Source organism: Macrobrachium nipponense, chromosome 39 (genome assembly GCF_015104395.2).
Source record: "Macrobrachium nipponense isolate FS-2020 chromosome 39, ASM1510439v2, whole genome shotgun sequence".
Classification (NCBI taxonomy): domain Eukaryota; kingdom Metazoa; phylum Arthropoda; class Malacostraca; order Decapoda; family Palaemonidae; genus Macrobrachium; species Macrobrachium nipponense.
This window is the reverse complement of record NC_061099.1, coordinates 18,390,642-18,462,730: the sequence shown is the minus strand read 5'-3', so window position 1 is coordinate 18,462,730 and position 72,089 is coordinate 18,390,642. Positions and strand designations below refer to the sequence as shown.

Genomic DNA, 72,089 nt, shown 5'->3' with positions numbered 1-72,089 from the left:
AACCTCGCGGTAGCACTATAAAGCAATCGATAAGAGAGTGAAAAGTAAGACGGTAGAGAATACTAACGGAGGCACAGGATAAGGAATGAAAGGGGTCGCAACGGGGTCCCAAGGGAGGCTGCAAAGAACCTTAAGTGTTACCTACAGTGCATCACGTGAGGTGCACTGACGGTGCTACCCCCAATGGCTTGAGAAAAGGGACGAGAGAGCGGTCCACCTTGCTGAAACTATGTTACTTGTGGATTAAGAGTAGATCAATCTTACACTTTTAGGCCCAGGAGTACTACACTAGCCGCTCTGTGGGGCCACAGAATGGCGTCGGTGTGTGGCGGAGATGTGGCTTCCCATAGGTTTTAATTGTTCATCAGCCACAGTCGCTTGCCACTCATGTGCTCTACATTGCTTATAAAGAATGGAAACCTATGCGAAGCCACCACACTCCTGCCCTGAAACACCTTTCACTGAGAAACCGTCCTTAAAGTGACTGACCTGGCTACGAGGTCTAAGCATTCACCTCTAAGGTAATCCACTTAACGATTCTTAATGGCCTTTCAATGCCGATATATAGGCCGAGCTCACTGAAAGCCTGCCGATTGCAAGAGACAACATTTTATCTTAACAGCATCATAGGTGAAACTTTGTCTAGTTTTTCATTAACTAGGCGTTGAGATCTTAGCTGAGTAACATTAGAGGGACTTTAATATTGAACGATTTCGCGCGCGTGTGAATATATAATTATATAGTATATATGCTTATATGCAAAAATATATTCCACAGCAATACTCAAGTATAAATTCCAAGGACAGCTTGTTTTTGACAAGTTACTTAATTTGAATTTGGGAAAAATGCGTAGCGTGCAGCATGCAGGTGCGAAGTGAAATTAGGTGTTGGCGCGACAGCTGAATTTCATAATTGATTTTCGTCCGAATTTCGTTTTTGAACTGAAGTTCACTTGCGCGTGACTCTCGTTACTACATTTTCACTCAGGTGATGACTATCATTAGCTGGTGGATATCAAGGCGTATTACAATAACCACGAAGTGTCTGGTGGGCTGAACATATCTGAAAAAGGAATTGTTAGACTTATTAGGTCTCCACCGTGATGGCATAGCAAATGACACTAACTCATGTACATGATTATCGTTACTATATTTCCACTCAAGTGATGGCTCTCATTAGCTGACCGATACCGGGATGTATTAAAAGCATTAACGAAGTGTCTCCACCGGTTAAACTTCAACTGAAAAGGGGACTGTTAAATTTTATAGGTCTAAATTTCGACGGCACAACAAAGGGTACTCAATCACTCGCGTTCACTTTACCCTTGATTATCGTAACTATATTTTCGCTCAGATGACGACAGTCAGTAGCTGCTGAATATTGGAATGTTCTATTTATTTGGTTTTATGTCCAGCCCTCCGCAGGGATGATTCCCTCTCTGGCGGGCCCTTGTACGTTTTTAAAATAAGTTGCTTTTTATATATCATAATGTCTTTTAGTGTTTTGTCGTCAGTATCGTAGCTCCTGCAGAATAGGAGACTTTAGTTCTTTTGTAAATTTGCTTTCTTCTGTATGATCTTCACTTTAGGCGGTATTTGTTGTATACTAATCTTGGTGCACACTGTACAACTGCTCTCTCCCCTGACTTACAATTTGTTCTGGTTCAAACAGCCTATATGCTTTACTTGCATGTCTGACTATAATATTCATTTTAGGTCTAAAGAGGTTAAAGCAGTTTCACAGATATGATGGTTCACCATATTTTGGTGCTTTAAAGACTGTAAAACTTATTTTGTATTCTATTATTGCTTTTACAGGGAGCCAATGTAGATCGATCAGTTCTCGGGTTATTCTATCACAGGAACGTAGTCCTTTTATTAATCTGGCGCCTCTATTTTGTGCCCCTTGCAATTTTCTTAGGTAGTTGGGGAGACCATAGTATATAACGCTGCAGTAATCAAGCCTGGAAAGCATTTGATTGCAAAATTCTGTTTTCAGAGTATCTTCGTTTAGGTATTTTCTAATAAATGCAATGTTTCCAATGTGATAGTTACAGGTTTTCACAATATGCAATATATGGTTCTTTATCGATAAACACTCCCAAGTTCCTCACTGCTGCTACAATATTTATTGTTGACGAAGCTATAGTTATTCTTTTGAAGTGTTCATATTTTCGTAGTACATTATCAGATCCAAATAACACACTTTCAGCTTTGTCTTCATTTAGTTTCAATTTCTGCGTCGACATCCATTTTTTTTTTATATCTTTCATTATTGCATCAATTTTTACTAGTGTCGTCTACTGCCTTTTCGACAGGAAAATAGAAATGAGTATCATCAGCACTCAGCATAGTTTATACTTAACCTTGTGCTTATTTAAAAGTCTAGCTAGTTCAATTGTGTAAATGCCAAATAGCAGTAGACCCAGAACGCTGCCTTGGTGAACTCCTTCCGTTAGGTCTTTCCTTTCTGATATAACCACTGTAACTTTCCTGTTTTCTAAGTAGCTTTTATAACATTTGTGTACATCATCATCGATGCCACTGCTCTCAGGTCTTCAAGCAGCAGATTTTGGTCAAATGTGTCGAATGTTGAGCTCAGGTCGAGCGTAACCAGGATGCCAAATTTTTCATTTGCTATAATTTTTATCATTTATAATTGCGCACAATGTGGACTCTGCTGAGTGTCTTCTTTTTTTTCTCTACATTTGTTCAAGAACTACCATCTCTCAAGGTGCGTCCACACGGTCGAACAATGTCCGACAGACAAAAATTGTTACCGGTTAACAATTGTCTGCCGGCCTTTGCTTTGTGAGAAGAGTAAAAACAGTGTTATACAACCTCATATGGTACCACTGTTTGTTGCCAGATATACGTCCATCGTTTCAACGCTTATGACGTCATCCTGCTTCGCCTATGATATGGTAACAATGTTTGTCCGTCGGACATTGTTCGACCGTGTGGACGCACCTTTATAAGTTTTCCTTTATAGTCCGGCTTAATACAAGCAAGTTTTCGCTATTTGGAAAGAATGTCTGTGCTAAACTCATTTTGACAATTTCAAAATATGGCTCCCAAAAATTAATAGTTTTTTGCTTCTTTTAAACCCCTTATGGGAAACGAGTCATTTTCACAGTAGATGTGTTTTGCTTTTCTCATCATTTTTTCGAAGTCATTCATGTTCAATTCTTCAAACTTGATGAATTTGCTATTTCTCGTGATCACTGGGAGATCTGGAGGGTCTTCCTTATCTAGACTATAACATTCTTTCTATTTTACTAATTTTATTTTGGGTTTAAGTTTACCATTCTCATCCACTGATATATTGCTGATTTCTTGAATCTACTGTTTTGTCTTTTCTGTCTGGAAATCTTACCAATAAGAGTCCATCTCTTGTCGGTTTAACCTGTTCAACCGGGGCCGTTATTTTACTCCAAAATTGCATCTTTTCATTTGCTGCTGCCCTCTCTTCGTTCGTAGATTTGATTAAAAGCACTTTTTTTTGCTTTAGTGAATCAACATAAGCTTTGTCCAGGTTTGTCATAATCTTTAAATCTTTGTAAAACTGTCAATTTTGGTTTAGTATTTCATCAATGTTGATCATTACGTCACTCATTTTCTGAGCCGAATCCTAAATCAACTTTGCTAATATCTCTCTATCTGCTTTTATTTTTTCAATTCCATCTTCAATGAGTTTTTTGTCTGCTCTTTGTTCAGGCATCTTGCAATTGTTACAGATGTACAAAATGTTGTCACTCCGAAGTATGGGTGTGTATTTCTCGTCAATACCTGCATTTCTGTAGTGGAACCCTGTATCACATATTTCACAGCAAGTTCCTTCGTCATCAACTTCCTCGATTTGGATTGACTCATCCTCATCCAGTATTTTCTTTAGTGTTCATCTTTGCGCGCTGCTTCAATAATTATGAGATAACGTTCGTGTGATACTTTGATCTTTCCTCTACTTGATTTAATTTATACAGTATTTTTCTCTTTTTCCTTCCTCTTCTTCGTACTCATTTTGGAACATCGCACAAGCTCTGCACTTTGCACGGAGCACTCGACAGACTGAAAAGGGGATTGCTAGACTCATAAGCCTAATTTTCTACGTATAGCAAAAGACACTCACGCCTCTTTATTATCTTACTTTATACGCATCTGAAAGATAACAGTTTCTTAAAGGTTTCTTTTTCCAGGTACATCGACGACTGTGCAATCCGGGAATCAGTACACAATCACCAGCCACGATGGTTTCGGAGTGACTCGTTATCCAAACCGATATGCCAGGAGGTGGTGGTTCTACAAGGTGAGGGACTGAATTCCTTACTAATGTCTCTTTTCCGTTTGGTTTTGCTGAAGTTGAAATCAAACTGTGAGTTTTATGCATTTCTAAACAAAATTACTTCAAGTGGTTTAATAGCCTGTAAGTTTTAATAAACTGTACCATTTCATACTGAACAAAATTGGGCAAGATATAGTCAGTGCTGTAAAGATTTGAAAATACATAATTCGTAAAATTTCAATCAAAGTTACGTGAAGTAATGAAGTGTGAGAGCAATGAGGGCTTTCCTTCACAGTACTGTCATAGTTTTAGTCATACAATTCCCTACTGAATTAGGCCTATGATATGAATTCATCCTCTACCAGTTGAATTAGACTATGATGAGAATTCGGGCATCTGACGGTAATCTTGTTCTTCTCTTCCTTTCCCAAAAGGGGACCAACATCCAGTACATCGTGATTAACTGCCCCTTCTTCAGGATCCAGTGGTCAAGGAAATGTCGCAAGGATAAATTCGGTGTTTTCAAGGAGCCTTTCGTTAGAGGAATCAGGTAGAGTGCTGCTTCATGGCGCCCTCCATCTTTCCAGTACTTAGAAATATTTATGGGAATTTGTAATCTTTTTTTATCTTCTATTCATTTTGCAGGTATTATATCGGATTTGTACTAATCCATAACATTATTTCTTAACTATTTCTTTTTTGTAGATTTTTTGGGCAATTGCTATAGAACATTTGCTAGATAGTTCATGTAAACACTACGTAAATTTCAATTTTGTTTACTAGCTTTGTTTGTTTATGCTGATTATGCAGTAAAATCTGCACGGATATTGTGATGCAAAAATTAAAGTAATACAAATATCATAGCAATTTAAGAAACTTAATTATTTTTACCTGTCTTCCTATCGGTCCACGAGAGATCTCAGTAAAGTATTGTGGATATTTCCTTCCTTTCCATTCTTAAGATATTCACATTCAAATTCAAAAGCTTTCTTTCGGACATAACTGGTCATAGAACTAACAGTAGATTTAACTAAATAATTGAGTAGCTGTTCCCACCGTCGGGTCTGACACAGTTACGAGTTCTCTCAACCTGTCATATTACACATTAGTCCAGTGGTTTCCAACTTGTAGGGGCGCGCCCTCCTGGGAGTGCTCGAAGGGCTGCCAGTGGGGGGGGGGGCGCATGTTTGATGAAGGGGATAAGTATATCTGGAAACTATTAATTATGATGGAATTAAGAATTTCAAAATACTGGGAAAATATTTCAGCTATAAATACGAAATTTAGTTGTCTAAATATATTATGTGTTATAATATAATATATATATATATATTATATTATATTATATATTGTGAATTATTGACATGTGCCGACTATGCCAGTAAATTACAGTATTTAAGGAAGGGTGGGGTGGGGGGGGGGGGGGGGCGGTGCGCAGAGAATGAGCCATTCAATGAAAGGGGGGCGAGAATTAGAAAATGTTGGAAACCATTGTATTAATCGGATAACCTGGACGTAATTTTAATAGAAGCATAGCAAATACCACGCGTAACATTCTTCTTCTTCTTCATTAGACGTTGCGGCCAAATCCACGGATTTTGGAAGAAATACGATGTAGGAATCAAGGTTGTTTTCAGGACAGATCGGGCTGTCAGACGAGCCGGATTTACCTGCGTTGTTTCTGGCATCCGTAAGTTGTCATTTGTGTGTGTGTGTGTTTGTTTGTATGGTGTTTTTATGTTGCGTGTAACCAGTGGTTATTTAGCAACGGGACCAACGGCTTTACGTGACTTCCGAACCACGTCGAGAGCGAACTTCTATCACCAGAAATACACATCTCTCACCCCTCAGTGGAAAGCCCGAGAATCGAACTCGCGGCCACCGAGGTGGCAGGCCAAGACCATACCGATCACGTAATTGAGGCGCTTTTGTGTGTGTGTGTGTGCTCTTTGAGATTCAATTAAACTGATAATATTCAATATTTAAACGGAAAAACTCGTAACCATTTGATATTCGTCACTATCAAGCCTTTGACATTGGTTTCTAGGGTAATATTTCTTGCAGAAACGGCTTCTGCTTGGGACATTTTTGTATTGTGCATATTTAATGTACACTACAAATGTGTATTGTATTTTTGCATAAATTAGCGGAAATTATATTCTCAGCAGACTCTCTGCACATTCCTCCCATGCGTCCTTTGGGGAAACAGACTGAACAGCGGCCATGCCATCAGTTCCCCATTCTGCTCTGAAAGGGGCATGTTCGCCCACTGCCGCTGCCTCTGTGATCATGTGGTTCCGCAGCACTGCTTTTGATCCTTGTCTTAATCTTTATCTTCTGCAGAAAGGGCTAATGGTACAGAGGTCAAGAGGTAGGTGTGAGCTTCCCTCGCACTTGTTGCTTTGCCTACTAGAATACCATAATCCTGCTTCTCCTCTTTTAGTATATTAACAGCCCTTGGTGCTGTCTTGGGTTTCTTTATAGGTTGAAGAAACTGACACGATCGTCTGCTCCCTTCAGCCTTTCCTCTATAAACTTCAGTAACAAAATCTCCCCAGTCTCAGTGCAATGCAACAAGGCTTTCACAATATCGTTTTCAAGGGCCTCACCAGTTTTGAAATACCTTGCCACACCTGGTGCAAATGGATCCATGTACTTGCACAATTGATGAACCAGTGACTGCACTGTTTTTTCATGTTCCTTTTCTGCACGTGGAGCTGTTTCTTTGTATGCTGAATTTGTCATTAGATTTAACTGCTCTTTCAATGTTATCCTCACTTTTCCCGTCAGATGAATTGTTCTGATAAAAGCATCCTCTGCTTTTAGCATGTGCTGAAGCCTCCTTGCATCGGGCCGCCCCTTTCTATGACCTCTCTGTTCATAGTTACATCAGTTATGAAGTCACCATGAACTGTGGAGATGGAGCCACCTGTGATATTCCCTCTAAACGCGCTCTCTTTTCATTCTGTCCATGCCGCAGGATTTGTTCGTGGTAAAGCTGTAAGAGTCACACGTTGGTAAGTAAGGTACCCTGCATAACTGATATGTGCAAAAGCAAAAAGTTAAGAAAGTAATACTCGTCCCGTATGCAGGTGTCTCTCAGTCTGTAGGCGTATCATTATCTTCAAACAGCAATCTATTCTGAAACCAGGTTCCGTTAGTGTGATGTGTTGTGTCTGAACGTGTAAGGGTCTGCTGCTTCCTATCTGAATTATACATTGTGACATGCACAGCTCTTCCTTTCATAAAAACGAGGTGGCATTTTTCGTTAAGACTGTTTAATCACTTGCTGCGCCCATGTGTTATTCAGCATATCAGCATAGGACTCTCCATGACCACACTTATTCAGAAGTTTGGTTGCTTCCTTTGATCCGGTAAGTCGAAGCTTTTTACAGACATCTGAGGTGTACGTAAGCAAAGACTCCCAGTCACTAGCAACAGACCAAACCTCCTGAGCCAAAGATGTACTGGCACATCTTTGGCTCAGTAAGCACATTGCCCTGGGCATTCTTTGGAGATTGAGGGTTCACAATATAAGCAATGCCATTATAAAGGTATGCCATGGGCCCAGGAGAGCACACACTTTCATTCATATATGTGCTATGCAATGATGGGAAACACGGTACTTAAATTACGAAATTGGGTAAAGTACACGATTACCAACTTTACTGCAAAACATGTTTATACTTTGGTATTTTTAATACATGACTTAATTAAAATGGACAAATACAAATTACTGTTTATCTGTAGTAATTCATGTACAAAAAGGTAAATCAAATAAGATTGAAGAAAAACTTACTGGTGGCGCATTTCGTTTGAGCCGTAATAATAGTTTCTTTGGATTTGCATAATGAATGCCAATTAATAACAATGAATATGCACAATTATTATCCCGTAAATATGATCAACCTGAAAAAGACACTTTCCATATATTTACCTCAAATAACCACCAAAATGCCATCACTAAGTTCTTTAAAAATAATTTTCCGCTAATTTATGTAAAAATGAACATTATCTCATTAAATATGCACCATACAAAAACGTTCAAAGAAGAAATAGATTCTAAAGGAAAATCACCCTGGAAATTAATCAACGTAAAAAAAAACAACTTAGTATTGACGAATATCAAATGGTTACGAGTTTTCCCCGTGTATATTTTATAGAAATTTTTTATAGAAAATACCCACTGATATAAGGGATGGATAACAGTTAGTCTTTACTCGTAGAATGGAATTAAATGAGGGAGTGCAAATGTTTCAGAATTATCGTTCACTCCCGTTTTCTTTCAATAATAAAAGGGACGGGGGGTGGGCAGAACGAAAAACGAGCCGCTCATTTCATGAACCTTGTTGTTTTTTGCTCTCTTCACAGCTTATCCTCCACCAACGACGACAGTCACAACGAGCACATCTACTTCAACGTCGACTACAACAACGAGCACAACAACGACTTTCGCTCCTGGGTGTCCCGTCAGACCAACGGTACCACCAGTCAGGACTGTGGTGACATGTGAGTGAAGATTCGAACTCTCTGGCGCAAATGACTTCTCGTGTTTCAGAATCAAAGTATAAATTTCAATTACTGAATGACTGCTGGAGTAGACGGACTGGATGTGCAGAAATTTTATTATTGTTGAAGGACATTCAAAGGAACTACTCCGCTTAGCAGGGCTCCCCAGAACGCTACACCTCACCACGGTCTAGGTATACCTAGACCGTGCACCACACTTGACTTAAAAATGTTCACCAATATTATCATTAGTAGTGTAGCAGACGTTGAACCAGAAAGTCTTAAGTTTCCTCTTGAATAAAGCAACGCTGTCCAACGATCTGATCTCTTGAGGCAGCCTATTGAACGATCTAAGCGCAGCAATCGCAAAGGCTTAAAACCAGTCTGCAAATTACATCTCGACTCCTCCAATCTTCGATGTTATGTCTCAGAGTCATAACTGAAGCCGTTTGAAAGTTACGCAATAATCGGTTGACATATACAGGCTTTTCATACGGTAGGCTTGAAACACACATAATTAAACTCAATCAACGATAAATGGGCATGCCAATGTAATTCCCTAAGAACAGGCGTTACTTCTGTCTCTAGGAGATATTTCTTTAATAAGTCTGGCTGCTTTATTAACAATCCTTTGCATTTTCCTCAGTTGATAATCAGTGAGTTCATAATACATTGAATTGCAGTAATCAAGTCTACTAACAACACAGATCTGAATTAGCATTCTCTTGACGACTCATCCAAGTATTTCCTTGTAAAAGCGATGTTCCTTAAACGGAAACCCGCAGTTTTGTAACTTTGTTAATTTGCTCACTGAATGAAAGATTGTGATCCAGGATACACCTAAGTCTTTAACAGAGTTGCTCACAGTCAGTGAAGTACCATCAACCACAAGGCTCTGAATATTACCCAGTCTTCAAAGATCACCCTTTTCTCTCACAACCCGACACTCAGTTTTATCCTCATTCTACTTAAACTGTTTCTTTTCCATGCATAACTTTGTCCTTCATAACAGGATTCAGTTTTCCTTCTGTGTCAGCAACATCATTAAATGTCAAATAGAAAAGAGTATCAGCAGCAAAAAGTTTGAAACCAATACCATGCTTATATAAAATGTAAGACAGTTCAGTTGTATACATACAAAACAAAACTGTGGCCAGCACACTTGCCGGGGGCACACCTCTTGACAGTGCCCAAGCGCTTAAAAAAAAAAAAAAAAAAAAAAACTTTCCAATTCGAACGCCATATGTTCTATTCTCAATATAATTCTTGACAATCCAACTCTTCTCCATCAGTGCCAATAATTTTCAAATCATCCACCAAGAAGTCATGGACAACTGCATCAAATGCAGCACTCAAATCGTGTAATATTAATATACAACTTTTCCCGCACCCATTTTCATAATCAAGTTATTCACTAAGACACATAACGCTGTTTCTGTAGAGTACAGTTCTCTGTATGCAGACCGCTCTACAGGAAAAATATTCTCTTCAAGATGTTGTAATAACTGCTCTAAAATAACTTTTTTATAATCATGGATAAAAATGTTAAGTCCGAGACCAGCTTGTAAGAATTTAGACCGCTTGTCAAGAGCACCTTTCACTATAAGTTTCACTAGCGCCTCTTTTCTATTCATAGGAAATGTTTTACTACCAAAAGAAAGATTAATAATTTCCAGAATAATACCAGTCAAATATGTAAAATCCGCCTATTAAACATTAACCATCGGCAATGGGGTATTCGCACGTTACGTAGGCTTCACCAAGCTCATAATAGATTTAACTTTCGCTGTGTCCCCTTTGCGAAATCTCCAGCGCTTGCTTACCCTCAACTCAGGAAAAAGAAAGGATGGCAACAGTTGGTTACCTCCTCCAGGAAAACTATTTACTACCTGTACAATCTTGCCATCAAAGAATTTCAAAAACCCATCTGCCAGATTACAATCAGAATCCATCAAGTAATACATTATTTTTCTTATCTTATTGCCTGTCGCGTTATCAAGAATTTTAAACAATTTCCTTACATCAGATCCCGACTCATTAACTTTTCGCATCCTTTGCCGTCTCAAACTATTCTCAAGGTTCTTAGCATTTTGACAATCTTGAATATAGGACTAAATAAGAATTCCTTGCAATGAAATAGTAGGAAACGGTTGACGAGAATAAACGATCGGATGGTATGTTGGGGCCGGGGGGAATAATTACCATTTGAGTGCACGCATTGTGATATCAACGAAGCTCGTAGATTATTGAAATTAAGATTTTCGTGGGGGCGGTAATTTGAACTGGTTTTTAATTATTTCTCAGTGGATGAAAAATTGAGCAGAAAACTACCACAAAATTAGCACCTTTAAATTCCAATCAATCGTCTTCCGTTGGGGGAAATGATGAGCATTCTAATGACGAGGCTGAAGTGGTGGTATTTCCTGCTCAGTGTTTAGTCAGCAGTTAAAGGCAGGACTTGCCAATGGTTGCTAATTTGTTTTTCTCTGAAATCGCTACCTATTGTTGGAAATGGCTTCAGGAAAAAAACATGTGAGCTTGATCCAAATGAATAGCGTTCATCCTCTGAATATTATAATAATAATAAATTCGTGAACTGTTCTATTAATTCATTTTCTCTCTTCGTTCCCGCAGCTTGCGCCAATATACAACCCGGTTATGACTACTGCTCATGTGTGAACGTATGTATACATTTTAATAGAGTAATGTAGGTATTCCACTGCTACTTTTGACATATGATATTCAGTGTTGTAGCCCCTAAACCAGTGGAAAAGTATGAACATTTAATTTTCTCTCTTTCTCTATGCAGTTGGCTGGAGGAATTTGCCTGACATGCTACATTTGCACAGCTTGTGATATGGAATTCTTCGCTGTGCACGACTTTTCGTACGTAACTTCGACCTTCTTTTGAAATGTTTACGAGAACGATAATGAATTTATACATAACAGTTACTTGATACATCATTGATTGGAGTTAATAATATATCTAGTCGTATGTTTGGGTATTATTTTAGTAATGTAGCTTTTAAAAGGAAGTTATCTGAAGTACGCGTGACTTCCAAACACCGTAGTAATGCCTCGTATGGTCACACACACATTTATATATATATATATATGGTATATATATCTATATATATATATATATATATATATATATATATATATATATATGGCCGAGCGCACAAATAAATAAATTAAAAAATAGAAACTTTCCCAATGAGATTTGAAGGCGTAGGATTTCTTCCGGTGTAGGACTAGAAATGTTCTTGCAAAACTTATGAACGGAAGATTCTCATCTGTTACTCTCTGAGAAATGATAGGGCCATCAGGTGAAATATATAAGACAATTAACAATATATATTTACAAGATTTCGCTGAGGGATATACTTTCTTTTCTCTGATAAATCCTGCGTTCACTTCTGCACACGTAGTTCTCCAGATCTATTTTTGGTACCTGCATTAACTGTCACCTTCCTTCCTCCAGGGGTACCAACCTGTACGTGTACCTCCACTTCAACTGCTCCCAGTACCCCATTGATGCAAAATCTCTCTCGTTTGGTTACGAAAATTACGTCAAGGGCTACGTTGTATGCTTCCCGCCACCTTCCCACGTCATACTACCTACCTACCCAACCTCCACCACAGGCGTCATCGTTATGGTGTCGGTCAGTTGGTCACTCGTTTCAGTTTATTTCTTTCATTCACTATTTTCTCCTGGATATTTTGGTTCCATGTGGGTCATATCGGCACAGCTTTTGTTGTTATCTTTCAGTGTCGGATCTTAATGGTAACCTTTGTTATTACTGTTCCTTTTTAATATACATATGTATGTATATATACATAGAATACTATTTATATATATAGCAATGACAATTCGTTTTATCCTTAGACGGCATGTAAGCCCATGCGAAGGAAACACGCTTACCATCAATGTTTCGTGCTGACGTTCAAAATGATAACAATTGATGATAGCTGTTAACATCCCTCTCGTATTTCAGACCTGCCCGATAAGCTCCTCGATAAACGTGTGTTCTGTGTTCCAAACCAGCGGCCGAAGATCCATTTGGGATCAGTCCATTCTCGATCAATCCGCCCTCATGCTCCATTCGAAGACTTCCCGGAGCACAGTGCAGCAAGAACGAGAACTCCTAAGTCTTGCTAACATAGCAAGTAGCGACGCTTTGGCTATTGTCGGGGTGAGTACGAGGCGTGTTGTGGATTTAGGCCAACTAGTTCTATCCAGATATATTTTGGCCGCCATAAAAATCTTGTAACATAAATCAAACAAGTGTTTGTTTCACCTCTCTTGGTTAATTACCATTATTCCAAAGATTATAATAATTTTATAATAATAGCATCGTTGCGTTTGGCCAAGGAGTGAGTTTAAGTATAGCGTAGTCAAATTAAGTTTAAAGAAAAAACTACCTTGTGGAGTAAAATAACATAAAATAAGCTAGCTACCCTATGCAGTAAAAGCTTATATAAAGATAAAGCTACCTAATGGAGTCAAGGCTTATATATATCGTAAATAACGTAAACTGTAAATCATTACTATTATTTTCTTAACAAGAGTTACATTCATAACGCAATATTTAGACGGATATATAGTTCGATGGAATCTTGATAAATTATATAACAATGCAGCTAGTAATTCATTCATAATTCACAGACTAAACAAAAATTTACTTTTAAGATTTCAGCCGATCTGTCCACACTGACCCACCCAGAAGTCGTCAAAAATTTGACGGTCGTTGATACGACTTGCGAGATGTTCCCGCAAGGCCAACCCATCGACTTGACCAGCTTCACATCTCTGCAAATTCTGTGAGTTCCCGAGAGAGAGAGAGAGAGAGAGAGAGAGAGAGAGAGAGAGAGATTATTTGGAAATATGCGGTAGATATAGACAGAGAGGGAGAGACGCAGTGATGAAGATAATTTGGAAATACATCTACGTATGAGAGAGAGAGAGAGAGAGAGAGAGAGAGAGAGAGACTCAGGGAAGAAGATTATTTATTTGGAAATATATATGCGGTAGAGAGAGAGAGGGAGAGACGCAGGGATGTATATAATTTGGAAATACATATATGGTGGAGAGAGAGAGAGAGAGAGAGAGAGAGAGAGAGAGAGAGAGAGAGAGAGAGAGAAGATTATTATTTGGATTTGGATATATGCGGTAGAGAGAGAGAGGGAGAGACGCAGGGATGTAGATAATTTGGAAATACATATATGTATGGTGAGAGAGAGAGAGAGAGAGAGAGAGAGAGAGAGAGAGATGATTACATTACATGCTTTTCGCCAGCCGTTACGGTTAATAAACCACATTTTCCTCTGTTTATCAACAACAGGTCGCTCACTTTATGCAACGTCCCTTGTGTTCAAGTAAATTTGATCCTCACTTCAACACCTCTGGCTGATGCCAGCCAAGAGTGCATCGTCAGCGAAAGTAAGTTAACTGGGGTTCGGATCCCACAATAAGCTGTAGGTCCCGTTGCTAGGTGACCAATTGGTTCCTAGCCACGTAAAAATATCTAAGCCTTCGGGCCAGCCCTAGGAGAGGTGTTCAACAGCTCAGTGGTCTGGTAAAACTAAGATAATCTAACTGGGTTCTGCATTTACATCATATTTAAAATATCTGATGAGAATACGCAGCGAAATAATTCTATAAGTTATACAGTAATTTACAAAATTATAACATTGCAAAATACGATACCTCAAAATAATAAACTAAAATTGATAATATATAAAGTATATAAATATATAGTAAGCAACATATACAGCAACTTCACAAATATAAAAGTGAAAAGGATTTATTGAATTTTCTCGATATTAAGAGGATTATACATGGTATGCGTTTTGACTCGAAGATGCTAACTAAAATATCGATATTTTCCTTTTATTACAGCCTCTAATTCCACAAATATATTCGTGGCAGCAGGGAACTAACCTGAATCTTCCACCATGAACAAGATGTAAAGCCTAACTGCAGCCATAGGTACGAGTTCAGGATACGCCAGTCACTCTGATGAAGTAATACATATACATATACATATACATACATGCACTAGACTCTAGCATCATTCTGTAATTCATCTTGCTTGTTCCTTTTAACCCCAATGGCCTAACTTTGGTGACATTCACTGTCGACTTCTTCCTCGTGAAAATGCTTAAAAAAATTTCCTATTAGTTTTTTCTTTTTCTTATTTTACTGTTCTCAATCAGTATTGTCTTCACTCCACCCTTCATTTATGACTCATTTTCACAACCCACAATTTAACAATACAAAACAGAATATACAATATGGTACACAAGTCATAAGATAAAGTTGAATCAAATGAAAAAAAAAGTTATATTTTTTTGTAAATTCTTTACAGATGGGTAGTTACATACGCACACGTATCATTCAGAAAAGGAGTGTATTGTCAATTATGTCTTGTCATCATGAAATAAGTATCCAGTCAATGAAAAAATATTGTCTGCATGTAACTAGTATTGTGAAGCTCAAATAATGATAAAATATTAATAAATATTCCCTTTATTACAGACCCAAAGAAATAAGATATGCAGAACTAAGTCTTCAAAATATACCATACGCCTAAATAAAGAAAAAGCTACAAGACCTTACCTAAAGAAGCCACGGCACTAAATCAATGATCGAAAGAAGTGAATTTAACGATAATGACCCGAGTAGTTGATAATATCGTGAAAAGCCATATACGTCATTCAACCGCATTATGCAAGTCAGATTTGGTCAGTTCGACGTCATATACTTCTGTATCGGTGGAGGGAATTCCATATTATCCACATAGTTTTGAGTGTAATGTCTGTTCTTAATTTTTTTTCCTTGCTAAACAAGAGCTACCCCGCTGTCTAGCGTTGCGTAAAATCTACATGTAACCTCATGGTATTTTGATGAAGGAAATGGAGCTAGTTTGAAGTGCATGTTTCATTTTAAGAGATGAAACTGATAATTTTATTCACCTTTAACCAACGAACGTGTAAAAGTTACTTGGTGAAATCAGGGATATATTTTCCATCAAATGCCAGTGAAGTTACCGGCAGGAAATATGCATTGAATGCTTTTTCAAGCTAAATACATTATATATTGTTTACTGCATCCTCGGAAACGTAAGAGTTTTGGCAAAATTGTTAATTTTAAAAACAAGAAATTGTAAGAAAATGTGATGTACATAAATGGATCAAGATGTAATGAAGTATAATTCCTTTGGGCATTTTGCATTCTCTTTTTTGGTACAGTCATAAACTGTCTTCTGTCTTTAATATCCAATACACGGAGAAGGGTATTCTATTTGTAAAGGTTTTTATTTTCTTCAATAAAAGAATTCAAATCTTTTCAGTCTATGTTTTTCATTATCCTGTCTCAGTGAAACGATTCGTCATGATAGCTACGAATTAACATATTTGTTTGAATGGCCCCCAAAACCACACAAGATCAAAAGAAACGATTCGTCTAGACTTCTACAAAATAATTTTCCTATCTTTGACTCACACTTGATCGTCAGCCTTGTAACAGAGACACCTACACTTCATCTCGTTGATAAAGATGACATTCCCTGGTCGTCAGAAGCGACAACGACAGAAATCTCGGCAAATTTCTGCTAATACCTAAGCACGTCTTCCTTGGAGGTCGAGCCAACTTTTTTTTATGGTTTTTAATATGCTTTCGACGAATCTGACCTCCAAACCTTCGGAAATTATTCGTCTTTTGTTAACACTCCCGCCCCCACCACCCTGCATATTACCGAAGTGTATATTTCCTCGCCGAAAAGGGGCTGCTCGGCCAATCACAGCCCGGAAAAACAGTGACGTAGAATGACGTCATCTCCCTTTCTGCCAATCATCGGAGGAGGACCAATGATGTTGAAAAAGTTTCGTATATTTCGGAAAACCCATTTAGTCGCATTCAGCCCTTTGGCCATGTTTAAGATTATCATTTACCCCCCAGCTATATCAATTGTGATGTTCTTTTTTTTTTTAACTAAATACGAACTGCCATATATTTTATGTAGCTCAATTAGAAAAATAAAATCGAATAAAATGATAATAGGATATAAACTAATACCCATAGGGCCTAATTGATTGCTGAAGGAAGTTTCATTTGTCGGTATAACATTAAGGTCTGCACTTAAACATATGTTTCAATTTGCGGAAGCTTATCTCTAACTGTCTCACGAAGTCGATGTATGTCCGGTATATTGACGATACCTTCATAAGCTCCAGCACGGTGGAAGAGGTAGACCACCTGCCTTCCACGACCACAGTAGACTCAACTTCACCCTCGAACACTGCCATGACCGTCGCTTCCCCTCCTTGACGATCCTCATCGGGCAACAAGAGGAGCGCTTCGTAACACATGTATGTACGAAACCCACTAACCTGAGAATGTGCCTCTCTTGCAAAAAAAGGTATTAAAGGCAACCTTTTGGCATGTACACAATATAGCGCACACAAAACCGATCAGCCAGAGCCTTTATTCAAGGAACGTATTCAGAGTTCATTGTACATGAAAACAGAGCACCACAAGGAGGAATTCTTGGTCCCTTTCTTTTTAATTTCCTCATGGAAAATCTTACTACTTTGAAGCTCCCCAAAGGAGTTAAAAATATTCAATTATGCAGATGATGTCTCCCTGGTGTGTCATCAACAACCTGGATTGTTTGTTTGTATGGTGTTTCTGTTTTGCATGGAACCAGTGTTTATTCAGCAATGGGACCAACGGCTTTACGTGACTTCCGAACTACGTCGAGAGTGAACATCTATCACCAGAAATATATATCTCTCACCCCTCAATGGAATGCCCGAAAATCGAACTCGCGGTCAACGAGGTGGCATGCCATCACCATACCGACCACACCACTGAGGCGCTTATCAACAACCTGGAGACATTCAACTGCAAAAAACCAAAGAGCTCTCTACATGATTGAAGAAAAGTGCAAAGAACTGGGATTAAAAATCAACACTGACAAAAAATAATAATAAAAAAAAGCCATGGCCATCAAGCATCCACAAACACCCAAAAAATTTCTCCATTATGGGTGAACCTATTGAATGAGCAAGTGATTTCTTGTACTTGGGAGTCAATATAAATCAAAAACTGTCCCCGGCTAAGGAAATACAGCACCTAAGACAGAAAGCCCAGAGTCGAATAACTGTGATGAAAAGAATCGCCTCACTTCGACAAAGTGCAACAAGTTATCTCCTCAAAATGTTTTAACATTCAAACAACTCGGGCATTAATTGGCTATGCAGCACCAGCACTCACAAAAATGACACCTCCGCAAATTGGCTCACTTGAAGTTGTTCAAAACAATGTAATGAGGATCATTGCTGGTGTCCCTATGTGGACAAGACTCTGTCTACCAAGAGCAGAAACAAACCTGATCTCTCTCCAGTCCAGAATTGATCAAAGAAACACTCTGCTCATTTTTCAAAACCCTGAAAATGGGTAGAGACTGTCCCCTTAAAAACAAAATAGCAAGAATTCTCAATTTCCATGAAGAAATAAACCCTTCCAAAAACCATATGGGAAATCTTTTCATGATCCTGAGAAGAACAAATATGCAAAAAGAAGCTGCAGCAACCAAGAAGGAAGTTCCCTATGACAACTACAAAGAATCGCCCCCTTGGGTCTCGCTCCCCATCAACTTCAACTTCACTCTGCTCCCACTGAATAAGGCACTCTGCACACCTATAGTCAACTCAGATAATCGGCACAAATAGCCATAAACCATACCAATACTCCCAACATTTACTACACAGATGACTCAGTCGACAGGAATGTACCAGCAGCAGCTGTAGCAGTAGTCTCCACTTCCCTTAAATCAGTTGGAGACTAATCATGCGTCTACTCTGCAAACTGAATTCATTGCCATCCAAAAGGCACTTGAAGATTCCATAAACCAAGAATGTGATACTACAATTCACACAGATTCAAAGTGTGCGATTCTTGTATTAAGAATCAATCACACACTGAAAATGTACATATACTCACCCGTATAAAATCTGCTGCCTCCGCTCAACATAGCAATGGAAGGCAAATCACTAAATTGGATCCCAAGTCACATAAGAATCGAAGGCAGTGAGGAAGCTGATCAACTTGCAAAAAAGCACTCTCCAATGTGACACTATTAGTATCACCATTAATCAGTCCCTCAATCAAATAAAAGATTGTGTTTTCAGGTACTACCAGAACGAAGCATACAGTGGAATCCGTCTAACTTTTCTTCAAGGATCAAGGTCTGCCAAATGGGATTTAGAATGCACTAAACTAGACTCTCTCTTTCCATAAATGCTGCTAGAAAACTAGCGGTCATTATCAGCTGTCTACGACTTGGATACCTGTGATTAATCTAGAAGAAAGAGCATGCAAGTGCTGTGAACAGGTATTAGCTCAACCACTAGAGCATCATCTGTTACACTGCCTGGAGGCTCTTCCTCTCTGGCAGAATTTCACAGAGGTACCTTTAACCAGCACCAAAGTGGTGATATACACAATTGAAAACACTGAAACACTTTCAGCCTTTCTCTGCTCTTACCCACCACCCACGTAAACAGACTCATCTCTGCAAAAACTGCCTAAATCACATTCCCCTCATATTCATAATGCTCCTTTCATGATCTAGCTTAAGGACTACTAGTATATTAGCTAGTCCTTGATGGCATACAGCCATCAACAGTATAAGCAAACATTTCGTCCTTCATTACTCATCATCATCACTCGCCTCCCTTTCCTTTGCTGTCCCCTTCTACTGTGACCTTCATGATCGATCCATAGAAGGCAGCAAGGATCCCGGCATTCCCCCTTCCCCCATTTTTTTTTTTTTTTTTTTACATCTAACTCTTCTGGCTTTACAATGTTATATGGAACAGAAACAGCAAGTATGAGGAAAACAGAAGAGAAGAAGATGGATGTAGCAGAAATGAGAATGTTGAGATAGATATCAGGAGTAACAAGGGAAGATAGGATTAGAAATGAGTATATAAGAGGATCAACAAAGGTAGTTGAAATATCAAAGAAAATACAGGAGGGAAGGCTTCGATGGTATGCACACCTGTTACGAAGAGAGGAACATCATGTTGGAATACATACGATGGAAATGGAAGTGCGGGGTAGAAGGAAGAAGGGAAGACCAAGAGAGAGATGGCGTGATTGTGTAGGGGAAGATATGTTATGGAAAGGTATTAAGGAGAACGATGCATAGGACAGAAATCGATGGAAACGACGCATTCATAACGGCGACCTCATATATTGTTTGTATGGTGCTTTTACTTTGCATGAAACCAGTGGTTATTCAGCCACGGGACCAACGGCTTTACGTGACTTCCGAACCACGTCGAGAGTGAACTTCTATCACCAGAAATACACATCTCCCACTCCTCAATGGAATGGCTAAGAATCGAACCCGCGACCACCGAGGTGGGACGCTAATACCATACCAACCACGCCGCTGAGGCGCTTACGACCTCATATAAAAATGGGTTAAAGCTGGGAAGAAGATTCTTCCGACTTTAAATTTCATATTTTCATTCCCACGCTCTCCTATTTACTGGGACGTGCTGCTACAACACTCTTTCTCCCACTAATGCCTCATCATTTCTGGTCCAGTGATTAAATTGAGCCGAATGTTATGTTCACATCTACAGTTGTTAAATTCACAGTTACGAGCTGCTGAAAAGCATGAGCCCGTGCCAGCATAAGGCTGGCTAAATCTATGACGTCGTCGTCGTCGTCGTCTCATTCTTCTTTGAGAATGAACCGAAGATACGGTTGGAAACGTTGGAATTCCGCTACGCCCTTAGAAGACGACGAAGAAGATTCTACAACAAATCTTAATTTCCAGACTGCAATTTGTGAACTCTACGGCGATCATGCGCCACTTTTAGCTACCATATTAATAAATTTACCCATTATATCCCAGCGTCCTCGTTTTTAGAAGTCATTTTCTTATTCAGAATATGAGCATCGGCCAGCTATTAGCAAATATCAGCCCTGATGAGAAGAAAATAACAAAGAGGAATTGAAAAGACCATATATAAAGTCAATTCCACTGATGCTGCCATTCTCTTTAACAAAACATATCATTATTATAAATCTGAGATTTTAAAAAATTCATAATGTAGAATGTGCATATTATAAGGAATTCAATATCCAAATATAGGGTTCAGTAAGATCAAATCCAGAGATCCAGATGCTATAACAGACCCTAAAAGATCATTTATGTCGAGTGTTGAATTTTTAGATATACTAGGGAAAAGGTAGGCTTGCAGTGGCCAGTTTTAAGGTTCCTATGAGCTCTTGTGGAAATGGGTCCTGGGATACATGTATAATTGAACAGCTGGAGTTTTTTTTACTGATAGGCCTATAGGTCAGAGTCTAAACTTGTGAAACTTCAAGTATTATATGGAATTACGTCTGTATACATGGAGTTAAGGGAGACTGCCCAGAGACTCACGCTTCTTCAAGAAGGATAGCATTGGTTAGTTTTGCCGTCAGCCCTGATCCTCATGATGACAGAGCTCAAGGGGATTAAGGTATGACTGATTTCAGCCCGAGTGATTACAAGTTATTATTATAGAATGATAGACTAATATTTCAGTTAGGAGACAAGGGAAAAAATCTGCATTAATGAATTCTTTAACTGAAAACGAACATAAAATTTTACTGCAAGGGCAACTTTTACATTTCTTAATTCCTGTCAATTTTGGGGAGTTGTCTGGTTGCCTAGTAGTAAAAATTTCTTCTTACTAGGCGACAGTTACAGTAAAATATGCATTGATACGAAGAACTTAGAAGTTCAAGCTTCTAAACAAAACTAAAGAGCAATACACAGCAATACGGTAAGGTAGATGCACTATGCAACACTGCGCTAGTTTAAAATGTAACTGAAATGCAATAATTAAATTTAGACTTTAATCGTGCAAAAACTATTCAATTACTTGTATCATTTATTTAAGTCTAAATTTAATTGTGATGCTTCAGTCTCACACAGAATACAACTTTTTCAGCATCATTCGTCCTCCTCCGATGATTGGCAGAAAGGGAGATGACGACGTCATTCCTGCGTCAATTTTTACAGGAATGTGATTGGCCGAGCAGCCATACCAATGATTGCAAGAAATGTAATACTAAAAAGAATAACCCGACGCACTAATTTATTTATGCATGGCCCTTTTCGGCTAGGGTGTATAACTTCGGTAATATGCCTCCCACCAACTCACCCCCCCACCCCCCACAAAAAAAAAAAAAAAAAAAAAAAAAAAAAAAACTTTGGCTGTCAATCTAGGGGCATCCTGGTAGAACAGAAGCTCTCGGGCGAGTAAATCACAAAAACCAGTAACTTACGTTGGTTATAAGGTCAGATGCGTTCAAAACAAACCAGGAAAACTTCGAAAAACAAAATGAGTGACTGCATGGATGTTTATTAGCCTAACCTAACGTATGGAGTTCGGTCCGTCCCTCCTAACCTAACCTAACTTTCGGCTCTATATAAATCAAAATAAAATAGGGTTGGGCGCAGACTTAACCTAACCTAGGGCGCTGGGTCCTTACCTAGCCAGAGGGAAAACTCACCTAGCCTGGGGCACTAATAAATAAAAATAAATTGGGATGCAACTCAACCTAACAAATCTGACATTCAAAATAGCCTAAATTACTCGTTTTATGTGCTTAACCAAGAATTCCGGTTTCTACAGTGATGACCCTAGACTGATGGCTGGAAGATGGGGTTAACAAGAAATAAAATAATTTCCAACGGTCTTGAATGTTAAATTAGCCCAAGACACACCAAAAAGACTGGAAAAACTGCAGACATTCCTATTTTGCCACAAGTTGTTATTACTGCTGTCCTTGTTCTTTCATACTTTTCAACCAACTTAGCCTAACCAACTTTTCTGGCACTTTCATTTCCTGAACAAAAAAACACTACATTTCTTTGTATCCTATCAATGCTTTCTCTAAATACATGACGCAGATGTATTATCATGAGAACACAGTCGAACTTCAAATTAAAAGTGATTTTTTCATAACACCTTTCCTTTCCTTTATATTTAACGTACGTTAAACATACATTATGAGCCCACTGACACAAATGGGCAATTAGCTATATAGGCTACTATATATTTACGATATATATACTATTAGGTATGTGTGTGCATGTCTGAGAAAGATTTTGGTTGATCTTTGCTTAAAACTTTCTACTCAAGCCATTACCAATAAACTAATGAATGAAAAAAAAATGAAATATTTGACTAGAAATTTACTTACCACATTATATTTGTGGACGACCTCCATTCCCTTTTGAGCAAAAAGAATTTGTCACTCTTCCAACAATCCTTTTCAAAAATTAAGGAAATCAAGTGGGGAAAAAAAGCCTTTCCATCGTCATAACATACTTTTAGGGAAGCCATTAATTTTCTATGGCTCAAAAATTACTTCTCAACAGCACCTGCTATAGTAACAGCACAACTACATATGATAAAAGTTAAAAATTCATAAGTCACACTTTCAAACACTTCCGATGCTTCAACATATCACACACTGGAGATAGTATTCTCTTTTAGACAATTTTCTTTGGACATTTTGAGTCGAGTAACTGAAATTTCTCTGCAAAATTCTTCAAAATTCTCATTCATATCATCAAATGTTTTGTACAGATCCCTCTGCTTAGCCTAATACTTGATAGGGTTTCACTAAAGTATGTGGCTCCCACTTTACACAAATGTCGTTGAAAAGCTTACGAAATTGTCACCGCGGATAATGTAAAATAGCTTGGAATATGATTGAGTTCGGTTTTAGAAACTGAATAGGTCTAGTTGTTAAGACCGGCCAAGTAATCAATTGTTGTTTGGTTGAAATCCAACATTTTCTCTGAAGCTCCTGGGTACTGATGGGCCTACTAGCACATCATTTTCAATATCTGTAACCTTTCTTCATCACCATTGTCCATATTAGAAATAAGTCTGTTTTTGAAAGATATAGAAAGTTAGGTTAAACAACACAGGCATTGCGCAACACGATCAAAGAAAGCCTAAACACCAGCGACCGGAAGGTGACTGAACAGTGAACACTGAAGTAAAGCGAGCGTCTATCATGGTTCCTTGAACCATAATGAGGTTGAAAGGCACTGGAAAATTACGCCTTTTTAATATGAAACTATTGGCCATTCAGGAATATTTCTTCAGTTTTATTGGTTGATTAATTTAGTATGTTAACAATAACATGCATATTACTTTATTTGTTATGCTAAATACTTTTGACTTAAAAAAAAACAATAATTATTTATTGCTTTGTAAGTACAGTTCAATGAAAAGGATAGTCAGAAGATGGACTTCCAGAAATTGTGGGTGGTCGCCCACCCGCCTCCCCCCCCCCCCCCCCCCCCCCCCCCCAGGCGCGCCTGAAAAGGGACGACACGGCCCAGGAGAGTGAGAGACATTCTGGCTACAGAGACCAAAGCATCTTTCCCTTTGACTCCCCGCTCTTCCCTTGACCACTTGGCTATCTTGCTTAGTCCGAGTATTCCCCTAGTGAAAGACCTTTAATTCTTCCTCCATTCCTATCTACGGCGGAAAAAAAAAAAGAAAACGCTTGTTATCTACGTGTCACTTACACCTTGAAACGCCGTATTTAGTACTAGTCCGTCGGGGATCAACATATTAGTATATACACATTTCTGTATTGTGTGGTCGACAAATTGTATTTATTAACGATATTAAGTACTTGTCAAGGCGTCCCAAGGAGCTTCGACCATGTTTAGTACTAGCGCCTCTGAGTAGTCATGTGACGCGTAGATAACAAGCCAAAGTACCACCAAGTAGTGTCCCAGAACGTAGGTTCCTTCATCAGTCACAACGTTACTAATCTTGCTCCGATTTTTCCTTTTTATTATCAAAGTGCAAATTTCCCTATTAGACCTGGCTTCTACAGTCCAGTGCATTTAATTATGCCTAAGTCACACATTGGCGATTCAAGACCGCGACAGTCGTAACTACCGAAAATTTGCTTATTACGACGCAGTTGCAACTTCCTTGCGCCATCTCGATCTTTTATTGAATTACGCTGTTTCCTTCCGTCCCGTAACCTCGTACATTTTTAATTGCAAACGGAAACGCTGGCTGCGGATCCTTTCTATGATAGTGCTCTGCATGCCATGGTTTCAAACTATAGCACCTTGTATCTGCAGTGCCATTCTTCAATTATCTTTGTCCCCGTAATTTTGTTATTTAGCAGGCCTCATTTTATGTCTAATTTACTTCCAATTTCTCTTTTGTTTCTTCAGTTTAAATATATATGATTATAAATTGAAATTGTTTTTATCTACAATATATCCCTGTTGAATAAAGCACTCATTTCTTTCTTTTTACGTTTTGCCTGAACCCTAAGAAATACATAGTCAGCTACAAGCGAAACCTCATGGTAAGCGAACCATTTTCTTAGTAAACGTATAAAGGTAATTTCCCTGCTCAGAATTCAAGCTTTTTCCCAGTTAAGAACGTGAAATTAGATATTAGATTCATTATATCAAGTAGGATCATATGTCCTAGGTTTCGGGAAAAAAAATGGGTTTACTATAGAGTTCCCGTCTGCCTTTATGTCAATGATACCAAATAATTTTTACAAAAATATTTATTTTATTTGAATCACAAAATACAGCTACAGTATAATAAAGTGATGAGTGATGATACAAAATGCAAGTCCTCTGCTTAGCACTAGTTGTGGCGGAACCGGAGGAAAAAGGGTCTTGGATTCTTCATGCCGTTGTGCTGTAGTGTTATGAGCAAAAAAGGCTTCTTTGAGAATAGCAAAAACAATGTAACTTGAATTTGTGCTTCCTATATGTAAGGGTTTCTGTCTCTTAGGGGCCGGTGAGCACTCCATAAGAGCCCTCCTCGGAGGGGGAGGCTGATAGCCATAAGATCCTCCTCTGGCGAGAGAGGAGCAATACCCGGTCCCACACTGATGTATTTTTTATGTTGTGGGTTAACCACATATTGTAGTCTTTTATAGAGCATACGTATACTGTGCAAAGACTATATTGTACATGAGAGTACTATGTAAAAATATTTATATATATGGATGTATAAATTTACAAAAAGAAAAAAGTTTCGACGAAAAATTGTTACGTCAAGGAATCATTCAAACAGCATCATTCCGATGTCTCATACTAAACAGGGATTCATCTGGATGCTTAAAATGATTGACGACAGCAGATAAATCTTACAAATAGAAGAACCAGGATTTTTTTGCCTCTTTCTTATGACCATTATAAGAAACGATAGAACGGATTCTGAAGGATGTGAGTTAGAAAATGTATTGTCTTATTATACATTCTGTAATTCATGAACTTTTGTACTACCTTAATTAAAAAGCTGTTCATAGAAAATGCATTTCGAGGACATTAAGCAGTGTACTTGCGTAGTAACTAGTGCTATAGCTCGGATAAAACCACCAACCACTTTGTCCGAGTACATGAGCATTTTTTTTTCTGCTTTACATTACATAGGATTTGCTGGCTGTTGAAAATTTCAAGGACGAGAAAGGAAGATTTACCGTCCTTGCACAATATGTTTTTCTTTTACGACAATTGTTTTTGAACAATTACTTTTTTTTATTAAAGACTTACAACCTTGAGATACATAAGAGTAGATTTACATAATAAAAGTTGTACATAAACAAAAAGAAAATTATTTACAATTAGAAACTTTTATAACCTATTCATTTCTCAGAAAAAAATTAAAATAAATGTTCTCATTTTTCAAAAATCTAATTTTTCTCAAAAGGAACCGTAATTATTCTCTCTGACACCCCAGAGTTTCTTGACTGAACAGCAACGGCTGTGACACGTGGACTCGCGCATATTTTTCCCCCCCGTCGTGTTGAGCCTGCAGGCAAAACAATCATCACAATGTTTCATTCAAACTTTATCACAGAGAAATGGGATTATCTCCATCCCGTTCGACTTGAAAGGAACTATTTGATAACTGGTGGTAGTAACTTACACTAACACAAAAATAACACTTACACTAACACAAAAATAACAGTAGGATTCTACAGGTGATACAAGTAACTGACTAGTGCATAATGGTTGCAGTGGATTGGGTTGAATGACAATGTATATATATGAGATGTTGTACTTTCATATAAAAAAAATAACTTCTTTTGTACCTAAAGGAACTGCTGAAATTTCAGCTCACCATTTTCCATACTTATCACAGAAATATAAGCCTTTTACAGGCCCGATTTTCCGTGTCTGAAGGTCGTTAGACCTATTGACTTGTGTACAGGCAGTGATCACAGGGAAACGTTTTTCAAAGTAGATTGTTCCTCTACGATGCATTTCTGTCCCAGTGCTGTAATTCCTTAATTACCCATCACCTGTGTATCCTCATCTGATGCTTAATCCAGGGCAAATAGTAAGTGATACGGGTGTACACATCCGGGAAGCCTGGCTTGGCGCAGCCTGAACCGAAAGAGGTGATTCCTGCCAAGTACCAGCGGCCGTCCCTCATGTTACACTGCAGGGGCCCTCCGGAGTCTCCCTGCGGATTCATTATATTAGGAGTGCTCTGTTTAACTGCTCGTTTTTTGCTTTATGAATTCGTTCATTTATTGACTTTTGAATCTCTTAACTTAGATTGCTTACTTACTATAAAATTTGCTCTTATTACACTATACTCTGTTTTTTTCCATTTGTCCATCCGCCTGTGGTGTTTTTGTATGGTAACACTGCGTCCGGGCTTTAGATAGTTACATTCAGCTTGCATTCAACGATTATAGTAATATCCTATTTCGAATATTAACGGTGTAATTCGCATAAAGTAAATTATTAAAACACTTTTCAGTTGCAAATGTACACCCAGATATCCTTTTATTTACCTAAAACTTACACAGCGTAACTATCTAAAGCCCGGGACGCAGTGTTACCATACAAAAACACCACAGGCGGATGGACAGATGAAAAAAAAACAGAATATAGCTACTTACTGAACAGTTAACAGTTACTGCAGTCTTATATATCGTGTATATAGTAAGGTTTAATCACTATGAACATTTAAGAAGTTTTCTTTAGATGATAAATAATTAGCAGCGAGACTTTTTAGACTGGTTTTGATTTTGTTTTGAAGTGTTGCAAGTTATACATACTACTGCTAGTGAATGGTTAGTATAATGCTTCTGAAAGTTTAAAACTAATGCTATGGTTAAACAAAGTACAGAACGACGGTTAGTTAATGACATGCATTCATAGAATAAAATAGAATATATAACGTAGGCCAAAGGCCAAGCACTGGGACCTATGAGGACATTCAGCGCTGAAACGGAAATTAACAATAAGAAGGTTTGGAAAATAAGATGGAAGAAAGAGAATATGAACTGAGGTACAGTAAAAGGAATGAAAAGATGTTGCAGCCAGGGCCGAAGGAACGCTGCAAAGACCCTTAAGTAATGCCTACATTACACCATGTGAGATGCACTGATGGCGCTTTCCCCCGACAGGGATCATGAAGGTTGCTATAGTAGATTCACATCAACCATGCATCTGATGTCTAGGTCAGTTCCTTACGACGCTCCTGATTGGCTGTTGATAAGCCAATCCCAGGGCTGGAAACTCTGTCTCTCGAGAGAGTTAACATAGGCAGGGTGTATGTTCCACCTCTCCTGAGGGATACTTTAGAAAGACGTATCACCCAGGAGAAGTGGAACATACATCCTGCCTATGTGAACTCTCTCAAGAGACTGAGGGTTTCCAGTCGTGTGATTGGCTTATCAACAGCCAATCAGGAGGAGTGTCGTAAGGGACTGGCCTAGACATCTGATGCACGGTTGATGTGAATCTACTATAGTTTAATTTTGGTTCAACATTTATCACTTAATGGAGAATAAGGAGGAAAAATATTGGAGGTTCCAGTATTTTTCAAAGATCGTAATATTTATATAGTTTTCATTCAAAGACAGAATAAGAGTTTAAGGTAATATTCATGGCTTCCATTCGAAATTCTGAATGAGACCAAGTCAAACATCTTTTCGCTCATTTAATCTATGTCATCTATATAGGCAATATCTGTCCAGTGTGATCCAGTTAACCCTAACTCAGTCTTGCCCGTATGATTTATTTATTTATTTATTTATTTATTTATTCTATATGAAATACACAGTCTGAAGTTCCTTACTGACATTCATGAAGTGTTTTACTTTAATTCGACACGACTCATTTCGAGATGCCATGCTAACAAAAACAGATAGATAAATAAATAAAACTATACTGAATTTTCCAAATGGGCCGTCATACTTACAATGCAAGTACCCAGACCATGCCCATGCGTTTGCCCGCACAGACGTGGTACTGTTTCACGGGAATGTTGTGCATCATGCCATACACCTTAACGCAATGGCTATTGTTGACAACGGGCACCATGACCTCTTTCAGCCGGTTCTCGAGTCGGGCTCCGTAGAGCCTCATGCCCCATCCCGTCGCCACACACTTGATCCCCAGGAACGTCTCAGTGTCCAGGGGCTCCGTGTCTGGTAGACATATTGGTTGGATGCGGTCGGTGTAGATGACATCTTCGCGAAGCTTCAGCAAGGCTGTAATACAGACCCTGTCACACTTGGTGGATGTGGCAGATGTGGTTAATAGTTCATCCCTCCACCTCAAGAAATCGTGCATTTGCTCGATTTACTACTACTTAGTTTGAGACATTTTGTTGCACCAGTCAACGAACACTAGTTTCAGAGGGTGGAATGGAAATCACGAAGGCTCTGTGATGAAATATTAGTCTCCAACTAAGTTAGATAGACCGAGCAGAGAAATAGCATTCTTCAACGGGAAAAGACAAAGCAACCATCACCACAGCAACAATTACATAGGTATTAATGCACTGCCTGCCGCCTCTCTAGGAATGCAAGAACCCCTTCGTCAGAGGCTCTCACGCCCTTCTGCCCAAAGAGATACTTACGACGCAAGTTCCAGCCGAGCCATCCAGCCAGCCTGCGCACAGATGGGCATCCGAGAGCTTGATGTTTCCGAACTCTGGAATGTTGTAAGCTGTTGCGCAGGTTGCAGGAGGTTGAACGGGCACCTTTAGCTGCTGCAGTCGCGCGTGAAACTGTTTGGAAGTGGGACTTGTCCCCCAACCCGTGGCAAAACACTTGAAGCCTTCAAAGGAGTGTGTGTGCAGGTCTACAGTGTCCGGAAGGCAGATGGGCGTGAGAGATGGGGAGGCCATAGCAGAGGTTGGTGACAGTTTTAGTAGAGCTGCAGGAGAAAGGGACAGACGAGACCCATTTAATAACGCAACACCCACTTCATCCCATGCTCTTAGGACTACAAGAGTAATGCTAGGGCTCTTCCAAGCGACCTCTTTCGATACTAGATTGTAGATATCTAAATAAATTCGCAGTTGCCCCAAAGTATCCCTGCATAGTTTACTAAACAACAATGGTCTGTTCTTTACTGGTCCTTAAAGAAAGATCTCAAGAAATAGAAAAAAAATGCAATGATCGAGAGCATCAGCCCAGTCTTCCGCCACATTCCCTATTACATAATGTAAGTCTACGGTTTATTTTAACATCATCGTAAATATAAGGGACTAAAACTCAATAACAAAGAGGTTTCTTGGCTAGATCCTGCATTGATATTTAAGATAACTCAAAGTCTGGTCAAGGTCTCTCCACATTGGAAGTACTGGGTCTACGAAGCAATAGCAAAAGAAAGAAGTTACAGTATTAGACAATCCATACAGAAGTATTTTACCTTTCGTGGTTCAAAAGACAGAGTTGCCAAGCTACTAACCAAGATAAATATTAATCCCCAGTGAATCTGAAGTGTCATCTACCGAGATCAGAAATCCAGTCATAGCCGATTGAACTAGGCGCCGACTTCGAGTTATCACCGACTCAGTGGAAGAGTTTAGGAAGATGAAAAGAATTGTAAATACAGGATGCTGTCGAAGTTAACAAGTCTTACCGATGTCGTTCTGATAGTCGTTAAAGTCGTCATGAATGACTACAGAGATGACCCCAAGGACGACCTCCTGGCCATCCAAAGAGGAGCGATCGTGCTCGCCTAGGACGACTTGCCATACGGCTGCCGTTTGCGTGAAACTGAACGCCTTACTGCAATGAAACTCTTCGGTCAGCCTTCTGTCGAGTGTTAGTGCGCGTGTGCGTTTGTATGTGTGTCTGTCTGTGTTAGAGCATGTGTTTGTTACAATGTGAAGAAGAAACTGTCCATTAATTTATGTGGTGGTGTCTAATAACATTGGTTGTCTGTAAGTGTAGAGCCCTAAGTTGCCACTGTATATGCCTATCTAGGACATTCATTTAGTAAATGTTATGTATTACAATGTTACCTAAAGCCTACGCTTGTCTGTGAATGTAGAGCCTAACTCGCCACTCTATAGGCCTAGCTAGGACATTCATTTTATTAATATTATGTATTGCAATGTTACATAAAGCCTCACAGTTGTCTGTGAATGTGGAGACTTGCCACGATATATAGGCCTAACTAGGACATTAATTCTATGAATACTTTGTATAATCAATACTACCTAAAGCCTACAGTTTGTTTATCTAACCATTCTTATGAATGAAAGACGAAAACGAATGAGTTGATTACAGGTGAACTGACGCTTTTATCGCTTGTTTAAATTACTTATTGTTAATATCATTACAAAACCACACTGAATTCTCAATCTACCCAAAAAATCACGATCCGTAAAAAGCATGGATATTTACGCAGGGCGCCTTGACGGGAAAAAATAATAACCGAATACAAATAATCATTCGGCGTAACACTTATAAGTCTTAGGCGGAGTACTAGACTTACGGGCCCCATACACTCAATGATTGTATGAACGATTGTCGTTGTCGACGAGCACACACACACACACACACACTATTCAGACAGTATGAACGTTCTACACACCGATTTTCAGTCTGAACAAATATTTTGTCACGGGAAGATATAGCATCGTCTCTCTAGAGGAGAAAGCGCGATAGCTTTACATCGGCAGACAAAAACAAACCGGTCGTGACAGATTCAACTGAGATTGTTCAGACCACGAAACTCAGCCCACTTTTGCATTTAGACAAGCCCATACACAATGTTATTGTTGCGAACGATGCAGACAAACGTTCAGTGTATGGGGCCCTTTAAAGTTTTCTCTGTAAAAAGGCAGGGATAATCATATGATGTTATGTCGGCACGATAAATGTTTACGAAAAGGCCGGAATCTATTTTTGGCGTGAAAATAGGTTTTGAAAACTACAAACAGAATCATCTGATATGAAAAATGATGGAGAAAGACCAGTAAGTCCGCAAAACTATCTGGGCCAGAGCAACGACCCTGTAGAACCCCTGTTTTCATTCTATCGAGACTCACCTATGTCGTGGTTGTGGTCCTTGAACCGGTTATGGAGGATGATCTTCTGGACCTGGAGGATATCCTCCGTGTCATCTACAGTCTCGCGGTCCCACTCCCCAACCACGGCAGTCCATAAAGGCGCAAAGGGCAGGTTAAACGCTGGGCTGAAAATACTTGTATTAAACACTGTCTTCCACAACTGTTTACTTGAGTTAGATGTCTGCTTCTGAACTGCCATTCGCGAGAGTTGTGGAAATTCTAGTCTACCACCTTATGATTTTTTTTAAGCAGGCAAATAACACGGCATTAGTTTTTGTGTAGTAGAGCAATAGATAGACGATCTTGAACTATCGATGAAAAATCAATTACTGAAACTTTATGATAACTATGGAAGTATTTGAAAGGTAAAACTTGAACTTTAGGCGCATGATCTAAACATTGGTGTTACATATTATATAATAGGTATATTGTTTAAGAGGCTCAGGTTTATCTACCCTCATAGTGATGTTGATAATGATAATGATAATGAAGACTGATAGCGAGGATGAAAATTATTAACTAAAAAATAAACTGGAAATATGCAGATATTCTTTGAAGACAGTTGGCACTCTTATAGACCTACCTTCAGTCATGTAGTGTTTATATTTCTGTGTATGTGTTTGTAACTAGTATACACACTATCTACACACACACACATATATATATATATATATATATATATATATATATATATATATAATATATATATATATATATATATATGTATGTATGTATATAAATGTCTGCGTATTCACAAGTGTTATAAAGGTATCATAATGTTTTTGTGTACGAATAATATTACGATCTGTATATGCAATATCTGACAAGTAATTTTGGAGAGTTTTCTCCCTTTACAGATGGCAGTGAGTCTAAAGTGAGCGAAGCTTTAAAAGCACAAGTAATTAAGTATTAGACTGAATCATTGAAGGAGTACTGCACTTTTTAGCTGTAACAATATCTAGCCAGACGTGAAATACTAATATGATTCCATCTGGTTTTCTAATTGTGTTTCATAAAATTTTTAGATTTTTGAACAACACAACAATTTAAGTAATTTGACAGTACAGTAAATTATAAACTTCGATTTTGTAATAATATCAATTTTCAAAATAGAATGTCAATAAAAAAAATAAACAGGTAAGATGAAAGCTGTATAGAAGGAAGTAGATTAAATGAATTGTTTCATCAAGAAAGAAGAACAAGTACCTGTAGCGACATAAAACACTATTACTCGTGCAAAGCCAGACCACTTGTGCAATCAATAACTTGGTCATAAATTTAGGATGGATAATTATGGAATACTAGATAAGAAAAACGTCTTCACTTTGGATTCTTATATCGGTCAGGACCATCAGTATTGTACGATTAAACCTTGTTCTAAAACTGGCACTGTGACATTACTTTACAGTCTCGTAAGACACTTTTCCTCTCCTAATATACTTTACGGTGTCGTAAGACACTTTTCCTTTCCTAATATACTTTACAGTACATTGTCGTAAGACACTTTTCCTTTCCTAATGTACTTTACAGCGTCGTAAGACACTTTTCCTCTCCTAATATACTTCACAGTGTCGTGAGACACTGTTCATCTCCTAATATACTTCACAGTGTCGTAGGACACCTTTCCTCTCCTAATATACTTTACAGTGTCGTAAGACACTTATTATCTCCTTGCTTACAACGGGAAGGTTTAAATTCATGTTGGTTATAAATATATATTACTCTTCCTCTTTTCTCTTGAAGTAAAATCAGTTCTTAATCTACAACATTTATTCTATTCCTTTCCTTCCATAGGAAATCATTCAGCGATGGAGAAGAAATTGAGAGCAGGTAGACTTGAATGGTGAAACAAGAGGAAAACCTCGCGGTTGTACTATGAAATAATTATGAAGAGAGTGTGTATAGCAAGAGGGAAGAAAGATAATATGAATGGACGTACAGTAGAAGAAATAAAAGGGGTTGCAGCTAGGGGCCAGTTTACTAAACTGTGAAGCTATTTTAGTTATTATCATCGGAAACCCTATGCTGTCCTATAAGCTCTAACTCGTCCTAATCCACTGTGCCAACAAATATTATCTTATGTTACAAGTAACCCAGTTAGTTAGTCTCTGTATGAAAACCCACATTTAGTAAATGACCCAAATAATTTATTATCTCTCTTCGTAGCTGTGATTTTAATGGCAGTAACCTCTGATTCCTATCATGAAAAATCTGTTTAGTTATCTGTCCTTATCGACCTTCATAACTCTCGGTCATCGTAGCAGAGTCAACCTAAATTCTATCGAGTCATGGGAATACCATATCCCTACTTGGAGCGGTTTCTTCTCTGTGACCGAAACTGAACAATTTATTTATCAACATACCTAACTCTACCAACTATCAACGTGAAATTCTACCTACACCTATAACCTCAGCGCCACCTGATTGTTCTCTCTCCGGTCGTGAGAAAATCACTTCTAAGGAGAAGCCTTCCAAGACCTACTTGTTGATGCAGTGGGCGGCCGTGACGACCCAGCGATCATCGATTAGGACGCCTCCGCACCAGTGGCCAACCCGCCCCCACCGTGGGTGGATCAGTTGAAGGGAGACCTGAAAAAGTGGATTTTATTTGAGGTGTTGTTCTCAGTTAATTCATTAACATCTACGTCTAAATTTAGAGGTAGTTAGGAATGATAATGATGATTAGCGTTTAAAAATGAAGTTCTTGCAGAAGCGAGCTAGGTTGTAATGCTTGTTAGACTTATGATTCATGAAAATCTGCTTGAATGTTTGATGTAGAGTATAATTCAATTTAATTCGAAAAAGCTAAGCAGTCCTAAATTTTTGTGTATGATCCCTAGTACCATAAGCCTAATTATCTACTGACATTTCATAAAAACAGCTCGGATAACGAGCTGCTTTCCGCAACAAAACATCTGCTAGATGTGGATAAAAATGAGATCGGTATAACTGAAGGCCCCAATCAACAATTAAAAAATTGGGTGAAAACAGCAAAACTTCATATCCAATTAAGATCTAACTTCACCCACCTGCCAAGGCCACGCTCCAGGGGTGCTCTCTTTGCCCCCGACGATCCTACCCGTCGAGGTGTCGTCAAAAATCATCATCCGGTTGTTGGTGCGCGACCTCTCGGTCTCGTTTTGCGACCTCTCAGAAGGGTAGCCTTGGCGGGCGCCGTCCCCGGTGAAGTCTTGGTAGAGGAGACCGCCGCCGGCGCCTCCATCGAACACTGGGTAGCCGCTGGACTCTTCCAGGCGCGGTTGTCTGTGGCGGTTGTAACGGCTGATGCCGCACTCTGGAAAAGCGCGAGAGTTGATAGCTTTGCTTAGGAACTGAATTATACTATTTAGGCCAAAGACCAAGCGCTCGGACCTATTAGGTCATTCAGCACCGAAAGAGAAATTGACAGTAAAATCTGCTTGAAATGTGTAACAGAAGAACCTCGCAGTTGCACTATGAAGCAACTGTTGGGAGAGGGTGGAAAGTAAAATGGAAGAAAGATCATGAACAGCGGCACAGTGAAAGGAATGAATGGTGGTTGCAGCTAGCGGCCGAAGGTACTTTGCAAAGAACCTCCAGTAATGTCTACAACAGCACTACTCACCTACGGGAGTTGACCTCGTCTAAGGATTGTTTTGTGGAGGCTGTAACAACTGGTTGGCGGGAAAAATGATAATTTCGAATAAAAGTTGTGGATGACATGAAGCATTGGCGATTTTACAAATGCTAAAACTTCAAAATTAGTAAAAACTTCAAGGTTCCGGTCCAGATAAAAACAGAAATTGGATTATAAAATTTCTTTGCCAAAGCTCCTCGATCTGAGTTCTATTGCAAATTAGCATCTGAAATCTGCCGAAATATGGATAGATTTACCCGCGGAATTTTTCTTGCCCTTACCACGCTACCGGAAGCGGGAACTGTAGAAGACCACGGTCTGTCTAGACTCAAGAGTACTCTAGACCAGTGTTTCTCAACGTGGGCCATATGGCCCCCTTGGGGGCCATGAGATTTTTTCAGGGGCCACAAGGCAAAATTTGAAAAATGGGGGGCCATGGGGGGCCACAGAAAATTTAGGACCCACAAAATATATAAATGTGTAATATTTTGAAATAAATCATTAATATGCTTGAGTTTAGTTTGAAAATCATTCAATTCAATATACCAGGTAATTTTTGCAGACAGTGAAATATTCAATAATCTCTTCACTCTCTCTCTCTCTCTCTCTCTAGCTGGCAGAGTGGTAAAAGGCTGAACTATGACCCTTGACAAAAACCATTAACTCTCTCTCTCTCTCTCTCTCTCTTTCTCTCTCTCTCTCTCCCTCTCTCTAGCAGGCAGAGTGGTAAAAGACTGAACTATCAAAGATTATGCTGACTGGTAAACTTCCGAACGACAACCATTAAGATGTTTATAAACAATTTTAACAGCAACGGTATATGGGTTATAATATAACCGTTATATTGTTTCTTCTTCAATAATAGATCCGTCTTTCAGTTTAACATAGACTTACGAGGAAGAGACTTGATTTAAGTTCTACCAAAGAGGTTTGTGAAAGATAACTTTATATCCACATACGTATGTACATACAAACATACATTTATACTTACATACAGTGTACAAACATACATTTATACTTACATACAGTCTCTTTCATGTACACTCAGTACACACACACACATACTTGTCATGAATTTTATTTATCTATTCACTTTATTTGTTATTGAGGGAGGGGTAAGAGTATCTTTTATGGCTAATAACTTTTGCTTTTTTATTTGCTTGTTTGAATATGTGGAGGGCAATGATTTCCCAGACAATAATAGCGGTACTGAGTTTTAATGAGTTTTGTTTGTTTTTTATTTTAGATAAGCATGACCAGTCCAGCTAAGAAAAAATGCAGACAGTATTCTGTCGAATATCTTGCTTTGGATTCATTGAATCTCCACAAAATACTACAATGCCTATGTGCCTGCTGTGTATGACCTCACTCTCAAATGAAAGTATGCGTCCCAGCAAACTGAAAAAGCATCTGGAGACTGCACATAAAGACAAGAAAGACAAGCCGCTAGATTTCTTCAAGAAATTACGTGATGAGTTCCAAGGAAGGATGACAGTGAATCATATGTTTACCCAAAAGTGGCAAAAGTAGACAGAGGGATGTTGGCTTCTTACAAGATAGCAAATTGATTGCAAAAAGCAGGTAAGCCTCATACTATCGGTGAATCTCTGATCATGCCGGCAGTGGCTGTAGTGCTTTCAACAGTCATGAATCAGAGTCCACAAGAGGTAACTAGTGTTATTCCTCTGAGCAACTCCTCAGTATCACGCCGTATTGATGAGATGGCAGCTGATGTTGAAAACCAATTAATCTCAAAAACTGCAGTGAATGATTTCTCGCTTCAACTCGACGAATCAACTTTACCTGATAATTCTGCTCTTTTGATGGCATTTGTGAGGTTTCTTGATGTAGATGAAAATATGTCAAGAAATGCTTTTCGCATTGAAATTAACGACTGACACTAAAGGAGAATCCATCTTCAAAAAACTTGAGGTCTATTTTGTTTTTGAGGAGAACAACATCCACTCAAGAACATTGTGGCTTGTGCAACAGATGGCGCTGCTGCTATGATAGGAAGGTATCGGGGATTCACTGCTTACTTAAAAAAAGCTGTTCCTAATGTCGTTTGTGTGCACTGTGTTGTTCACCGGTAGCACCTGGTTGCCAAAAACCTAGCAGGACGTCTTCATGAAGCACTTGGGCATGTTATCAATGCTGTCAACTTGATAAAAAGTAGTGCACTGAAAGATCGCCTCTTTCAGCAATTATGTGAAAAGAACAATGAAGAATTTGAAAAACTTGTGTTGCACACAGAAGTCAGGTGGCTTTCTAAAGGTAATTGCCTGAACCGTTTTGTTGCACTTTGGGACAGTGTTATCTCTTTCTTTAGTGGGACAGAACTTGGACAGAAACTGTTGATGCAAAGAGTGACATTTCTTATACCTGCTGACATATTTGAAAAGCTAAATGTTCTGAACAAAGAGCTTCAAGGAAATAACTCCACCATGTTTTCCTGCAAGGAGGCAATTACTACATTTAAAGGGAAACTCAAGCTGTTCTGGTTGAACCTTGGAAGACGAGAGTTTGCACAGTTTCCTTCCTTAGCAGTTATATCCACCGATCTGCTTGATGATGACCTAGCAGTGTATGTTGACCATCTGAAGCAGTTGCATAATGATAATGGACACTCGCTTCTCTGACCTACTCCAAATGACTGTGCCACACTGGTTTGTGGATCCCTTCATTGCTGATGTATCTGAAGTTGATGTCACCCTACAAGAAAGTCCTCATTGAACTTCAGAATAACACAAACAGCTCAAGCAAGTTCAAGCGTGGAGGACACCAGAAGCTGTGGATGAATCAAGATGTGTATAAGAAAGTACCAATACTCTGAAAGATGTGAAGTTGCTCTTACTTGCCTTTCCCACGTCTTACTTGGTTGAGACTGGTTTCAGTCGGGTGATGTACCTGCTGTCAAAGACACGAAATCGCCTTGACATAGAAAAAAAGAGGCGATTTACGTCTCTCTCTGACAGCTTTCAGCCAAACATTGACAAGTTGGCAGCCTTGCATCAGTCACAGGGATCCCACTGAAACCTTTCAAGATAAAGCCAATTGTACCTACATGTATTCCTTGTTTTTTTATTCCTTTTGTAAATAGATAAGTGTTCAAATAAAATATTTTTCCAATTAATATTGGTATTTGATTCATGCCTGAAATTAGTGTTTTGAGTACATGGTACTACTCAAACTAGAACCATTAATATACTTCCCTAGGCGTATTAAGGTGATGGACGGAAGGCGGTGTGTGAGTGTGGGGGGGGGGGGGGTAAGAACTCAGAGTTGGCATGGAGGGGCCACAACAACTTGCACTGGATTGAAGGGGGCCACCACCAGAAAAAGGTTGAGAAACAGTGCTCTAGACTCTAGACCGTGAATAAGGCGAGTTACCGAAAATTTTTCCACAATGTTTGGCTATTAACTAAATAAAAAAAAAAAATTATCATTGACAATTTAAAAGTACAGCTTCTCATATAAAATAAATTTATTTTCTTAATGATTTCCATGATTACATATGTAAGTTATTGGTAGACACGTAACCAGATTGCTGGCTAGACAATTTTTATTACTTACCGAATGGAAAGGTACTTCCACAGAGAATAGTTCGCATGAACTTATAGAGTAAATAAAATGAGAGAAAGCAATGGGAGAAGGAGGTTAATCATCCTAGGTTGATTATCGGATAATCACAGACTTTGTGAGGAAAACAAAACGCTCCCTGATGAATGGTCATAATACGTGGGAAGAAGTTTCCAAGAATGAACCTATTATGAACGGTTTGTTACGGTCACTTGCTCTTAATAATGAATGACCGCTCCTCTCTCTCTCTCTCTCTCAAGATTTTGCGGAATTAAAATGTTTTCGCTTTTCTAAAGTTATCAGAAAATGAAGGTACATTTCATAGCATTTTAAGTGATGGTGAAATTCAGACAAGAAAGGGGAAAAATAAAGAAGAAAACAGATAATAAAATTAAAAGATAAAAGCAAAGAATGCTAAAATTAAAAGGAACAAAAAGAAGGGGGCGAGATAAATCAGGAAAAGCACAAGAGAGAACTATGTGAACGAAGCCAAACAGACTCCTACGAGACAGTAGCACTGCGGTCGTCGCACACAACAATTTTTGACTACTTCTGCAACGGATTCTCGACTTTACAAGCCAACACTTACCAGTCACGCATGCTAGTTATTAATTCGCGGTTTGAATTTATTTGTTGGCTTCTTTCGCTAAAAATGCAAAAGCACTCACTCATTCACTCTTGCTTTCTACGTAACGGGTTTGTGTGGTCTGCGCGCACTCTGAGCGCCTTTTGTTTCTTTGCTCTTTGTTGTCTTTCTAAAGTTGTTTCTTTGTTGTTCGATTCTGTTTCACGGCTGATCTCTTTCCTCCATTATGATTTCGTTGACGCTGGATGATTCTGATTTAATTGATTTCTTTCATGCGTGTCTGTTATAAATCTCTCTCTCTCCAAACATACATAATGGAGAGGAGAGAGAGAGAGAGAGAGAGAGAGAGAGAGAGAGAATATCTTGGACAAAATAAGGTTATCAAATTTTTTTTATATATATTTCCAGATATCGCGTAAAAATTACAACAAAAAATTGCCAATGAAAAATTTTAGAGCAGATTTCAAGAATTAGTCTAGCTTCGTGTCTTGAAGGTGACTTCGAAAATGTTAGGGATTCTAAAGTCTCATATCAACATGGAATAGATTTTGCATGAAATCTTGATTTTGATGTTTGTTTGTATTGTTTGTTTGTATGGTGTTTTCACGTTGCATGGAACCAGTGCTTATTCAGCAACGGGACCAACGGCTTTACGTGACTTCCGAACCACGTCGAGAGTGAACTTCTATCACCAGAAATACACATCTCTCACTCCTCAGTGGAATGGCCGAGAATCGGACCCGCGACCACCGAGGTGAGAAGCAAACACCAAACCAACCACGCCACTGAGGCGCTATTTTGATGTCAATATTGGAGAGTCAACATTATTTTAAGGCAGTTTATAAAACATAAATGAATTAATGTGGTCATGGGCGCCCGCACATTGGGGCAAGAGGCACTTGCCCCCACCCCCCTGAAATCCTGGGGGAAAAAAATTTATATAACATTTATTACATTTAACTACATCACTTTGTTTTCCTTCCATTTTAGAATATATTCTGTCAAAAAAATATAATTATGTACGTTGTTCTTTCCAGAAATATTTGAATTCAACTGTACAGTATATGGATCTATTGAAAAGTCAATATAACACTGTATTTTTTCTTTATCGCATCCTGCTTCACTTAAATTATTGGCATCGCAGTTCCACTGCATATAATATATATATATATATATATATATATATATATATATATATATATATATATATATATATATATTCTCAAATACCCAGGTCACTATAACAGGCACGACACAATGGGATACTGAAAACTCGCGATCATCTGCTCGCTCTGTTTACCACTTACAAGGGGATTCTGGGAATCACGCCTGTCGGCGAAGCTCTAAAACAAAAGTATTTTAGTCTGAATACACAAGAATACAAAAGAGGCTTCAGTTTTTGTACTGCGTCCAGTCTATTTCTTTCTCTTTCTCCCCGACCTCTCAGTGCGACCTCAGGACCCTGCTACTTAGTGCGCATGCGTAGGAGTGTGCATGATTACTCGTATGCCTTCCTCAAGGGCTAACGACGTATCATACGCTTATTGAACATATTTGTTATCTATTGACATAAAAAAATCAATTTTAAATGAAATGCTGTATAGAAAAGCTTATTCATTTGCGTGCATTCAGTGTCGATGTCATATTTTAATGCATGCATATTGCTTCAATGTATGTGATAGGCCTATTAGAGTGCGTTTATTGTTATAAATAAGGTTTGAAAAAAACCTTCGTTACCGTTCATAACAGAAATGGTTACAAATGTAAATTGGCAACGCGGTTCATTTCCCAGATAGTATTAGACATTGTCCGAGAGAGAGAGAGAGAGAGAGAGAGAGAGAGTACATTCTTCCTATAGATACAGCCTGAGTGAAGCGTTCTCTACACCAATTGTCACGGGTATTTAGAGCTTGATACCATTGAGAAGGCTCGCTCGATGGATGCACAAACAACACAGATATTTTCCCCATCCACCTACACACCTTTCTTCAAAATAACTACTTCAGGATGACTGACTCAATTTGTCTCTCAGCATTTAGGTGCAAATTCATTGTGGCGATAAAAGAAAAAACGTTATACTTGAAGCCGTAATTTTCACTCACACTCTTTTGATTCTATGTATTTCCGAAGTCTTTACTAAGACATTTTTCTTCAGTGTCATTGTGCAAGAGCCATATATAACAAATCCAAAGGCAAAATTATGAGCCTAGGCGATAATAAAATTTCCTGCCTCCTTCGTACTTAACATGTAAAGTTCTCGTGTTTACAAAATGAATCATCAACTGTAAAGCATTAGATATTAGATATAGGATTTAATTATAAATAATATCTCTGTTGTTACCCCATTCTTCTATCAAATTTTTGTAGATAAAATCATTGTTCTATCTAAGCCTAGATACTCGATACCGAGCTGGTTCTCTTTTCATCTGCACAAGGTCCAATAATTTCACTCTAACCTTATCATCGCGCAAATTTAAGACAAATTGGTACCGGTCCTCTGTTCCTCACTATAATATTGGCAAGATTTATCTAAATTCTTAACTGTGTGATAAAGTGGTCACAAGTTTCACCAGATTTCTGTTTTCTTTTACGAAACTTGTACGTTTCTGTCATGACTTTTGACCTAAGTCTGCATTCTACTTCAAAATTTCTCCAAAACTTTATTTTATTCTTGGCCGCATCTTATTCTTAGGTTAAGGTAATAAATCTTCCATTCCAGCCTATTTAGTTACATGCAAAAAATCATGCTACTCTTCGTCTATCATTTTCATTATGTAATCTTTACAGTGTCTTATTTTTGAACTGAAAACTTAATAAATCAGTGAACATACATGCATAGCTGAAGATACTGAAATAGCTTAGGCTAACAGCCTGGCCTTAGGCTACGCCTGTCTGTCTCCTGCCGGTAGTCACCACCTTTGATAAAACCATAATACAACTAAGAGAAACCGTAATAAATTCAGACGTCCTTTAAAATACAATTTTATTAGTACACTGACCAATTAATATGGTAGGATCTTCGAACCAATAAAATTAGACAGACGATCAGCAACTTGGCTAAGCGTAAACTAAAAACAAAAAAAGTTGCTGGTTCTTCGTAGGTGACTAGAAAGGTTCTCGTTTATAAAACAATAAATCGTCAAATCTAAAGCATTTGATATTCGGTAATGGATTTACTTCTAAACAATATTCTATATTATTACGGTAATTTGTGAAATATGTAATAACACTGTAACTTCACTTCATGTTTGATTTTAAAGACGTACTTTATAGGTAGAAGCGAATAGAATGAATCTCTTTTTCTGCTTTATACTATCATATATCATCATCATTGTCACTGGTACTGCTGTTGCTGATTTTACATGAAAACATTTGCTGCTATCCACGTAAATTGCGAAACTAAGAAAAGCAAACGGGAGTGAAACGAGCATATCTGAATGAATCAAGAAACTGAACCGACTGACTGAGATACGTGTTCTCTCGGTATAGACCCAAGGTAAAGCGGAGAAAGACCCGCCTCGATTATTCATTACCAAAACTTTCTTTCGCCCTCAATCGTCTAGACTGCGGACCGGTCCTTCGTAACCCTACGGGATAATACTGTACAAGCTTTCTAGTGGTCATCTGCCTACTTTCTTTAGGATCATATGTGGCGAAGGAAAATGGAAATTATTCATCTTTAATCTTTATTGTTTTCAAGTTGGGAGACAGGGCGGGAGAAGTAACTCAAAAGCTTATTAGGCCTGTAGGTGGTCTGGAAACAGAGCTAAAAGGAAAGTTCTTAAGAGTTGGATGTGAGTGGCTAGACTTGTATACTTTTAAAGAAGACACTTTCTCATGGCATCATTTAATCGTGTTTTATATCGAAGCCGGGATGCATTCAAATAATTTACAATTGCCTTCTTAAACAATTTCCTTTAGGAGTTTTCTTCATATATAAAATCTTATAGCTTTATTCACAAAGAAAACGCATAAAACGCGAAGAAAATATCAAGTAATTGTCAGTAATTGTTATGATATAACGTGAGAACTAAAGTTGAGAATGAAATCAAAGACAGGACTCTTCATATGAATACGATACATGTAAAAACAGAAGGAAAGAGTTTTGAATAAGAGAGATATTTCGTACCAAGATTGGAATTCTCACATTTATAAAAGGAAACATCATAGAGACAAAGTTTTCAGTTCAAATTACTAGTCAGGTAATTTCAAAATAGTATATCTGACAACAAAAACTAAAAAACAACAACAACAACAACAACAACAACAACAACAATAACAATAATAATAATAACGAAATAATAAATAATAATAATAATAATAATAATAATAATAATAATAATAAGCACCACAGCAGATATGATGAACATTCTGATAACAATTTGCCTTGTCAGTTACATCAAAATCAGTACTCTACATCATCAAATAAACATGAAATATAACTATATCACTTACGTAAGTCATTTAAACAAAGAAACTTTATAAAATTACCTATAGAAAACATTTAAATAGCGACAAAACGTAGCCCCTTAGTAGTAGCCATAAAAATAAACACAACTAAAACACACATATTACTCAAAACGAACATCGGAATGGACAGTACAACCGGTATAACAAAAAACATCCTAACAACACCATTGTCTATTTACCCACAATTAACTTGATAAACAGTCACGCGATGAGAAGATACCTCATTCCCCATGAAATAGAAAGTCGGTTGACCGGTAAGGGCGAGGGAATTCCGACCGTACCGACTATAGATGCAGACCTCGCCCTGTGTATTAGACGTATAGTCCGAGCTTCTCGGCAGAGCTGCAAACTCGAACTGGTTATTATCCTAAGAAAGGGAAGAAGAAGAGGAAGAAGATGCAGAAGAAGAAGCAGAGGAGGTGAAAGGTTTCGAAAGAGAGAAAGTGAAACTCCTTGAAAGTTTCGCTTGGAGTTAGCCGCTTTTCGCTACCTTTTCGGATTATTAGTACTAAAACAAATGCTGATCATTGTTTACATGTAGTGCTATTATTACTGCAGTCATACTGAAATTACTTGCACGAAATTTTTTTACTATTATCATTATTATTAGACATCAGAATTACTGTATTGTCGTTGTACTGTGAATGTTATAATTAACTTATCATACAGTGATTTCGATAACTTAGTTTAAAGACAAAATAAACAAAGCAACGAGAGAAGAGGAGAAAAAAAAAAAAAAAAAAAAAAGAGGAACTAAGGCTAACAAAAGGACTCAAAAGCATATCTTCCGAGCCATCTCTGACAGGAGAAATGCATTCCTTTAGGTTTTCGGGAACCTACAGGACCTCGGGATAGCCCGTTCCTGGTCCCGAAGGTTATTTGGGGTCCTGTAGTATCCATTTAAGTAACACTTATCGGTCTACAAGAAATTGTTAAAGCCCGTGATATATGCCCACCTGTTGCTCGCCTGATGCCCATCTGGTTTTTAGAAAGGAGTCGGTCGGGCAGCAGGTGTTTGACTGGGCTTTGTGGATTTAACGGTTCTTCTTGTCGGAATTCGTGAATTGCATTTTCAACGTTTAAAAAAATATTTAGCCTATTCATAAATATTCCACACAGCAGAATTTAGAAAGATGGGGGAAAACGCTATGGAGAAAATATGATTCAAAATGAAAATTCTTATAGATAAATAACTTAATATAAATAAATATTTCATTACAGTGAACAGATCATTGAACAATCTATGTGGTATACGGAAGTTTCAAGGCTGCTTATGTATATATTACACGTACGTATATAGTAATGTACCGTAGTCTCATTACCTTTGGAGTACAGTATTATAGTGTACAACCTCCTATTCCTTATTTGAATCCAGCGCCATCTGTTGCGTGAAGTGCACTCTAATGTATTCTGTCATTGGCAGCTTAACGATTCAACGAATTTGTTCGCCCAAGGCTAGTAGTTGACAACTTGACTCTGCTCGGAATAACAGCTCTCATGATCCGCAACCTACATTATAACCCAACACTTCTACATTTTTTTTAAGTCACAGGATTTGTACTTTCATATCTTATGCGACCATTTCGTATCATTTTATTGGCAGGTTGTTGATTTGTGTGTAATTTGTTCCGTTAAGTTGGGCTCTGATTAGTTAAATTCGGAGTTCTTTAGATTTGTTGGTTGTAAGTCGTCATAATTAAGTACGATTAGTGTCAGTGTTTTTTATATTTAATTCTTATTCCTTATTGTGAGCTGGAATAGGCTTATATATATATATATCATACATACATAACATATATATATATATATATATATATATATATATATATATATATATATATATATATACATATATATATATATATATATATATAGATATATATATATATATATATATATATATATATATATATATATATATATATATATATATATATATATTTATATATATATATATATATATATATATATATATATATATATATATATATATATATATATATATATATATATATGTGTGTGTGTGTGTGTGTGTCAATGGGAACAAAAAAATTTAATGGCGTTAATTTTAGATTACGTGGTAGCGTAATTTTCGAACAAGGAAAAGATTTTCTCAACTAAATATAACTTCTGTATATTTCATAGAGGGTTTATAATCTGGAGATCCTTATCTGTATACCAGACTACGTAGCTCGGTGGTATTCCACCGAAACGGACCCATCTTTCAAAGGTAGCCTATATGTCCAATTAACCCAAAGATATACGTAAAAAAAATAGTAACCTTACAAATTGTGATTTTTTTAATCTTAATGTTTAATGAGTAAATGTTTAGTGAGTGTTTCGTGTTTCATTAATATTTAAGATTAAGTGAGTGTTTTTTTTTTAGTGTTTTATGAGTGTTCAGTGAGCATTTAGTGTATAGTGAGTGCCTGTGAGTGATGAGTATTCAGCCAGTGTTTGGTGAGCATTTAGTGTATAGTGAGTGATGAGTATTTAGCGAGTGTTTAGTGTTATTCAGTGAGTGTGAGCATATAGTTAGTGTGTTTATGGGTGTATAGTAAGTGCATGGTCTAGTGAGTGTAAGTGTTTAGTATTGACGCTCTGTGGTCTAGACCGCTCATTTATATATCCATCTGTCGCTTATGGAAGTCGTTATCATATCTGATTATCGGTGGAGTTGTCTTCATTAAGTGTCTTTTTAGTTATTGTTTTCGTAGTTATATATCTTTAGAAAGCACAGTAAATCAAGTATCAACATACTTAAAGAAGTAATTAGCTCGACTCAGCCTCGACACGAGCAACGAATTCACAGTTTAAAAGCTCCGGAAAGATCAGATTTATGAAGGTCTTACGATAAATCGATGACATTGACGTCAAACCGAGTTAGTGACAACGGGCCATTTCCACCCGCCCCGAATTTCTCGCGGCAAAAAACTGGTTCCTCCGAGATATATAAATTTGTAAGATCCTCAGTGTGATTTCTCTTTTACTTTTTGCGATCATTTGCCAGATCTCATTGTGATGAATTCAATTTGAAGTTTTATGCCAACCAGTCGAATTATTTTTACGACTTCGGACATTACTTCTTACGAATACGTGCTTAATTCTGATTTAATTATTTTTTTCCGCGGCAAATATATATGAGCAGTTTGTTTTTATTATTATAAGGTAACGTTTCAGATGAAAAGGTGGCTTTTCTTCTTTAATTTACCGAACTTATATGCCAATGGGTTCAGGTTTTTCTTAGGGGACGTGACCTGGTATCAGGCCTCGTTTCTTTTCTAAGTGAGTATCCAGATACTGAATTCCTGAAACAGAAATAAAACCTATTATCTGAAAGCTCAACATTAACAGGATTAATAATAAGGAGATCTGACAATCACTATAACGTTAGACACACGCTGGAGAAGGGGAATCGTAGAAATAAGCAACTGCGATTGGACCCAGGTCCCTAGTGACGCCACCTGTTTGAGTCGTTAAGTACCAGTTGCAGTACGGTCTGTACGGAGTGCATAGTCTAGTAAGCGTTAGTGCAGAATTTTCTTGGGGGCCGGGGGGGTGGGCGAATGATTAGTACTTTCGGTATGGGTGAGGCCTAGGTATACCTTGAATGTATGAGAAGCGAGCCCTATTATCTTGGGGTAGGGGGTCCGCTGCAAGCCTCCCCGAGAAAATTTTGGACATTTGTTAGAGGCCGTATGAGATTCCCCTTGGAGTGAATTTTATTGTTATTATCATTATAATTTCAAAGGTTATGGGAGAGCAAACCAAGTCTTGGGGGGAGCCATCAAGGTTTTGAGGGGTGGGAGGAAAGAACACCAACCGCCCAAAAATGGCGTCTCTGGATCAGAGCAGAACAGCATTGGATCAGCCGTATGGCACAGAGTGAAATCAAAAGTGTTGCCAACGGGTAGAAAGCGTGGGAAAGACACGACGCCAATCAAACGTGACAAAATGGATGGGTGACGTCCTCAATCTTCCTCTCGTACATGAGATTGGAAGAAAGCTACAGTAATGGGATGGTGATCGTTTGAGGCTACAGTGAGTGCACCACCTACCTTCCGGAAAAAAAAGCGGTGTTGTGCTATCTTTCCACTTTATGAAGCGTTGATATGCTGTTCTAAACGGAAAATGAAGATTACGGAACTTCGCGAAGGTACTGGCTAGGAAGAGGACGTATACAGCGGAGGAAATGGAATATTTAAGATAGACTTAGGCCAAGGGAAAGTCACTGAAACAGCCCTAAAACGCGATAGAATAAAGGCATGCAAGAGGAAAAGGAAATTAGAGGTAACATAGGGCGACGGAGGACGAGGAAACATTTAACTGTAAATGATGGCGGGACTAGGGAAACTGAAAGTGATAAGGAAATAACAAGCGGAGGGTGAAAGTAGTATGGCGGCCGTAAGGATGCAATAAAGGGAAAATATCGTAAACAAAAAATCAACGACGCCACTTGGTAATTTCACCCAGTGGAACACATACGAAAATGGTTACGTTTGGTAACGGACGCTCACGGCGAGGAACATATCACAGACATTTACGGTCTGGAAGACGTTATTTCGTGTAGCTATGAGAGAATGCATTACGTAATGCACGCCATTACAGCGTGATGACATGCGCAATGACTGCGTAACGTGGTAAAATTAGTATAATGGTATTCCTTCTGGACCGTACCTTGAGTTTTTCTTAAGGGGAGGGGGTTCGTTTTCCCCAAAACTGGACCTTTTCTTCTATAAATGTTATTGCATAAGTAAGTAGATACAAGATGAAATACTTGAAAATGTTATTTTAGTTATATTAAGAAGAAAAATGGGGTATGCGGTCTATGCCCTTCTACCCGATTAGATGTCATTCAAAGTATTGACTTTGGTTAACAGAATTTTACTTATAATGTTGAAAGTTTGCACTGAAATTCAAGAATATTTCTTCGGTTTTATTGATAGATTCATTTATTATGTTAACGATAACATACATATTACTTTTATTTGTTGTTATGTTATATGCTTTGACTTAACAAAAAAATCATAATTATTTATTACTTTGTAAGTACAGTTAAATGAAAAGGTATAGTCACAGAAAATATGGAGTTCCAGAAATTTTGAACCGACCTTATACGGTAAATGGCCCGTGCCTTGCATGACATACCGAGTGGCTTTTCCGGCGTAAATAGTATATACCTACTGCACAATATCAGTCACGAAATGGCTAGGCCAGTGCTTTCATGAAAGAAAGCAAATCAGACATTAAGTAAATGAGATATCGTTGCTGGTTTATAAATGAAAACTGACGAGAGAAACCCCCTGAACCCATTTTCCATATTTATGTGGTGCCGAGGTGGAGAGGTTGGGTCTTATATCCTCCGAGAAGACAGGGTTTACCTATTGAATGTTGTTGGAGTTATCGAGAATATCAAGGTCATTCTTTAATACTGTAATGAAAAGATGAAAAGTCACCTTTATGTTACATAAAAATTGCAAAGCATCTGGAAATTGTTTATGTGGCAAAGCTGTTAATATCAGGTTCAAGCAATGGGGAAAGGTGTGCAATTAGTACTATCAACGAACTTCTGGCATTGCCTCAGTAAATACCGAAACCCCAGAAATTTTACGCCTCAAGCAAGGACCTCATTAAGCTACGATTAAACTTAGTAGACACCAACCATTTTCAAGCTAAAACAAATACGACGTCACACGATTCAGCTATTAATCACACACATGCGCACATTGCCGCACACAAGCCAAAACGTCATGGGCTGAGCACCTTCACATGAGTAACACTTTCTACACCCGGTAGTGTGCATTCTGCAGACGTTATATCGGTTAGTGTACCTTGTGGTGTCTGCGGTATAGCCAGAACACCTCAGGAACGCTTTATGAATGTGTTAATGACCCTGTTAGACATATGTGAAGATGGTTTATAGAATCGTTAATTCTCTAAAGTATGGTACCTTCATGTGGTGAAATAAATGTGGCCATATACAGCATAGATTTGGTTATGTCTTATTTTTCTATCAATGGGCTCGTATGTTGATCTGAGAACAATCGATTCTACTTATTTACTCACATACTTTTACTTTCTCTAGAAAAAGAGAAAAGAAGGAAAAGAAATGATATACGTCTTTAACCAGGTTGAGACGAGCAAAAAAACGCAAAGCACAAAAACTGGTCAGGATTCTCAACCCACTTCCGACGGAAGAAGAAAGATCGCTTTCTGATTAGCCTAGGAGTAGAGGTGCTTCGCTTCGATCGGATGTAAAAATCTATTTGGTTTTAGACGACGATAATCATGTTTTCTATAAAAAAGAACATAATGCAATTTTTTCTAATTGTATGATTTTTATGGAAGTATATTACTAGAATTGGAATTATAATATCCAGTAAGACCAATAGATGAAGATATTTTGGAAATAATCTAACATCGTGTGTTGTATTATATATATATATATATATATATATATATATATATATATATATATATATATATATATATATATATATATATATATATATATATATATAATGGAGAGAGAGGGCCGGTGCGGATTCAGCTGCAAGTATAATTGCTAAAAATACAAATGTTTTCAAGAGCTGCCATCTGCGAATCGCAAAGTTCAACAACAGTTCAAAGATCAGAGAGTGAAAGTTATTGCATGTGCTGCCAAGCGCCGGTTGCACAAGAAGAAAGCAGTATAAAGATAAAGAAAAAAACAGAGAGGGAAATTCTACGGAAAGAATTTCAGAGGAATGTTACCGGGGATGAGATAAGGAAAACAAACAATCCAAGGGTCGATTACTCGTTACGAGACGGCTTCTCCCCTCTAATTGCTTGCCAATTGTCTGATGTTTTTGTTCTTCAGTTTTTGTACCTTCTCTCTTTAACAATACAAACCGCTTGTTATCCATGCACGAAATCTACCTTTTCACGTCGAAACTATACACCAGATAATGATAGTACTCATCTGATGTGCTATAATAGTACTAAACATGGCGGAAGCTCAATGGGACGCCGTGTTTAGTATTAGCCACAGGGGGATCAAAATATTATATACACCCATTTCTATATATTTCCAGCCATCAGTAAACGACATCTCTGATCCCCGAGGGCTATAATAGTACTAAATTAGGCGTCCTACTGACCTTCAGCCAAGTTTAGTACTATCACCTCGGAGGTGACGCGTAGTAGGTGGATGCATACCTGGTTCAATACCGGTAGACAGTGCGCAGAGGAAGAGGAAGATGCAAGTAAGGAAAGAAAGTCAGGAGTGAATAGACAGCCAACAATCGGAGGGAGTTTAAAGATCCTTCATTTGGGGCATAGCCCGTTTTCAGTGCCGGTAACGCCTCCGCACTCACGAGTAAGATAAACGGTCGAGGGTTCTTTTCTTATGATCCTATCGGTTCTTGTATTGCACGGAACTGGTGTAAAAAAAATGAGATGAATGTTGCAGTGCAATGCTGATTTATCTTATTTTTTATATTTTCTGGAGTTTCGACATTTTTTTTTGCTATGTATATAGAGAATGCCAGGTTTTGTAATATATATCATCATAATGGCTATCACTCGATTCAAGTACGAATGCTCTGGGATATCGTTACTAATATGGCTAATGAGACCAATTCTCGAGTCACATACTCTTGACACAATTGGGGCATTTGTTGTTAGGTGGGAGTGGAGGCTGTGGATGGACCTGACGAGCTTGTCTTGAAGCTCTACGATCCTTCAGATGCTGCTTTCTGTTCTCTTCATAATTTTTAATTCCATCTTTCAGTTTAACTCTCCTAGCAGATCGCTCCGCTGCATCGGTCAATTGAGATGAATGTTGCAGTGCAATCTTGATTTATCTTATTTTTAATATTTTCTAGAATTTCGACGATTTTTTTTCTTTTGCTATGCATATAGAGAATCCCAGGTTTTGTAATATATATATATATATATATATATATATATATATATATATATATATAATATATACATATCATATCATATATATATATTAGTTCTTTCCTCGAATCAAGTATACGTAACGTAAATTTGGTGTAGCTACTGCATATATAAATTTATTCACTTCAAGGAGAGAGAGAGAGAGACGCATTATGTTCAGACTATTCGAATGATTTTATCGCCACTTTCGTGAGAGGAAATCCAGTTCGCTTTTTTAGCAAATGTTCATGGAGGGCGATGCAGTTTCCTCTGCAGTCGTTTTCAAGAGAGAGAGAGAGAGAGAAATGGTACTGGTACCTCGATTTGTTCCATTTTCATGGAGACAATTCAAAATATGATGTAGCGGTCAAATCAGTTATGGTTTCCTTAACGTTAAAAAGATAATGAATACTTCTCCGCCGTTGCCATATTTCTGGCAGGGAATTCCCCACATGTTGTGATTTCGCCTGAAGAGAATGATTAAATCCAGGGCGTTCGTAAGCTCCCAGGGACGGAATTCCACTGCAATTTATGACTGTCTCACTTTCCCTGGAGGGGGAATTTACTCAAGGAGTTAGCGCTGTCACTTTCCTGGGGGGAAATTTGACCCTTTTTTTTCGGGTGGGGGTTTGGATAGGAGAAGCGTAATTTCCATGGGAGAGAAATTTTGAACTGTAACCTATCATTAGAGTTGATTTATCAAGCAACTACTATTTTTCACCGGCGGAATCTTCGACTCACTAGACCTAAAAAGTAAATAAACTGGAATGTTTTTGGATGAACTGAGTGGAGCCAAATAGAAGGATTCATAAATTGGGTATCTGGCAACATTGGAAAGTATACGGTGTCTTTTCTTTGATGATTAAATGAAATGAGTCGAAACGTTAAAAAAAAAATCTTTGATTTGATGTTTATGAAAAAAAGGCGAAGAGAAACAAAAAGAAAAATAATTAATAAAGATGAAAATAAATAGAAAACAAATAAAGGCCGGAGTAACAAAAACCACAGATAGTAAATTAAGATAAAAAAAAAAAACAGAGAAGAGGGAATAGAGGAAGAAAAACAAAACAAAAAACAAATATACGTAACAAAAAGAAAGTAGAGAACAAATTGCCTTCGCGTATATAGCGCATATTTAGAAAAAATAAATGACAATAGATCAACGCCTCTGTCAGAAGTCATTCAATTTTTACTGCTCTATATACTGCTGTTAATGTTGATAAAGTAAGCGGTGTCTACGAACGCCATAATGGCTTGGCGAGCAAACGAAAGTTTATTATTGACGTGACTGAATGGATGAGGTAGCCAACCACCCGAGAGCCACCACCCAGACAACCCCCGCCCCTAACCAAGACCACCTAACGCCCCCCCCCCTCCCCGCCCCCAACCCTTTACGTAGGTTCATTTATATTTTCCGCATTTTTAGCGGTTGGCGTTGCCACTTGCTATAAAGATGTTACGCTTGACTCTCTCTCTCTCTCTCTCTCTCTCTCTGCTGTATTGTCTTAACCAAGTTCCAAGCGCTGTCCATTTAAAGAGAAAGCAAGAAACTACTAGCTAATATGAGACTATTAAATATATTAAATGAGATGCGGTAAACGCTAATGTTCTTACAGAGGATAATTCGTTTAGCTTCTTGCTTCTGCATCCCAACCGTATCCGAAGACAATTATATGATGTAATGTAATATATATATATATATATATGATATATATATATGTGTGTGTGTGTGTGTGTATTAGACTAATAACAAACAGCGGGCTCATATAAGATTGGAAATTGGAAATGCTGAAGATAAAGAGATATATATATATATATATATATATATATATATATATATATATATATGTGTGTATGTATATATACATATATATGCCATGTAATTGTCTCCAGATATATATATATATACATATGTATGCATATATGTATAAGTAAATAAAATAGTAAATGATACATATAGTATATAATATACGCACGCATGATTTACTACTTTATTAATTCACGGTGATGTGACAAGACTCATTCATAGTACAGATTGTATACTATACACTAAAACTATTTATAAACTAATAACGGCATAATTTATTATTATCAATTTACTTATACGTACATACTACATACATATGTGCAAATAAATATGCATACATGCAAGATGCATATCCATTACATTATTTGGATCACATTGCCCAACATAAAATTTACAATTTTTAAGCAAGAATTACACTAAGAGAGAGAGAGAGAGAGAGAGAGAGAGAGAGAGAGCAAAAAAGTAATAACCGAACTCACGTCTTTGGGAGTGGACAGTGGACACGAGAATCACCAACATCACGTTTAGACCCCGAACGATCATTGCCTGGGCCATGACGTCAGCCCTCATGGCATTCATCTTTCGAAAGATCGTTCCAGTCTCCGGAAAGACACAGTATGAAGTTCCAATAATTTTTCGACCGGTTTTTTTTTTTCTACCCTTTTCGTTGAAAGTTTTCGTGATGAGTTCCACCTACCGGTCTTCAGACTCTAAAAACAAAAGAGCATCGTGCATTGAACGAAGAGAACATCGTTCTCTCACTCTGTAATTGGTCTGGTTTCTCAAAAGCACCTCCAAGTGGTCGTGCCATGCATCTCTGCACCTCACTCAAATTTCCCCTCTTTATGGCAACAGACTTGTCATTGCTATGTTAATATTTATATTGCCTTTTCTCTTGGTATCGTCATTCTTCGAAAGCTGTAAGTTTTAATGCAAGAGAGTGCTTATGTTTCAGTTTTTATAATAGCAGGGTTGAGCCATTATCGAAAATTAGATATTTTATTTCTATTAACACTTCGTTTTAAAATAGTATGTGGTTCATTATAGAGTTTATAGCATCTTAGTGTCACTTATCGTTTAGCCTTGGGTTAAACGGTACTTAAATTTTTAAAGCAGGATCGAATATTTCTAACGAACTCTAAATCCACTTTGAAACATTGTTTGAAAACGGTTGTAAATATACTTTTCCACTTCAACAGAAATTACGAGAATTAGTATCACTTCTCGTCATATTCTTAAAACCACTGGTTCACATACACAAAATTCTTCCTTTAAGATTAACAGTTCAAATCGATTGTTTCAGAGACTAGTTGATCTATGAATTTCCCGAAAGAGACTCGGCCTATCCAATGCAGCTCGGAGGAGCGCGCGGGAACAAGTGTCTGTCTCTTTCTCTCTTTGCTCGGTGGGTGTTATCTTGGAGCCTCCCGGACCTCGACTGGTAGGAAACTTGTTGCTGGCTGCGGGTAGGTACTCTCTCTTTCAAACGTACGCACATTCTTTTATACTCTCTCTCTCTCTCTCTCTCTCTCTCTCTCTCTCTCTCTCTCTCTATGAGTAATTATAACTAATTTGAGGGAAAGGCTTACGCTTATTATGTCATCAGTGGTTGCCTGCATTCAGTGCTACCTTTTTTAGTATCAATAAAACTTCACACACAATCATTGTTTTCTCTATTGTAATTGCAAAGTTGCTCTTTCAGTTGAAATACCTAAAAATAAAGTTCCATAATTTGTAATAATTCCTAAGTGAATAGGATGGACTTCTCGTTTCCAAAATCTCAACGAGATTTCTAAAAGAGATAGTATTCAATCAAGTATTAATATAATATACTCTTTGATCACGGGAACGCTTGTGATCCTCTTCAGTCAAATATTTCAAATGGAAAAATGAAAGAATGTCCTGCTAAGAAGCAGAACTCAGCATTTAAATATATGTAGACAGGCAATTGAGAAACATTTGTTATAGGTAATACATGAGACTTCTCTTACATTTTGAGGAGGATAAAAAGTATCAGAAAAGGTGACCCGAAGAAGTGCTTTGTTTTTTTTAAGTTTTCCCCGCTGAATTGGATCGAAATCACTCGTACTGGGCCTCACATTTTGAGAATTCCCTACCTATTTCCGAGTTTCTTCTTCTTCCCAGCTTTATCCCTATTCAGGGTCGCCGTTTTTAATGAGTCTCTTCCATCTACCTCTGTCCTGTGTCATTTCCTCCCGTACTCCCTCCTCCCTCATATCATCTCTAATGCAGTCTCTCCATCTGGTCTTAGGTCTTCCTCTCCGTGTTCCTTCCGAGTTTCCAAAGAGGAAAAACTGAGCTATTTTATTCTGAACAATTTTTCTTCTTTTAATTGTTTCTTTCGGTTAATTTTGGACACTTCTGAGCATTGAAAATATTAATTCATAAAACCAAAATCCGGTAATTCACTGATGTGCGTTACCAAAACATTCTGCACTACTTTTTCCAAAGATGCATTAATGTTTGGTTCAAGCTCTCTCTCCTCTCTCAACGTAGATTAATCTTAGATCTCTCTCTCTTCGAGAGAGAGAGAGAGAGAGAGGTTAGGAGTTATCACGGACATAAGTCTAATCGAATAACAAAGCACTCAACGGAGCATGCCATAAAAATGACGTCACGTCATTACATTTTTAATCGTTGCCGCTTGCCTGAGATCCAATGCTTCCGTAATATCGAGCGTGGAATCCTTTCCCAGTAATTCGTATTAATTGCAACCACAACACGCGACTCGCTATTACCATAACGATAGCTTCATGGGACATAGACAGGACGGCCTACTGTTGCGTCCATTTACTGCGCATGAGCAGTGATAGCATGCTACAGTTTTTTTTATATGCTCTCATGTTTAACGGTGACAGTCAAATTTACCCCGAAATGCTTTGAATGGATTTGAAAGGGGAACCAGCCGAGCGTCGATACATTTACCTCAGTCAGCCGTGAAAAACGAACTCTTCAAATCTATATTACAATAGTTTGTAGAAGGTCTTAAAACGCACTCTCGGTATTATTGAAATCGAGCCATTTTTAAAACGCATCAGATTGACTATACCAGGCCAAGCGTCATGATCTTTTTGTGCACTTTGATTGTATACGGTGTCACTCAGTGCATTCGGCTCAGCAAACTCCAGAGTAATTTGTCTCTATTCCGTAAACGATGTTATTTTCGTGAGCTGTCAAAAAACTTCGAGGTCGAATGCGCCTCTAACTGGGAAGAAAGTGGGCGCGCTCGTTGGCGATGTATCTCATGGAATGTTGGTCAGCTTGTGAAGACTCTATCAATTAACGGGTGTTATTTGTTCGGCAGTGCAAAAACTCGTTTCTCCTTCGTTGATATTCGGAAGATACACAAAATACGAGTGTCTTCCACTGCAAATAAAATTGTCTTTAGTTTTAGTTTCATCCTACTAACGTGCAAAATAGATAGACCGTTTTATAAATCTTACTAAATCATCTTCATGGCCTAGTACTATTCGGTGATAATGTGTGTTTACTGAAGAGATTTCCGAAGAGTCATCCTGTTTAATACAATTGTTTATGTCTCATCTATCACCAATTCGGGCAGACACACAATGCCTTTTTAAGTACGATGATTTGTCCATGATGTAGCTATAAGAGAAACTTTCTCCCTGTGCAATTAAGCAAAATTTAATTGTGAAAGTGCAAATATTTAACCTACTGAATTGCATGTAATAGAGTACTGTTTTTTCCTATATTATTCTTGAAAGATTACGTTTCCCTAATGCTGTATAAGAATCTCGAGAACATATGACGTGTGATAAACAGATTTATTGCAGAGAAGTGCATACCGAGAACAAAATAAAATTTTGGAGAAATCCATTAGAGCTCTTGAACCTAATCTGAGAGAGAGAGAGAGAATCAATCCTAATCGCCAAATGTTATTGTAATCAGCGTTCTCTCTCTCTCTCTCTCTATACACACACACATTATATATATATATATATATATATATATATATATATATATATATATATATATATATAATGTGTGTGTGTGTGTAAAGCAAGTCAAGGAGTTTTTCCCTATTCCTTATGGTCTAATTATTATTGTTTTTTTTTTTACCTTCTCACCTAAGAGCAGTAAATGACGCATACCTTCAACATAAATAATAAATGCAAGCATAAATACACGTAAATAAACACCCGCAAGCACGCCAACAAAAGAGAGAGAGAGAGAGAGAGAGAGAGAGACAGTTCCGGGTAGCGTTCGTTTTGTATACTTATCGAACATGAGCGACGGGCCCAAGATGATCTTTCCCGCGCAATGACAGAGGGCGCGCGTGATCTATTATAAGATCGCGCAATGAAAACGCCACGTTGAACGGGCTGCTGTGCGAGCGTTCTCAGCAATTGTTCCTTGCATGTTTGCTGATTGCAAAATGTTTTTTTTACTCTCATTTTTGCGTTTTGCTTTCTCCAACTTTCACTTCATTAATCTCCGTTGTTTGCCTGTATATCCGCCTTTTCTGTGGGTTTGTGCTTGAGCGTTTATATGTTCGGTTTTCCCTGTTTCTGTGGCTGTCCAGTTACTGTATCCTTAATATTCATAAAAAAGATATCTCTCTCGCTCTCTTGCTTTTATTATCCTGTATCTTGCAAACACTTACTGGGTAAAAAGGCTCTTTCATTCTAAAACCTTCTTCAGCCTATCAGATAGCTTTAAGTACTAGCTAAATTATGAACCCTCAGTGCAGATAACTTACATCAACTGCTCTGCCCCCTGCAAACACTGCACCACTCACCTTCCTTCCTGCGTTCTTGCAATCCCGCGATATTAAGAGTCCTTTGTTCTAACACATCTAATACAATCCCTCTGTAAATACATCCTTCCTACTTTTCAAATAGGTCACCAATTTATTTGCATCTCCACATATCTTAACAGACTGCTCATCCCAGCGTCTTTCAACGTCCGAACTTCGAATTCCCTATATCTCAATCATTGCTTCGCCGTATATTTACCCTCATTAACTATGCTATCTGAACTCCTCGTACCTTCCAGTTATTTAGACCCTGTAATTGTCCTTGTGACACCTTTAATAGTTATTATCGTACCAGTGCCTCATTAACAGAATTCGTCTCCAATGGGAACTATTTATATTTTCTTATCTAGAGGAATTAATTAAACCCCTTCCATTCTAGCATCGATCCACTCTGTTCTCTTCTGTCTCCCATTCACCTCTGTCTTTCTTTTATCCTAATCATTTGATGACTATCTTCAAAATACTTACTCTGTCTACACAAGATGATAATCTTTGCAAGCATCATCTCTTTGCTAACTTTTTTTCATTCTAAGATTCACTTACCTATAAACCTCCTAACTGCTTTTACTTTCGTTCAGTAAAACGTCTTTTTCTCCCACCTCAGATTCTCACGATAATCCTCATTGCTTCCCACATTGCTTCTTCTTCCTCTGCTTTGTCACAGAGACATATGGTCATCAGGTGATGATGTCCTCGGAAGTATCAGGTTTTGAGTGAAATCGACCCAGAGATCACTGTTTGTTACCAGGGAAATCATCACATCTCAAAACCGGTTTCTGTGTGTGTGTGTGTGAGTGGCGTTTGTGGAGTTATGGCTTCTGCAGGATGTTCTTGGTGAAATACTTATCTCACTAAACATTTTCATAGCAAGTCGCGGTGATGTCAAAACATAATTCACTGAGTTTCCAAAAATAAATGCTCAAGATTAATTAGATTAGCTGTATATCATAAGAGTTATGTTATATCGAAATTCTACGATAATAATTCAGTTAGCAAAATAGGGTTAAACAAATCTTATTAATTAGATGCATTTCCGCCTGTGAAAAAGAAAAAAGAAAGAACGTTGCTTTTGTTCTCTCGGTGTATGTATGCATGATATATATATATATATATATAATATATATATATATATATATATATATGATATATGTATATATTTTATATATATATATATATATATATATATATATATATATATATACAGACACACACAACACACACATATATATATTACATATATATTTATACATATATATTTGACTGGTAAAAATCTTCTGTTACAACTGAATTCTATCTAATAAAAGGAGCCCATAAAAACGCCAATATATAGAAAGTAAGTTCTCTATGTCCGATACTGCTGTCTCTCTCTTAAGGTAGGTAATGAGAGAGAAAAGGTGCAAAAAAGGTGGTATTTATACCAAGAGGTCCATCCACAAGTAAGCAGTTTCACAAGGTCACCCCAGTTGGAGGAAGATTTTATCTATGATATCCGATTCCCAGGCGCCCTTTGCGATGTTCATTACCTGTATTTGTTTAATCAAGGCCGACTCCAACCAACGCTTAAGAAGATTAAAGGGAAATTATCAACTGGGGTGACTTAGTGAAACAGCTTACCTATGATAGGACCTCCTGGTATAAATACCGCCTTTTCTGTAACTTTCCTCATTCATTACCTACCTGAAGGAGACAGCAGTCTCTGCTCTGAAGTATATACTTACCTATCTGAAGAGGGAGACAGCAGTCTCTGCTCTAAAGTATAGTACTTACTTTTTATATTTTGGCGTTTTTATGGGCTCCTTTTATCATTATATATATATATATATGTGATATATATATTATATATATATATATATATAATGTATATATATGTGTGTGTGCGTATGTATATATACATACATAGATACATATATATACACATACATATGCATGCATAATACATACGTGCATACGCGTGTGGGTGCATTTATAATAAATCGTTTCACGTATAATGTTTACATATATGTTAAATTATTCTTTCTTTTATATCGCAGAACTAAAAAAAAAGAAAAAGTAAAACCAACCTTAGATGAATTCAGCTTCAGAGCCGTCAACTCCAAATCAAAACAATACTTGCTCGTGACAGAAAGAGTCCTTCCATTTGCCTAGCAACCAAAACATGGCCAGTCATGGTCGTGATTTTCACTTACCGAAGCAATTTCGGCAAAAATCACTGTTTGCGATTTCGGCGGGAAACTGCGTCTTCGTTAAGTGTGATGACTCTCATTTTCCCTTTCCAATACGTCACCAAACCATAAGGCGTTGTGATGTGTTTGTGCAATACACACACAGATATATATATATATATACAAAATTTGCAAGTTGAAGATGCACATAGTACTGTGCGAAACGTTTCTTGTGAACAAATTATGCCCTTTTTGGTGCATTTACTGGACCCTGCTGAATGCTGTTACATATCTTCACCTAGAGTCCTCTTATACATATACGTAGTATACATACATATTAATTATATATATATATATACATATATATATATATATATATATATATATATATATCTGCGCGCGCGTTTGTGTGTCAAAAAGAACCTGTGAAAGTCCAGCTATGAAAGCGGATGTAATAATGCTTCTGTGGAGATCGGGAGGCCCATCATTGCTCCGGATGAGTAAATACGTTTACTCTTGGAGTAAATACGCGTCGTACCATTCTTAAAGCACGCGTTCATTTCCTTATACAAGAATGACTAAAGTATATTATTGAAAGCTTTTCCAATTTTCTATTGAAGTCACGGGTTGGAAGTCCTTATGATCAAGAAATAAGTTCAAGAGGAGACTCAAAAGAGAACCCAACTCTGATCCATTGGGTCTAGATAAGTTGCGTTTACCCTGAAAGACGATATCAATTATCGATCCATTTGTCCCTGTTCCATGGCATCGCAATGATTTTTGTCATCGACCCAAAATGAGATAATAATAAAGACACTAGTAGTTTAAGCCTTGAGGCATGAACCAGAAAAAGTGGCAATTAGTTACTAAGGTCAGTTCCTAAAGAATAAAATAAATATGATCTACTCTAAGACAGCTCGGGACAAGGCTTCCTGAAGGTCGTTCGAGAAAAGTGGAAAATGTCTTAAGAGGCAAGAGATTCCGGCCTTTATATGCGGCACAGAGAGTGGCAGATGAGACACCATGTACTTCATCAGAACTTAGAGGTTAGTTAAAGTAGGAATTAACATACACAAAATGCCACAAAAGAGGAGAGTTTAAGTTAGTCTTACACTACTCCTTTTCAGAAGACTACTAACAATAGAAACGAGTTTTATCCAATTGCCAACATTTTCCCATAAGTAATAAATATTATCAGCCTTCTTCAGAGCCAGTGAAGATCTATTTTGCACCAAACCAACTAAGAGAGTAATCCCTCGATTACTGTAAGTGTAAAAAGACACGAGAAGGGAAATCTGAAAGAACAACAGCAGAGGCGTCCACCTTCCTCAGAAACCCACCGAAGTCATCTCGCAGATCATACGGCTACTGGCGACAGATGGGCCGGACAATAATAATAATTGTTTGACATAATCGTTCGGGAGTCGTTTTTGTAAACAAACCGCAAAAGCTTTCACGATTTCTATTCCAATTTTCCTTTCACTTCGATGAGGAGTTTATATAAGAAGGGAAAATAAACGACGATATAAAAGCTGAAATATTAGGCGATTCGATGTGATTTATTGAATGAGAAATGGAAGAAAAAAATGAATTAAGAGTATTAGGCCAACGTTGGCTGAGCGAACATCCGAACGAGAAAGCGCTCAGCGGGAAACTCATAAATGGAAATGTGATTCGCACTCAATTTTCCCCATGAAACGGATTCGCCAAGCTCCGAAATCTCGTTTCACGCGAAGAAGATTTCACAATAACTAATTAAAGCAGAGAGAATCGGATTATACACAATCGTGTGAAGCAATCTACCGAAGGAAAAAATGAAACTCAAATCATGGTTTATTTTCGTGATGACGGAGGCAGACGAATCACAAAATGACTGCCATCTTTAACTAATTTGAAAGAGAAATTTCTCGATGTGTCTCCTTCTCATCTTTCCAAATACATATAATGACAAAAAGAGAAAGGAAATGAGCTACTGGGAGTCTTAATTGTCCAAGACATATAGACATTTCGGTGAAAGTGATCGCTGTCTTTCTTTAGCTTATTTCAGAGAATGAAAGTGCTTCTCCTGTTATATAAATATAATGATGTTTACACTCGCTTGTAGCGTGTGGTTTTCCGAGTACAGATCTCTCTCTCTCTCTCTCTCTCTTTCAGAGATCTTTCAGAGCCTTGATGAATGGTCAAAGATGCTCATTTTTAACTTCGTCTTTACCTGGTCATCCTACCGAATATTAACCAGACTCGACTCCTTATTTCACATAGGACCGGTAGCACGGTTAAATGTCAGTACTATCGGTTTATATACATTTTTGCAGTTTATATATATACACACACATTCGTCCTTCGGGCATTATCTAAGGAAACTTTTCAGTTTCCTAAGTGGAATACAATAATGAATAATAGATCTTTTTGTTTAAGAAGATTAATTGCCAGTACCTACTATACTCTGTTTTTTTCCATCTGTCCATCCGCCTGTGGTGTTTGCACATGGTAACACTGCGTCCCGGGCTTTGAATAATATCCTATTTCGATTATTAACGGTGTAATTCGCATACAGTAAATTATTAAAACACTTTTCAGTTGCAAATGTACACCAAGATATCCTTTTATTTACCTAAAACTTACACATAGCGTAACTATTTAAAGCCCGGGACACAGTGTTACCATGCGAAAACACCACAGGGGGATGGACAGATGGAAAAAACAGAGTATATATGTATATATATATATATATATATATAATATATATATATATATATATATATATATATATATATATATATATATATAATATATATATATATATATACACATACACACACACACACACACACACACACATATATATATATATATATATATATATATATATATATATATATATATATATACACATAAGGGCCGGAGCTGGAGCTCAAAGAAGATATATTCCGAAGGAAGTAGTAGGGAAAGGCATCCTCATCTTTCAACAGTTTATTAATGCCGACGTTTCGCAACGAATTCCAGGTCGCATTTTCAAGGCTAAAAATATATATAAGTTTACGAACATTAATAATTGATCTAATTTAATTTATATTAAAAATGTCATGGCAACAGCTCTCAATACAGCTAAAAAGTTGAAAGTTAAAAGTTAAAAGTTAAAAGTTAAAAGTTAAAATTGAACAGCACCTCCAAAGTCAGACATATTAAAAGTACAGGACTTCACTAAAATTCCAGAAACACCTACTTATACAAAAGAAAGAGTAAAACTGACACAATATAGGTAAAAATACAGTGAGGCAGACCTGCTGCCCAAACTAGGCTATAAACAATTTTACAGAGGACGTTTGGGTATTTAACGACGGTACAGTCTTTTTTATAATCTTGGGCCAACTGCGGAACAACAACAACCTGACAATTTTAGAATCTATCATTATAAAAAAGACTGTACCGTCGTTAAATACCCAAACGTCCCCTGTAAAATTGTTTATAGCCTAGTTTGGGCAGCAGGTCTGCCTCACTGTATTTTTACCTATATTGTGTCAGTTTTACTCTTTCTTTTGTATAGGTAGGTGTTTCTGGAATTTTAGTGAAGTCCTGTACTTTTAATATGTCTGACTATGGAGGTGCTGTTCAATTTTAACTTTTAACTTTTAACTTTTAACTTTTAACTTTTATTTTCTTTTTACTGTATTGAGAGCTGTTGCCATGACATTTTTAATATAAATTAAATTAGATCAATTATTAATGTTCGTAAACTTATATATATTTTTAGCCTTGAAAATGCGACCTGGAATTCGTCGCGAAACGTCGGCATTAATAAATTGTTGAAAGATGAGGATGCCTTTCCCTACTACTTCCTTCGGATATATATATATAATATATATATATATATATATATATATATATATATATATATATATATATATATATATATATATATATATGTATATATTTATACACACACACACACACACACATATATATATATATATATATATATATATATATAATATATATATATATATATATATATATATATATATATATCAAAAGTCTTAGGGTTTTTGGCAAATCACTAAGGATAAGGTTGCTAGACTCACGTCCAGTTTCTTAACAACAGTTGATGCGGATGCCCATCCAAAACTCGGTTGACAGATGGGTACTAACCGCTTAACTGTGCAGGAATCAACCCAAGGACCTTGGAAATGCGAGTGCAATGCTATACTAGACTGTCAAAATGAGGACGAAATGAAGCCACGAAGACTATAGAATACTCACAAGAAATAACTTATACCCACAACGAAATAAAACAAGCAAAAAATGCACCAAAGTTTCTCTGGTGCAATCGAGTTTTCTGTACAGCTTATAATCAAGGGCACCAAAAACAGATCTATCCTATGGGTTCTATATGGGTGTCTCGGTATAATGTTTTATGAGCCGCGACCCATGAAATTTTAATCACGGCCCAGTGGTGGCCTGGCTTATATCGTTGCCAGACGCACGATTATAACTGATTTTACCCTTAGATAAAATGAACTATGGAGGCTAGAGTGCTGCAATTTGGTATGTTTGATGATTTTAGGGTGGATGATCAACATACCAATTTGCAGCCCTCTAGCCTCAGTAGTTTTTATGATCTGAGGGCTGTTAGAAAAAAGTGTGGACAGACAGACAAAACCGGCACAAGTTTACTTTTCAAAACATTAAAAAACCCGCAAGGAATATTGAAAACCTGCTCTGTTGCTTATACTTACCAACCACAGTCCCAGCCCTCGCTCCTTGAGTTGATTCTTGGTGAATTTTTGCTCTTTTAAGAAATGCGAACGCAAAAATAAAATTATCTTATTTTGTTGTCGTGATGATAAAAAAAAAAAAATGAAAACTATGAGAAAGGAGGCTGGAGACGAACGGAGATTTGTGGGAGGCAAAGGCATTCGAAAAGACATATGGGAAATTTCATAAAATGGATTACATTTCAAAGATAAGTGCAAAAAGATCAGACATTTATTCATGAAGTATAAGTCTCCTGAACCTCTGGCAGACACCATCGTCTACACAATATGGTTGGCTTGTACTAGAAGCTTCTAGTCAGTTTATTAATAAGTAAACCGCATTAGTGCTTTTCGAACCTGAGCATCGAGATCAATGCAGTGTTTTAAATTGTGATTACTATTATTATTACAATTAATTCAGAAGATGAACCCTATTCACATGGAACAAGCCCACAGCTGCCAATGAATAGAAATTCAAGCATCAAAAGTATATCGAGTTCACTAGAAGGAAGTAACAGAAGGTAATAAGAAACATGACAAGATGTCACTTATTGACAAGAAATAGAATAGAAAAAGCAAGTGATTAAAATTAAAGAAATAAAAAAAGGTGAGGCGGGAAAAGAGAACACGAAAGAAAGGGTAAAAAAAATCACGTGACTTCAGGAATGTCAGGGGTCTATTCTTTTTTCTTTATTTCTTTTTGTGACCTTTCTGGTCCAGCACGTGACCCACTGAAAGGTTCTTTCGTTTTAGATGAAGCCATCAGCTTGTGCTGGCACGGGCCCTTGCTCTAAAACATTGAGAGGAAAGTGAATAGTGAGTCACAGAGCCAGATAACAAATTTATACGGGTAGATATTAATTGTCGCTTTCTTTCAAGTTCGAATGAGAAACTTTATGATGCGTAACATTTCTTTTGAATGAAAATTTAAACTTTTCCTTTCGTCTCGGCTCTCTCTCTCTCTCTCTCTCTCTCTCTCTCTCTCTCTCTCTCTCTCTCTCTAATCCATTGTGCCTCTGTTGACTCATGCCCCGAATTAGATGAGAGAGAGAGAGAGAACACAGGAGTAAATGTACCCCATCGTATCATCAGTAAGTATTCATTCACAAGAAACATTTTCTATCTTCTTGAGGATTTCTAAAGGACGTAGAGGTTTTCTTAGGAAGTTAGGTATTTCAAAGGGACGTTAGGGATTTCTAAGGGACATCAGGTGTTTCAAAGGGACGTCAGGGATTTCAAAGGGAAGTTAGAGATTTTCAAGGACTTTAGAAATTTCAAAGGGTAGTTAGGGATTTCAAAAGGACACTAAGGATTTCAAAGGGACGTTGGGGATTTCAAAGGGACGTTGGGGATTTCAAAGGGACGTTAGGGATTTCTAAGGGACGTTAGGGATTTCTAAGGGATGTTAGGGATTTCAAAGGGACTTGTGGGATTTTAAAGAAACCTTAGGGAATTCTAATGGACATTAGGGATTTCAAAGGGACGTTAAGGATTTTTGACGGACGTTAGGGATTTCTGATAGATGTTAGGGATTACAAAGGGATTTCAAAAGGACGTTAAGGATTTCAAAGGGATGTTAGGGATTTCTGATGGACGTTGGGGATTTCAAAGGGATGTTAGAGATTTCAAAAGTACGTTAAGGATTTCTGATGGGCGTTAGGATTACAAAGGGATTTTAGGGATTTCAAAAGGACGTTAAGGATTTCAAAGGGACGTCAGGGATTTCTGAGGGACATCAGGGATTTCTGAGGGACATCAGGGATTTCTGATGAATGTTAAGGATTTCTGATGAATGTTAAGGATTTCAAAGGGACGTTAGGGATTTCAAATGGGTGTTAGGGATTTTAAAGGAACATTGGGGATTACTGATGGACGTTAGAGATTTCAAAGGGATATCAGGGATTTCTTAAGGACGTTAGGGATTTCAAAGAGATGTCAGGGATTTATGATGGACGTTAGAGACTTCTGGGGGGAGGTCAAGGATTTCTAAGGGCCGTCTGTTTCCCCTGAGTCTACCTGAACGTGAGTAACTAAGAATGGACTCGGTTACACACGCGACTGATTTCTAGCATTTTACTCAGGTATCATCTATCTACCGCAAAACAATTCTCACTGATCGTTTCTGCGAAGTTTAGTGCACAAAATGGTTTTAATCAGAGAGAGAGGGAGAGAGCGAGAGACTAATAATAAAATTGTTTTGCTCATTCCAAGGTCGACTTGTTTTGGAACCAGATCAAATTTCGCTGTTACAAACGAATTATCCATCACGTTTTGTCAAGAACAAGAAGATGCCCGGCGAACTGTATCGTTGGAAACCGACAACGAGAGAGACATAGCCATTGTTTGCAGTTAATGGCGCTTCTCGTTCCTCTTCTTCTCTCATTTTTCCTTTTTATTTGCCATGGCCCGTGGGTGCTGCTACAAACACCTCTGTCTCACTGCCCACCCAACCGCGCGTGCGCGGGAAACTTTCACCCGGGCGACTTTCATTTGTTTCTTCTCTCTGTTGAGACTGGAGGGCGGCAAATTGGTATTTTGATCATGCACCCTCCAATCATCAAACATATCAAATTGCAGCCCTCTAGCCTCAGTAGTTTTTACATCATGTAAGATTAAACTGACATCTTGAAAATAATTGAAGAAGTTCCAAATAAAATCCAAGTGGTCAAGAGACTCATAAAGAAAATATACATAAACCAACATATTCCGACAAAGAAAATGAATAAGGTGAATCTTGTGAATATCCTAATTGATGCATTAGGAAAAAGAATGCCAAAAGCATGCAAACTGTGTAAGGTTTGGTATAGCATAGTCAATCCACAAAACCTAATCAGAAAATGTGCTGCATGCAACATTCCGACCCATCCACAGTGTGCTGAGGTAATACAAGATTTGAGAAAAGATACAAGAATTTTTTGTTCAACATGTCTATCATGGATAGACAATGTTATTAAATCAAGATTGAATGTACAAATAGTTGAGGATGAAGAAGAAGAAGAAGAAGAAGAAGAAGAAGAAGAAGAGGAAAACGGAAGAGAAGTAAACAAAAATGAAATAACAGAAAAAAATAAGGAAAACAAAGAACAAGATAAAAGTGTGGATGCAGATATACTCATTGATACTACATATGAGGCAATAAAGCAGCATACCTACGAAGAAATAAATTACGATATGACAACAGAAAAGCAAATCCCGAAGAGGCTCTACCCAGATCTACACAATGACGGGAAAGAGGAAAAAATAGACAAGACAGACAAAATCTGCAACCTTTTGAAAAGAGGGAATTGCAGATTTGGAGAAAGATGTTACTACAAACATCCTAAGGTATGTCAAAACTATGAAATATATGGTAAATGTGCATACTTAGATGGCTATGGGGATGATTGCAGAGATCTGCATCCAAAAATATGTAAAAAAACCTAAAAGAAGGAAAAGGATGTAAGTTCGACAAAAAATGCAAATATATGCACCCTGTAGCCATGAATCATAATCAAATAAATAACCAACCAAGTAATAAAATCCAAAATAAGAAAGAAACAAATAAAGAGAGAAATCAAGAATATCAGGTAAAAGAGAAAAGCAAACCACCAATGAGATATGCAGAGGTGTCAGCAAAAAATTTCAAAGCATCAGCTCCGAAATTCTACTCAAGAGATAATAACTGTATTTATTATGCAAGAGGATATTGCAGAAACGGAGAAAATTGCAGATTCAGACACAAAATGAATAATTATGATGAAGGAAGATCAAATATTATGGAAAAGTTGGATTTTTTAATGTCAGAATTTCTGGAAATGAAAAAAAGAACAACATACCAGAACAGGAAAGAGACATGGGAAAATCCTTATTACTACCAATATTAAATGAAGGAGAAAACACGCAAACCATCATAGTGATGAATGCGCAGGGTTTAGTTACGAGTAACTCAAAAAGAAAAATAGAGTACTTAGAAGAACTAACCCAAAATGAAAAGAAAATAGATATAATGAATATAAGTGAAACCTGGTATTCCCAAGAGACTGGGAATGATGATCAAATAAAAGGGTTCCAAACTTATAGATCAGATAGAAAAAATAGGAATCAAGGGGAACCGCAATATATGGGAAAGACAAAAAACAAGGAAAAATATATGAGAAATATAGTAACTCAGAATGTGAACTAATAGCGGTAGAATTTGAATCTGAAAAATTGAATGAACATAGTAATATATAGACCTCCTAATACTAAAGAGTTTGACTTAATAATTGAAAAATTGGATGATATATGTAGAAATCACAAGGACTGGACTATTCTCCTATCTGGTGACTTCAACTTTCCTTTCGTAGAATGGAAAGAACGAATAGGAGACTGTGGTTGTACTTATACATATAAAAAAGAGAGTAATAGTAGTGCAGAAGATAAGAGGCAATTTGAAAAGCTATTAGATATGCTACTAGAATACAACATTCAACAAATAAATCACCTGCCAACAAGAAAGGAAAATACTTTAGACCTAGTATTTGTGAACGAGATGAATTATGTTAAAGAAATAATAGTTTATAATGCGAGTATTTCAGATCATAATGTCATAGAAATAACAGTTCATTCCAAAGCAAGTGAAAATAGAGATAAGCAAGAAATGAAAAAGTGGGAAGGATATGGAAAATACAACTTCTACAGTAAAAATATAAAAAGTGGTCAGAAATTAATGAAGAATTAAACAAAGATTGGGATAAAATTTTCGTAAGTGATGACATAAGGGTAAATACGGAGATATTATATAAAATATTGGAGAAAATAGTGGATAAATATATACCGAAGAAGAAAAGTAAACATCATTCATGCATACCAAGAGACAGAAGGATCTTGTTCCAGAAAATCAGAAAGTGGAAAAAAGGTCTTGCAAAAGAAAAAAATGCATGGAAAGTTATAGAACTAAAAAGCAAGATAGAAAATGCAGAACAAAAGATTATACAATCAAAAGAAAATGAAAAACGGGACTTGGAAGAAAAAACCCTATTAAATATCAAACAAAACCCCAAACTATTATACTCATATGCGAAGAAGATGAATAAAAGAAGAATAGAAATAGGCCCTCTGAGAATTGAAGGGAGATTAACGAATGAAAAAAAGGAAATTTGCAACATACTGGCAGAACGATATAAGAGAGAATTCACCCCTAGAATAGATAATGAAGATAATGATATAGAAGTAAGGGACGAAAATAGTGAATATTTAGCTGACATAGAAATTATTGAAGCTGATATTGTGCAGGCAATTAATGAAATTAAAAATGGAGCTGCTGCAGGGCCGGATGGAGTCCCTGCTATTTTGTTAAAGAAAGTAGTTCATTCTATCGCAAAGCCACTTGCAATATTATTAAGACAAAGTGTAGATACAGGCAAGATTTATGATGAGCACAAATTAGCATATATCACCCCTACTTTCAAAAGTGGATCAAGACTAGAGGCAAGTAATTATAGGCCTGTGAGTCTAACATCACATATTATGAAAGTGTATGAAAGGGTAATGAAGAAAAACATTATGAAACATTTAATAAAAAATAATTTGTTTAATATAGGACAACACGGTTTCGTACCCGGAAAAAGTACACAAACCCAACTGTTAGTCCACCGTGAGAACATATTCAAAAATATGAAAAGCGGAAATGAAACAGATGTGATTTATCTAGACTTTGCAAAAGCTTTTGACAAAGTAGACCATAATATATTAGCAAAGAAAATTAGAAAACACAATATCGTAGATAAAGTAGGAAGATGGTTAAAAAAATTTTACACAACAGAAAACAGATAGTTATTGCAAACGATGAGAAATCGGATGAAACCAAGGTAATATCCGGTGTGCCACAAGGTACGGTGCTAGCTGCAATATTGTTTGTTATTATGATTGAAGACATAGACAGTAATGTTAAGGATTCGGTAGTGAGTAGTTTCGCTGATGACACAAGAATAAGTAGAGAAATTACTTGTGATGAAGATAGGAACGCTCTACAAAGAGACCTTAACAAAGTATATGATTGGGCAGAGGTAAATAGGATGGTATTTAACTCTGATAAATTTGAATCAATAAATTATGGAGACAGAGAAGGAAAGCTATATGCATATAGGGGACCTAATAATGAGACAATCACAAATAAGGAAGCAGTTAAAGACCTTGGTGTGATGATGAATAGGAATAGGAAAATAG

General features: G+C 37.5%; 2 protein-coding genes across 6 annotated transcripts in view; one reads left to right on the top strand and one right to left on the bottom strand.

Moving 5' to 3' along the window:
- LOC135210170 (uncharacterized) overlaps window positions 1-16,145 on the top strand; it is a 21,849-nt gene extending 5,704 nt beyond the window's left edge. Inside the window, exons 3-14 of the mRNA XM_064242998.1 lie at window positions 4,196-4,305; window positions 4,716-4,831; window positions 5,856-5,971; window positions 8,653-8,790; window positions 11,425-11,471; window positions 11,600-11,676; window positions 12,275-12,455; window positions 12,789-12,986; window positions 13,484-13,614; window positions 14,136-14,233; window positions 14,693-14,782; window positions 15,332-16,145. Of these exons, the coding sequence (XP_064099068.1) occupies window positions 4,196-4,305; window positions 4,716-4,831; window positions 5,856-5,971; window positions 8,653-8,790; window positions 11,425-11,471; window positions 11,600-11,676; window positions 12,275-12,455; window positions 12,789-12,986; window positions 13,484-13,614; window positions 14,136-14,233; window positions 14,693-14,733 (1,253 nt within the window). The 3' untranslated portion in view covers window positions 14,734-14,782; window positions 15,332-16,145. The remainder of the gene's footprint in view (window positions 1-4,195; window positions 4,306-4,715; window positions 4,832-5,855; window positions 5,972-8,652; window positions 8,791-11,424; window positions 11,472-11,599; window positions 11,677-12,274; window positions 12,456-12,788; window positions 12,987-13,483; window positions 13,615-14,135; window positions 14,234-14,692; window positions 14,783-15,331) is intronic.
- A 9,308-nt stretch (window positions 16,146-25,453) lies between these two features.
- Window positions 25,454-55,659, bottom strand: LOC135210169 (chymotrypsin-like elastase family member 2A). 5 transcript variants are annotated; one of them, XM_064242995.1, is made up of 6 exons: window positions 54,669-55,659; window positions 35,238-35,503; window positions 34,691-34,797; window positions 32,188-32,333; window positions 29,761-30,059; window positions 25,454-27,345 (listed from the first exon to the last, which is right to left on the bottom strand). In XM_064242995.1, exons 1-6 carry the CDS (start codon window positions 54,766-54,768, stop codon window positions 27,178-27,180), a joined length of 1,086 nt encoding a protein of 361 aa, XP_064099065.1. In that variant the 5' UTR covers window positions 54,769-55,659; the 3' UTR covers window positions 25,454-27,177. The 5 variants fall into 5 exon arrangements, 4 of the variants coding, with proteins under 4 accessions (XP_064099065.1, XP_064099064.1, XP_064099066.1 ...); XM_064242994.1 differs by lacking the exon at window positions 32,188-32,333 and adding an exon at window positions 30,771-30,919; XR_010313470.1 differs by lacking the exon at window positions 32,188-32,333 and adding an exon at window positions 30,771-30,919 and having other exon boundaries at window positions 27,208-27,345; window positions 29,098-30,059.
- Between the last annotated feature and the right edge of the window lie 16,430 nt (window positions 55,660-72,089).

Coding starts and splice junctions, on each gene's coding strand:
- LOC135210169 (XM_064242994.1), bottom strand. CDS start 54,768: ATGAATGCCATGAGGGCTGACGTCATGGCCCAGGCAATGATCGTTCGG. Junction 35,504..54,668: donor CACTGTCCACTCCCAAAGAC/GTGAGTTCGGTT, acceptor GCGCTTTTCCAG/AGTGCGGCATCAGCCGTTAC. Junction 27,346..29,760: donor GCTCGGCTGGAACTTGCGTC/GTAAGTATCTCT, acceptor ATGAATCCGCAG/GGAGACTCCGGAGGGCCCCT.